The sequence below is a fragment of the Nicotiana attenuata genome, unplaced genomic scaffold (genome assembly GCF_001879085.1).
Source record: "Nicotiana attenuata strain UT unplaced genomic scaffold, NIATTr2, whole genome shotgun sequence".
In the NCBI taxonomy this organism is placed as follows: Eukaryota; Viridiplantae; Streptophyta; class Magnoliopsida; order Solanales; family Solanaceae; genus Nicotiana; species Nicotiana attenuata.
The window spans coordinates 149,452-221,540 of record NW_017671431.1 but is presented as its reverse complement, the minus strand read 5'-3'; the positions used below and the strand labels follow the sequence as shown (position 1 = coordinate 221,540).

The 72,089-nt window shown below is 38.6% G+C and overlaps 3 protein-coding genes across 5 annotated transcripts in view; 1 reads left to right on the top strand and 2 right to left on the bottom strand.

Annotated features, from left to right (window-relative positions):
- LOC109208249 overlaps positions 1 to 3,871 on the bottom strand; it is a 6,203-nt gene extending 2,332 nt beyond the window's left edge. Inside the window, exons 1-2 of one of the 2 annotated variants that reach the window (XM_019371327.1) lie at positions 3,798 to 3,871; positions 3,433 to 3,604 (exon numbers count right to left, since the gene is read on the bottom strand). The gene's annotated coding sequence lies outside the window, so the exon portion shown is untranslated. The remainder of the gene's footprint in view (positions 1 to 3,432; positions 3,605 to 3,797) is intronic. The other variant, XM_019371326.1, reaches the window with a different exon arrangement.
- A 27,275-nt stretch (positions 3,872 to 31,146) lies between these two features.
- LOC109208248 (rho GTPase-activating protein 7-like) lies at positions 31,147 to 58,519 on the bottom strand. 2 transcript variants are annotated; one of them, XM_019371324.1, is made up of 22 exons: positions 58,192 to 58,518; positions 57,672 to 57,708; positions 55,786 to 55,862; positions 50,137 to 50,207; positions 49,988 to 50,066; positions 49,328 to 49,472; positions 49,083 to 49,202; positions 47,538 to 47,615; positions 45,775 to 45,830; positions 45,598 to 45,667; positions 42,705 to 42,792; positions 41,047 to 41,290; positions 40,576 to 40,791; positions 39,673 to 40,002; positions 39,405 to 39,454; positions 36,500 to 36,560; positions 36,341 to 36,424; positions 35,569 to 35,682; positions 35,318 to 35,487; positions 34,870 to 34,939; positions 32,354 to 32,554; positions 31,147 to 31,668 (listed from the first exon to the last, which is right to left on the bottom strand). In XM_019371324.1, the coding sequence occupies exons 1-22, from the start codon at positions 58,243 to 58,245 to the stop codon at positions 31,483 to 31,485; spliced, it is 2,601 nt and encodes an 866-aa protein (XP_019226869.1). In that variant the 5' UTR covers positions 58,246 to 58,518; the 3' UTR covers positions 31,147 to 31,482. The 2 variants fall into 2 exon arrangements, with proteins under 2 accessions (XP_019226869.1, XP_019226870.1); XM_019371325.1 differs by lacking the exons at positions 31,147 to 31,668; positions 32,354 to 32,554; positions 34,870 to 34,939 and having other exon boundaries at positions 35,411 to 35,482; positions 58,192 to 58,519.
- A 7,163-nt stretch (positions 58,520 to 65,682) lies between these two features.
- LOC109208247 lies at positions 65,683 to 66,762 on the top strand. Its single transcript, XM_019371323.1, has 2 exons — positions 65,683 to 65,900; positions 66,030 to 66,762. The coding sequence occupies exons 1-2, from the start codon at positions 65,683 to 65,685 to the stop codon at positions 66,760 to 66,762; spliced, it is 951 nt and encodes a 316-aa protein (XP_019226868.1).
- Positions 66,763 to 72,089: the final 5,327 nt, after the last annotated feature.

Here is a 72,089-nt window from a genome sequence, read left to right as displayed (position 1 = left end):
GTTTCTCCACTTCATGCTTTCCTTTATTTTCATGTTCCTTCCCAACTATACACTTTTAAAGCCTTTCCTTCTCAACCAAAATTATTTTATATTCTTTAGATTTTCACCATAGACAATAATTCCGAAACTAAAATGCATTTTAAATATAGCTTGTTGGCTCTTGCAGATACAATGGTACAGTCTAAATATCTTTAAGAGAAGAGAATGCACAAAATTGGGAGGTCGAAAGTGAGTCCACGTACTACGTAATGCGTTGGCCATGGGTAACCAGTTAAAGGGCAAAAAGGAGCCAAGGGGAGGGGGCTCAGCATAAGTTGTGTAACCGCCTCACCTTATTAACAAAAGTTGTGTAACCACCTCAGATTCCCGGAAGATTGAGGTTTTGCTTAATTTGTCTTTTCTAGGTAAGATATAGAGAAATGCTATACTTTATGATCAAATCTTCCCACACAAAGGATATATATCTTGCTACAAGATGATGATGAATACTAACCCACTAGGTCATTCCATCTTATATTTGATGTTGATTCATCCCTATAGTATGAGTGACAAGGTGTATAGCAACGAATGAAGGAGCAAATCCATTAAGTTAAAGCTTGAATGTAGCCAATCTTAAGTGTTTCCATCAGACTTTTGGTTGACAATATGCCTCTACATGATTTTTTTTCATATGAGGCCTTTACACGATCAAAAACCTTCTGGTTGGAGATTTTTCAAAAGAAATGCATAAATTTTGTTGAAAGGTATACCTCATTCGATGACATGGAGAAGCCCCAAAGGTGCATCTTTTCACATCTTACTAAGATTGTGTCAACAGCTATTCGGGCGACCAAAATCCCTCAAGAAAGTCCAAGTCTTGCACGGGCTTCTCTTCAACATTTCTCACTATTTACATTTAACGAAAAGGCAGAGAATGCTTAATGAAAAGACTCAACTACTGACTTTTGCATTGTGAAGTTGATGCTTCAAAGTAGGGAATTACGTTCCCTTCATCTGGATGCACTTGATTATACCTAACTTGGTCGGATCCTTACTATTGCATTTTCATAGATGCTTTTTCAGCTACTTTGAGAAATACTACTCTTTTTGCAACGAAAATGAGGTCTTATCCATTGGGAGACTTTAAACTTCTTATGAACTTACTTTTGGTTAGACCCCACTGCTTTGGTTCAACGGCAAGGTAGTAGATGTTATAGGCATAGGTCATCTTGAGTTCGAGCGAACCAACTTCGATATTTAAGTGAAGAATGGTAGAGGGATGAACCTATTATCCACCAAGTTACAATGCCGGAAACATACTTCTTGGTTATCTAAGGGAAAAAGGGGAACTTACTTTTCTTTATGTAAAAAGATCAGCGAATCAACCAGTCTTATATCCCAATATGAATCCTCAATAACATTACACACCACTGCCTTGATAGGCACGTCCCGGATTCACCATTCAAGGAATTCATCACAGTTATACTATTTTTATGCTGCCCACGACCTACTGCAACCCTCCTCTTTTATTCATGCTTGAAACTGGCTATACTTTGAGAAACTCAAGCTGACGGATGTTGGTTGTGTAAAAAATGATATGACAAAAACTTTAACCCTTCACCTAACCTAAATGTCTAAGTATATTTCATATTCCATATTTTACATGGATTTCAATTAGTAGTACTATATAGATTAATCTACGATTCATGTGACTACTGATTAAAACAAAATATAGTTCATGTCAGTTAAAGATGCCAGAGCAGGCCACTAGCAAGTTCATATAATAATCAAGACATGTATAGCTATCAAGGTAGGGGTGATCCTGCACAGTTGCAGATGTGGTAGTAAATGCGATATGACCACCGAACGAAGGCCCCCCCCCCCCCCCAACAACCCTCTTAACCAGAAGTCTTGAATTCGAATCTAGGAATGAATCCATTCCCATTCGATAGTTTAGTTGGTTTCGGATACCAGATGCTATACATAAAAAAAGATGCCAAGGACTAATAAAAATACCTCTTTCTCTAGGACAGTAAAAGAGGAACAGAACACACTATATAGAGTCATAGACGAAATATAGGTACTCTTAGGCCTCATTTGTTTGCACTTAATGGAGGTCTGAATCTTAATCATTCCGATCTCAAACATTAAGTGCGTTTGTTTTTAAAATCTGAATCTTAATTATTCAGATCTTAATCATTAAGTGTATTTGTTTTTTTACTTCACAACCACTTAATGGGTCTGAATAGGTCTGTATGATTAAGATCTATATCAGCATCTTAATTTCATTAAAATGCTATCACATATTCATTATTAACTGCCGCCACCGCCTACCATTATCAACTACCACCATGCCACCACCACTACCATACTCAACCACCACCACCACCACCACCACCATCATCCTCAATCATAGCCGCCACCATTATCAACCATCACCACCCACTATCCCCACCACTCCGACCACCATCATTCTCAACCACAATCAACACTCATCCACCTCAACTACCACAACTGACCACCCCATCACCATTAACAACCATTGCCTGTAATGCCCATCTTATAACCTACCACCACCCACCCACCACCTTCCTCAGTCACAACTATTACCACCACCCGCCATTATTAACTATCATCACCCACCACCACCATCCTCAATCATAATCGCCACCACTACCAATCACTACTAACTACTAGCATGAACCACCATCATCAACCAAAACTACCACCAACCACCGCCTCTAGTCGACATTTACCCGTTAGCCATCACCACCAACAACTATCATATTTTGAAAAACTATATATTTTATTGATAAAATATTAGATTAGTTAGTATTTTATTTGAATTTTATGTTTATTAATTTTCAAATAAAGATAAATTTTATACATTCAAATGTTAAAAATCAAACATTCTTAATTATTTCTATTCAGATCTTAATATTCAGATTCAGATGTCTTAATCTTAATGCACATCTTCATATTCAGATGTGTATTCAGATTTAATGATTCTTTTTACATATCACTGAATTTCAAGAAATTTACATGATATACCTAATAAGTGACCTGATTGTGTAATTTTTCATACACTATCATCGCATAGTACTTAAGCTCTTATAAATATGGGTCTCTATATTGCACCCAAGGGTGTGGCCTAATAGTCAATTAAGTGGGCGAGAACCATGAGATTTCAGGTTCAAATCCCAGCAGAGGCAAAAAACACTAGGTGATTTCTTCCCATCTATCCAAGCCTTGGTAGATAGAGTTACCTGGTACCTGTTGCTGGTGGGAGGTGACAGGTATCCCATGGAATTAGTCGAGGTGCATGGCCCGAACACCATCGTTATAAAAAAAAAAACGTCTCTATATTCTTTTATTTCCAGCAAGAACAACAACCCCAGTATAATCTCACAAAGTGGGGTTTGAAGAGGGTGGACCGGTGGAGTGTACGCGTACCTTATCTGCCTTATGAAGGTAAAGAGAATGTTTCCGAAAGATCCCGGCTCATATTTCCATTACCCAAAATTGACCATAAAAACAAGTTTCTTTTTCCATTTCTCTTCTTTTCTTCTTCTCTCCCACTACCCACCGCCTCACCATAAATCAAGAACCAGTAAAACCCAACATGCTAAAAGAGAATACAAATTCAATAACAGAATCACAATAGAAACATATAAGTTGAATATTATAAAAAGACAGACTTTGCACTGAAAGTGAACAGGTCAAAACATAAAGCTAATACCTTCTACAGTTTAATACCCAAAAAAAAGAATGTTAAACTAAAGAAAACAAGATTCAGTATAGTTGAGAGGACAAAGTACCTTAGAATCTTCATTGATTAGCAGTTCTGCACAAAAATGGGTTCATCTGGTGTGTGTGTGAGGGGTGGGGTGGGNCTTTGGTTGGAGATTATTGCTGGTCTGCTTCTAATTATTGTTTGGCTGTGGGAAAATGTGACGCTGAGATGGAATTTCGAAGGTTCTAGCTGCTTAACACGTGTGGTGGGTCCCACTAGTTTTTTATTTTTATATTATACTCCCTTAGGTCCACTTTAATTAATTTTTGGTTGTTTTCACACATATTTGTTAGCATTAATTAACAATAAAATTGATAGTATTAACTTTAATTTGTTCGTTAGAAATATAACAAATACTTCTAGGCTCTTTACTTCAAGGGCAACTTTAGAAAAAAAAATTAATTCGTTTTTTATATCTAAAAGAATTAAATATTGTGTACCATAAAAAAATACCAATATATTAATTAAGTGGACCGGAAAGAGTAGTTATTTTGTATTGTATTGAATATTGATTGATGCAATTAATTTGAATTCACACAGAAATGCACAAATAACCTTTTTTAGGATCTTTACTTAAAGAATAACTTAAATTTACAAAGGTTTACAGTTTAAGTATTTACAGCTTGTTTGGATGTTGCTCCCCGTTGTATTGTATTATATTGTTATTCCAAAATAATGTTTAATGTGATTGTTTCATTAAAATTGATTGTATTGTATTGTTAAATTCATTGTTCCGGAATAATAAAAAGTCCCCTTTTTCGAACCAACCGATTTGGTGTGGTGGGATTGTTTCCTATTTTCTTTCCAATTATGCCCTAACTTATTACTCCACAATTATATTTTATCTTTTAGTTTTTTTGCTATTTTAACTCCAAATCTCCAACCTATAACCTACTTTATTTTTTTCCAGAATTTCTGCCGCCAACGTTAAAGGTGTTTTACCGCCTTCTGTTTTATTTTTTCTCCTAATTTGCTTTTAACTCAATTATAATTAGTCGCGTTCCTTTGTGTTGCCTTCTTCTGTTTTGTTTTTTAAAATTATTTTTATGCATAATATTTGATAAATTTAATATTTAAACAATTGCGTGTATTTTAATAAACTTATCAGTTATAATACAGTACGATACAGTCAGACCAAACAGAAAAATATTATTTAACAATAACAAACAATACAATCTATTTGAATATTATATTTATAAAACGATACGATACAATACAATACAATACATTATAAAACGACGGGGAACAATGATCCAAACAGAGTGTTTAAGAAGTTGAGCAGATATTTGTCAAAACTGGTTAAACTTTATATAATATTTAAAATTGAATATATTTTATGTAAAAGCGCTCAAAATGGCTACCTAATGTCATTTTTATCTGCATTCTTGAAAAGATTCTCATTTCAAAATAAAATTGTACCTTGTCTCAAATGAATACGTAACACTTTTATTTGTTTAAATAGGTTAAATAATTTTTTCTTTGACTCTTTTTCGTCCTTTTGAATAAATGTATGAAAAAAGATTTGTACATGATTTTGAATATAAACTTTTTTTCTTAAAAAATAATAAATTGATGTCCGGAAGTCATATTTAAATTTAGATTAGTTGGCTATGGTACATGTACTTGCTATTTATTTCTGAAAAAGAATACTGTAGTATTTATGCCAAACTTTAAATGATACACGTTCTTCTTTAACAATAGAATGTAGGTCAAATTTGGAGTCAAATTCCTATGTTGAAGCTAATTGTGAGATACTTTAGTTTAAGACTAGTCATAGGAAATTGACTCAACCATCTCCAAAATAAATAGGTTAATTAATGAGAACCAAGTTGCTCATAAGACAAGTTATTTTATATGTTTTACTGTCTGATACCCTTTGTTAAGTTTTGTTTTAGTCTGTTTTAGATCAAAATATAGATAGAAAATATGAATATCCATAATATTCATTGTCGACCAGTTTGTTATGTATCAAAGGACGGGCTCGACTTTATCTATTTTTTGTCTAATTTATTTTTTACTTGCCCATATCCGATACGTCCGTATGTCAACATTATACTGTCTATACAATCAAGGGAAAAAATTCAGCTGCTTCAATGCTTCTTTCCATTTGCTTTGATTCTTCCCTCGTACATGGACATGTTGGACCATCTCCCTGCAAATCTACTGCTCATCATACTTCTTCTGCTCAAATCTGCTTCTGTTTCTCTCCCTCCATATCACAACAACCATCATAGCAAAAATACAGCAAGTGATGCCATTAATACCTTTTCTGCTCTTTGCTATAGTACTGATCCACTTCAATTCACACTCCCAGTCCCCTATTTTCCTTGTATACCCCAGCCATTTACACATTTTAGCCCATAGTCTGCTTGTGATCGAGCATTCAAAGTATAAATTGTTAAAAGTTTCCTTTGCCTGTTTACAGAAAGTGCACTCAGCTGGGACAGTGATGCCTATCTTCATCAATCTTTCCACAGTTGCTAATCTTCTTTGCATTGCAAGCCATAAGATAAACCTGAACCTTGGATGTAGCATTACTCCTCCCCGCGCAACTTTGCTGTATTCTGACACCATTTTCTTGTATAAGTTCTGTATTTTGAATTTGCCATTGCTGCATACACTAGCTAATCTTTGAGTCAAATCACCTTGCAATTGTGTCTGCTGCATTATCTCCTCTTTTCTGTCGAAAATCTTCCTGATAACCCATGCTGATGCCTTAGGAGTATTCATTTGTTCCAGCTCCTTCTTTTTTATGTAAAAACTGTGTACCCATCTTATCCACAAGCAATAAGATCCCACAAGTGCTTTGTGACTGCAGCTTTATTTCACACTTTATTGTCCAATATATTCAGTCCCCCAGCAACTATTGGTTTGCACACATTGTCCCAAGCTATTAGAGCCTTCCTGGAGACTGTTACATTTCCAGTCCAGAGGTATGTTCTGCATATTGTCTCTATTATTTTCAGCACTTTTTTTTGGGAATATGAACACCTGTGCCCAATATGTTTGAATGCCAAAGAGCACTGATTTTATCAACTGGCATCTCCCTGCATAAGATAATAATCTTGCTGACCAACAGGTAATTCTTACTGTGATCTTTTCTATCAGTGGCAAGTACTGTCCTATATTCAGCTTTTTAGAGTCCAATGGCACTCCCAGATACCTAAATGGTAATTTGCCTTCAGTGAACCCCAGTGTCTGTAGAATATCATCATTTTCCTTCTGAGTCACACCAGCCATGTATATAGCACTTTTGCATATGTTTGCCTGCAATCCAGATGCTTTGGAAAATCTTTGAAATGCTTCATTCATAATTTGAATAGAAATCATATCAGCTTGACAGTATATCAGTAAGTCATCAGCAAAGCATACATGTGTACTATTCAGTTTTCTGCATTTAGGGTGATAATTGAAGTCTCCATTCCTGTACAGTTGCTTTAGCTCTCTACTCAAATATTCCATTGCTATAACAAACAAGTAAGGGGACATAGGATCACCTTGCCTAATCCCTCTTTTCCCTTTAAAAGGTTTAGTCAATCCTCCATTGAGCACCAGTGAGTAAGAGACTGTGGTAATACAAGCCATGATCCATGTGATAAATTTATAAGGAAATCCCATGTCAATCAGTATTTGCTTCAGAAACCTCCACTCCAATGTATCATATGTTTTTCTCAAGTCTATTTTCATCACACATCTTGGTGATACTCCTTTTCTAGCATATCCTTTGAACAACTCATGGCTTAGCAGAATGTTATCCACTATGCTTCTACCTTCTATAAATGCAGACTGTGCGTGGTCTATCAATCCATTCAGCACTCCTTTGATTCTCCTTGTAAGTACCTTTGAAATGATCTTATACAAAGTAGTACAACGAGCTATAGGTCTGTAATCTTTGACTGTTGCTGGAATTTTTACCTTTGGCACTAGAGTGATGGCTGTTGTATTGATCATCTGAGGCAGTCTGTTAGTTTCAAAGAAGTTCTGCACTGCTTCAAAGATATCTCCCTTTACAATTTCCCAGTTTCTTGTGAAAAACTCCACAGGAACCCCATCAACCCTTGGTGCTTTATCCTTTGGCATATCCTTAATAGCCTCCATTATCTCCTCATTTGTCACTGGCTGAATCAATGATCTTTGTTGCTCCAATGTTAAAATAGTCCCTCTTTTATCACTGCTGTATTAGCACATGGAAATTCAGTAGCACAATCACCCATTAAGGACTGGAACACCTCTATGAATTCTCCTTCAACTAGCTTTGCATCTGTTATTTTCATAATTGTATCAGTGTATATGGATATGATATTGTTCTGACTGGATCTGATTTTCCATTGAGCATGGAAATATGTCACGACCCGGATTTTCCACCATCGGGATCGTGATGGCGCCTACTCGTGGTAGCTAGGCAAGCCAACTTATTTACCTTTCATTAATAATTAAATCTGTTAACAATCTTTAGCATCTAAAAGAAATGTGGAATTTGATAATAACAATAGCGGAAGTCTAATTTATAAGTCTGAATCAAAACGCGGAATAGTCAACAATAGTCTCTACCCAAGATTTGGTGTCACATTACTCACGAACCACTAAGAATAAACTAAATACAAAGGTCTAAAAGAAATATAATAGCTGTCTGTCTCGAAAACAATGAGGCAACAGTCAAAAGGAAACATAAAGAAGAGACGTCGGGCCTGCGGACGCCTGCAAGGCTACCTCAGTCTCGTGATATGAAAGCCTGCTCCCTTACTGCTGCTGCTGCTGCTCCTCAAAACCTGGACCTGTGCAAAAATGCACAGAAGTATAGCATCAACACAACCGACCTCATGTGCTGGTAAGTGTCTAGCCTAACCCCGGCGAAGTAGTGACGAGGCTAGACTGGACATCACATAAACCTGTGCAGATATAAATATACAGCGAAAATCGAATACCAAGTAGTTAACAACATGGGAGGGGAGACATGCTAAGGGGAGATACAATATTAACAGCAATCAAGAGTAACAACTAAAACAACTTAGGTTCACAATGAACAAGGAATCAATACTCAAATACAAACACATAGCCTCAATAACTGTTGCGGCGTGCAACCCGCTCCATAATCACTATTGTTGCGGCGTGCAACCCGCTCCACAAATACCACTGTTGCGGCGTGCAATCCGACCCATATCATTTACCATGTATCATTGTTGTGACGCGCAACCCGATCCTCACCTTTTACTGTTGCGGCGTGCAACCCGATCCTCAATATCATTGTTGCGGCGCGCAACCCGATCCTTAATATCATTGTTGGGGCGCGCAACCCGATCCTCAATATCATTGTTGCGGCGCGCAACCCGATCCTCAATATCATTTAAGAGTCCGACTCCCCAAACAACAATCACAATAAAGGGGCATAAAAATAAGCAAATATTTGACAAACATCCCGGCAAGGGAAAGAATCCGACAAGTTCAACCAAACGTCCCGGCAAGGGAATAATCAACAACGCTTTCTTTTTCTTACTTTTCTTATCCCACGATATCACTGGAGCCCAAGCTCCAAGAAATCTCTTACCTCATATTCCGTCACAAACAACAATATAACGACTTCCTAGTAAGGGGACAAAACATCATCTCAAATATCCCGGCAAGGGGATTACTATAACCACATTAGCCCCAACATCTAACCACCACAGCTATAACCAACCTATTACCACACTTAACCATCTCAGCTATATCTAACTGATTACCTCACCTAACCACCCCATTGATAGCTAGCCTATTACGTTACTTAACCATCTCAGCTATAACTATAGTCATCCCACGACACAAGGAAACATTAACCTAAGCGACCCTAGTATCCGTCAAGAACACAATGCAGCGGAATCACAACCCAACAATAGCCCGTCAAGAGGGCAACATAATGATCTCTTCTCTTCACAACTCGAGTAAATGCTCTAGAGGTTCAATTATCACTTGTACTGTCACAATTCGTTCTACAACTGGAGCCGACGCTCCTCAATGAAACAAGTCATTTCATATACTTTCAATATTCGTATCACAATTTGAGCCTATGCTCCCGGGAAATCAAATGATCATATTACCGTTCACATGTTATTCACAACACATAGAAATACTCCAATAAACATGGAATTCACAATCAGTTCATGATAATCACATTATAAGGACTCACGGTCATGCTAGACACCAATGTATAGATACTCGTCACCATGCCTATACATCGTACTCGATCACATAGCAATTAGCAACAAGACTCAACTCCTATTCCCTCAAGCTAGGGTTAAACCAAACACTTACCTCAAAGCCTTGAAATCCACTTAATCCTCAACTATCGCTTTACCTCGTGATTCCACCTCCAATACAGTGATATCTAGGCATAATTAATTCAACAATATCAATAAAGACTCAATGGCAACTTCTCATAGCCTAGATATGAATTTTCTAGCATTATTCCAAAAATACCAAAATTAGACACCGGGCCCACATGGTCCAAACTCTAGGCTCGGACCAAAACCCGATCACCCATAACCCCACGAGTGCAAATATATAATTTGTTTTAAGATTCGACCCCAAATTGAGGTTGAATCACCCAAAATTCTCAAAACCCTAACTCTACCCAAAACCCATAATTTCTACCTTGATTTCATGTTTTTAGGGCTAGGAATTCACTAATTAATGAAGGAAATTGAAGGAAACAAGTTGAACAATGCTTACCCAAGAAGTTTTGATGAAAGGGAGCTTCAATGGACGCCTAAGTGCTTGGAGAAGAAAGGGTTTCGTGTGTTTTTATGAAAAATCCCGTGCTACTGTTCTGTTTTTAACTTAAAAATTCGCTGGGCAAAATTGCCCTACGCGATCGCGGAAATAGGGATGCGATCGCGAAGGGTACCACTGACTGGTCATCGCGATCGCGTGGAGGGTTACGCGATCGCGTAGAAGAACTACTGGGGGTCCAAGGATTTGGCTTACGCGATCGCGTGGTTCAAGACGCGATCGCGAAGGAAGACGACTCAGTGCTATGCGATCGCGTGGGGAAGAGCGCGATCGCGAAGAAGGAAATCCCTGTGTAAAAATTGCAGAAAATCTGATATCATCCTAAGTCCAAAACCACCCCGAACACCTCCGAAAACACTCCCGAGCCCTCGGGGCTCCTAACCAATCACACACCCTAACTCAATAACATCTTACGAACTTACTCGAGCGATCAAATCGCCAAAATAACCTCAAAATCATTGGATCAAGCCTCAAAATCATCATTTTCCTTTCAAACTTCATAAACTTCAAACTTTAGATATTTAGGTCCGAAACACGTCAAACGACGTCCGATTTCGACCAAACTTTACAGAAAGCGCTTAACACATATTTAAGACTTGTACCGGGCGTCGGAACCAAAATACGAGCCCGATACCATAGTCTTTTAATCAATTTTCATTTCCATTTTCCTTAATAATTTCAGAAAAACAATTTCACAGAAAAATTCATTTCTCGGGCTCTAGACCTCGGAATTCGACTCCGGGCACATGCCCGAGTCCCATATTTTTCTACGGACCTTCCGGGACCGTCCAATCTCGAGTCCGGGTCCGTTTACCAAAAATGTTGACCGAAGTCAACCTTAAACATATTAATATCAAAATTCTTCAAATTTTTCACAGAATTCACATATTTCAACATAAAAGCTTTCCGGCTACGCGCCCGGACTGCGCACGCAAATCGAGGCAAGTAAAAATGAGGTTTTCAAGGCCTCGGAAGCACAGAATGAATGAGGAAACAGGTGATGACCCTTTGGGTCGTCACATCCTCCACCTCTAAAAGAACCGTTCGTCCTCGAACGGACAAAAGAAAGCAGTACCTGAGTCCGGAAATAGATGTGGATAACGGCTCCGCATATCTGACTCGGACTCCCAGGTCGAGGCCTCAGGGGGCTGACCTCTCCACTGAACACGAACAGAAGGAAAACTCTTCAACCTCAGCCGTCGAACCTGCCGGTCTAGAATAGCTACCGGCTCCTCCTCATATGACAGATCCTTGTCCAACTGGACAGTGCTGAAGTCTAATACATGGGCTGGATCACCGTGATACCTCCGAAGCATGGACACATGAAACACTGGATGCACGGCTGACAAGCTGGGCGGCAAGGCAAGTCTGTAAGCCACCACTCCCACACGATCGAGAATCTCAAATGGGCCAATGAACCTAGGGCTAAGCTTGCCCTTCTTCCCAAATCTCATCACGCCCTTCATAGGCGACACTCGAAGCAAGACCCGCTCACCAACCATGAAGGCTACATCTCGAACCTTACGATCCGCATAACTCTTTTGCCGCGACTGAGCCGAACGAAGTCTATCCTGAATGACCTTGACCTTCTCCAAGGCCTCCTAACCTAAATCTGTACCTATCAACCGAGCCTCTCCCGGCTCGAACCATCCAATCGGAGACCGACATCGCCTCATATGGAGCCATCTGAATGCTGGACTGGTAACTGTTGTTGTAGGCGAACTCTGCTAAAGGCAGAAACTGGTCCCACGAGCCTCCAAAATCAATGACACAAGCCCGGAGCATATCCTCCAAAATTTGAATGGTCCGCTCGGACTGACCGTCCGTCTGAGGATGGAACGTTGTGCTCAACTGAACCTGGGTACCTAACTCTTGCTGAACCGCTCTCCAGAAGCGCGAGGTAAACTACGTACCCCAATCCCAAATGATAGATACCGGCACACCATGAAGGCGAACAATCTCCCGGATATAAATCTCAGCTAACCTCTCGGATGAATAGGAGACTGCTACTGGAATGAAATACGCTGACTTGGTCAGCCTATCAATAATGACCCAAATAGCATCAAACTTCTTCCGAGTCAACGGAAGTCCAGTAATGAAATCCATGGTAATTCTCTCCCACTTCCACTCGGGAAGCTCAATCCTCTGAGACAAACCACCAGGCCTCTGATGCTCATACTTGACCTGCAGACAGTTTAAACACCGAGCCACATACGCAACAATATCCTTCTTCATCCTACGCCACCAATAATGCTGCCGCAAGTCCTGATATATCTTCGCGGCGCCCGGGTGAATAGAATACCGAGAAATGTGGGCCTCCACTAAGATCAACTCTCGAATCCCATCAACATTGGGCACACAAACTCGACCCTGCAATCTCAAAACACCATCATCATCTAAAGTCACCTTCGTGGCACCTCCACGCTGCACCGTGTCTCTCAGGACACACAAATGGGGATCATCAAATTACCGATCACGGATACGCTCCAATAGAGAAGAACGAGCGATCGTGCAAGCTAACACTCTGCTGGGCTCAGAAATATCTAATCTCACCAATCGATTGGCCAACGCCTGAATATCTAAAGCAAGCGGTCTCTGGCTGACCGAAATATACGCAAGACTACCCATGCTGGCAGACTTCCTACTTAATGCATCGGCCACCACATTGGCCTTACCCGGGTGATATAAGATAGTAACATTATAATCTTTCAACAACTCTAGACATCTCCTCTGCCTCACATTCAACTCCTTCTGCTTGAACAGATACTTCAGGCTCTTGTGATCCGTGTACACCTCACACGTCACACCATATAGATAATGCCTCCAAATCTTGAAAGCATGAACAACCGCTGCCAACTCTAGATCATGAACCGGATAATTTTTCTCGTGGATCTTCAACTGTCTCGAAGCATAAGCAATAACCTTGCCATCCTGCATCAATACTGCTCCAAGTCCAATACGGGAAGCATCGCAATAGACCGTGTAAGGCCCTGAACCTGTGGGCAAAACCAACACTGGTGTCGTGGTCAGAGCTGTCTTGAGCTTCTGGAAGCTCGCCTCACACTCATCTGACCATCTGAACTGGGCACCCTTGTGGGTCAATCTGGTCATCGGGGCTGCAATAAAAGAAAACCCCTCCACGAACCGACGGTAATAACCTGCTAACCCCAAGAAACTCCGAATCTCGGTCGCTGAAGCTGGTCGAGGCCAATTCTTGACTGCCTCAATCTTCTTCGGGTCCACCTGAATACCCTCTGCTGATACAATATGACCCAGAAATGCAACCGAACTCAACCAGAACTCGCACTTCGAAAACTTGGCATACAATTGACTATCTTTCAGAGTCTGAAGGACCACTCTGAGGTGCTGCTCGTGCTCTTCTTGGCTGCAAGAGTACACCAAGATCTCATCAATGAANGAATCAACAGTACACAAACGTCCGACAAGGGAATAATCAACAACGCTTTCTCTTTTTTTACTTTCCTTATCTTATAATTCACTTTACTATTTTGAGCCAACGCTCCAAAGAATCAAGTCATTTCGTATACTTTCAATATTCGTATCACAATTCGAGCCAATGCTCCAGGAATCAAATGATCCTATTACCGTTCACATGTTATTCACAACATATAGAAATCCTCCAATAAACACGGAGTTCACAACCAAGTCACGATAATTACATTATAAAGACTCACGGTCATGCTAGACACCAATGTATAGATACTCGTCACCATGCCTATACATCGCACTCGATCACATAGCAATTAGCAACAAGAATCAACTCCTATTCCCTCAAGCTAGGGTTAAACCAAACACTTACCTCAAAGCCTTGAAATCCACTTAATCCTCAACTATCGCTTTACCTCGTGATTCCACCTCCAATACAGTGATATCTAGGAATAATTAATTCAACAATATCAATAAAGACTCAAGGGCAACATCCCATAGCCTAGATATGAATTTTCTAGCATTCTTCCAAAAATACCAAAATTAGACACCGGGCCCACATGGTCCAAACTCGAGGCTCGGACCAAAACCCGATCACCCATAACCCCACGAGTCCAAATACATAATTTGTTTTAAGATTCGACCCCAAATTGAGGTTGAATCACCCAAAATTCTCAAAACCCTAACTCTACCCAAAACCCATAATTTCTACCTTGATTTCATGATTTAGGGCTAGGATTACAATAATTAATGAAGGAAATTGAAGAAAACAAGTTAAACAATGCTTACCCAAGAATCTTTGATGAAGAAGTGCTCTAAAATTCGCCCTAGGACTTTGGAGAAGGAAGAGTTCGTGAAGTGATATGTTTTTCCCGTCACTGGTTCTGTTTTTGACTTAAAAATTAACTGGGCGGATTTGCCCTACGCGATCGCGAATATAGGGATGCGATCGCGAAAGGTTACACAGAATGGGCAACGCGATTGCGTGAGTTGTAATGCGATCGCGTAGGGGAATACTGGGGGGTCCAAAACTTGGTCTATGCGATCGCAACCCTACTGGTGCGAACGCATTGAAGGAAGTGTTGAGGCAGTGCGATCGCGTGATCAAGTACGCGAACGCGAAAGAGCGAAGAGCCAAAGGAACACGATCGCGGGCTGAAGATTGTGATCGCGTAAGAGGAAATCACTGAGAAAAAATTGCAGAAAAATCTGCTACCATTCTAAGTGCAAAAACACCCCGAACCACCTCCAATTCACTCCCGAGCCCTCGGGGCTCCTAACCAATCACACACACTAACTCAATAACATCCTACGAACTAACTCGAGCGATCAAATTGCCAAAATAACATCAAAATCATTGAATCAAGCCTCAAACTCATCATTTCTATTTCAAACTTCATAAACTTCCAACTTTAGATAATTAGGTCCGAAACACGTCAAACGACGTCCGATTTTGACCAAACTTCACAGAAAGCGCTTAAACAATATATAAGACTTGTGCCGAGCGTCGGAACCAAAATACGAGCCCGATACTACAGTCTTTTAATAAATTTTCATTTCCATTTTCCTTATAAATTTTAGAAAAATTCATTTCTCGGGCTCTAGACCTCGGAATTCGACTCCGGGCACATGCCCGAGTCCCATATTTTTCTACGGACCTTCCGGGTCCGTCCAATCTCGGGTCCGGGTCCGATTTTCCAAAAATGTTGACCAAAGACTAATGTAATCATATTAATGTCAAAATTCTTCAAATTTTTCACAGAATTCACATATTTCAACATAAAAGCTTTCCGGCTATGCGCCCGGACTGCGCACGCAAATCGAGGCAGGTAAAAATGAGGTTTTTAAGGCCTCGAAAGCACGGAACGAATGAGGAAACAGGTGATGACCCCTTTGGATCGTCACATCCTCCACCTCTAAAACAACCGTTCGTCCTCGAACGGACAAAAGAAAGGAGTACCTGAGTCGGGAAATAGATGTGGATAACGGATCAGCATATCTGACTCGGACTCCCAGGTCGAGGCCTCAGGGGGCTGACCTCTCCACTGAACACGAACAGAAGGAAAACTCTTCAACCTCAGCCGTCGAACCTGCCGGTCTAGAATAGCTACCGGCTCCTCCTCATATGACAGATCCTTGTCCAACTGGACAGTGCTGAAGTCTAATACATGGGCTGGATCACCGTGATACCTCCGAAGCATGGACACATGAAACACTGGATGCACGGCTGACAAGCTGGGCGGCAAGGCAAGTCTGTAAGCCACCACTCCCACACGATCGAGAATCTCAAACGGACCAATGTACCTAGGGCTAAGCTTGCCCTTCTTTCCGAACCTCATCACGCCCTTCATAGGCGACACCCGGAGCAATACCCGCTCACCAACCATAAAATCTACATCTCGGACCTTACGGTCTGCATAACTCTTCTGCCTAGACTGAGTTGAACGCAGCCTCTCCTGAATAATCTTGACCTTATCTAAGGCCTCCTGAACTAAATTTGTACCCAATAATCGAGCCTCTCCCGGCTCAAACCATCCGACTGGAGACCGACATCGCCTACCATACAATGCCTCATATGGAGCCATCTGAATGCTGGACTGGTAACTGTTGTTGTAGGCGAACTCTGCTAAAGGCAGAAACTGGTCCCACGAGCCTCCAAAATCAATGACACAAGCCCGGAGCATATCCTCCAAAATCTGAACAGTCCGCTCGGACTGACCGTCCGTCTGAGGATGGAACGCTGTGCTCAACTGAACCTGGGTACCTAACTCTTGCTGAACCGCTCTCCAGAAGCGCGAGGTAAACTGCGTACCCCGATCCGAAATGATAGATACCGGCACACCATGAAGGCGAACAATCTCCCGGATATAAATCCCAGGTAACCTCTCGGATGAATAGGAGACTGCTACTGGAATGAAATGCGCTGACTTGGTCAGCCTATCAATAATGACCCAAATAGCATCAAACTTCTTCCTAGTCAACGGAAGTCCAGTAATGAAATCCATGGTAATCCTCTCCCACTTCCACTCGCGAAGCTCAATCCTCTGAGATAAACCACCAGGCCTCTGATGCTCATACTTGACCTGCTGACAGTTTAAACACCGAGCCACATACGCAATAATATCCTTCTTCATCCTACGCCACCAATAATGCTGCCGCAAGTCCTGATACATCTTCGCGGAGCCCGGGTGAATAGAATACCGAGAACTATGGGCCTCCGCTAAGATCAACTCTCGAATCCCATCAACATTGGGCACACAAACTCGACCCTACAATCTCAAAACACCATCATCATCTAAAGTCACCTTCGTGGCACCTCCACGCTGCACCGTGTCTCTCAGGACACACAAATGGGGATCATCAAACTGCCGATCACGGATACGCTCCAATAGAGAAGAACGAGTGACCGTGCAAGCCAACACTCTGCGTAGGCTCAGAAATTATCTAATCTCACCAATCGGTTGGCCAACGCCTGAATATCTAAAGCAAGCGGTCTCTGGCTGACCGAAATATAAGCAAGACTACCCATGCTGGCAGACTTCCTACTTAATGCATCGGCCACCACATTGGCCTTACCCGGGTGATATAAGATAGTAACATTATAATCTTTCAACAACTCTAGACATCTCCTCTGCCTCACATTCAACTCCTTCTGCTTGAACAGATACTTCAGGCTCTTGTGATCCGTGTACACCTCACACGTCACACCATATAGATAATGCCTCCAAATCTTTAAAGCATGAACAACCGCTGCCAACTCCAGATCATGAACCGGATAATTTTTCTCGTGGATCTTCAACTGTCTCGAAGCATAAGCAATAACCTTGCCATCCTGCATCAATACTGCTCCACGTCCAATACGGGAAGCATCGCAATAGACCGTGTAAGGCCCTGAACCTGTGGGCAAAACCAACACTGGTGTCGTGGTCAGAGCTGTCTTGAGCTTCTGGAAGCTCGCCTCACACTCATCTGACCATCTGAACTGGGCACCCTTGTGGGTCAATCTGGTCATCGGGGCTGCAATAAAAGAAAACCCCTCCACGAACCGACGGTAATAACCTGCTAACCCCAAGAAACTCCGAATCTCGGTCGCTGAAGCTGGTCGAGGCCAATTCTTGACTGCCTCAATCTTCTTCGGGTCCACCTGAATACCCTCTGCTGATACAATATGACCCAGAAATGCAACCGAACTCAACCAGAACTCGCACTTCGAAAACTTAGCATATAATTGACTATCTTTCAGAGTCTGAAGAACCACTCTAAGGTGCTGCTCGTGCTCTTCTTGGCTGCGAGAGTACACCAAGATGTCATCAATTAAGACTATCACGAATAAGTCTAGATATGGCCTGAACACTCGGTTCATCAACTCCATAAATGCGCTGGGGCATTGGTCAAACCAAATGACATGACTAAAAACTCATGGTGCCCATACCGAGTGCGGAACGCTGTCTTAGGGACATCAGACGCCCTAATCCTCAGCGGATGATAGCCAGATCTCAAGTCTATCTTTGAAAACACCTTTGCTCCCTGAAGCTGGTCAAACAATCATCAATTCTCGGCAGTGGATACTTGTTCTTTATCGTCACCTTGTTCAACTGCCGGTAATTAATACACATCCGCATCGAACCATCCTTCTTCCTCACAAATAACACCGGCGCACCCCAAGGAGAAACACTAGGCCTGATAAAACCCTTCTCTAGTAATTCCTGCAACTGGTCCTTTAACTCCTTCAACTCTGGCGGGGCCATGCGATACGGCGGAATAGAAATGGGCTGCGTGCCCGGAGCCAGATCAATACAGAAATTAATATCACTGTCGGGCGGCATGCCCGGCAGGTCTGAAGGGAAAACCTCAGAGAACTCTTAAACAATAGGAACAGAGTCAATAGAAGGAACCTCTGCGCTGGAGTCGCGAACATACGCTAGATAAGCTAAACACCCCTTCTCGACCATGCGTCGAGCCTTGACATATGTAATAACACTGCGAGTGGCATGACCTGAAATCCCTCTCCACTCTAGTCGGGGCAATTCTGGCAAAGCCAAGGTCACGGTCTTGGCGTGACAATCTAAGATGGCATGATACGGGGACAACCAATCCATCCCCAATATAACGTCAAAGTCAACCATGACCAACAACAACAAATCTACCTGAGTCTCAAGACCTCCAATCACCCCAATCCAAGAACGATGGGCTCGGTCGACCATAATAGAATCACCCACCGGTGCAGACATATAAACAGGAACACTCAATGAACCATTAGGCATGACCAAATACGGCGCAAAATATAACCGAAGCTTCTCTACCACAAACCAGAACAGTACATGCACCTCCACCTCTAATACCTTTACCTCCACTTCTTGCATCTCTACCTCCACCTCTAATACCTTTACCTCCACCTCTCGCATCTCTACATCCACCTCTAACACCTTTATCTCCACAAAGACTCCGAAGACGTAGCTGATCTATCACTGGTCTGTGTTGCTGCTCAGCTGAAGAAGCGGTACATGACCTCGCCATTCGTAAAAGAACGGAGTAGAAATTTAATCGGCATTTGAGAAACCAATCGCACGACAAGAAAGAACAGATGAGAGATTTTTCCTAACTCAATAGACTCTGGGGAACAAGTACAGACGTCTCCATACCTACCCCTAAGACTCTACTAAGTTTGTTCGTGAGTTGTGAGACCTATGTAACCTAGTGCTCTGATACCAACTTGTCACGACCCGGATTTCCCACCATCGGGATCGTGATGGCGCCTACTCGTGGTAGCTAGGCAAGCCAACTTATTTACCTTTCATTAATAAATAAATCTGTTATCAATCTTTAGCATCTAAAAGAAATGTGGAATTTAATAATAACAATAGCGGAAGTCTAATTTATAAGTCTGAATCAAAACGCGGAATAGTCAACAATAGTCTCTACCCAAGATTTGGTGTCACATTACTCACGAACCACTAAGAATAAACTAAATACAAAGGTCTAAAAGAAATATAATAGCTGTCTGTCTCGAAAACAATGAGGCAACAGTCAAAAGGAAACATAAAGAAGAGACGTCGGGCCTGCGGACGCCTGCAAGGCTACCTCAGTCTCGTGATATGAAAGCCTGCTCCCTTACTACTGCTGTTGCTGCTCCTCAAAACCTGGACCTGTGCAAAAATGCACAGAAGTATAGCATCAGCACAACCGACCCCATGTGCTGGTAAGTGTCTAGCCTAACCCCGGCGAAGTAGTGACGAGGCTAGACTGGACATCACATAAACCTGTGCAGATATAAATATACAGCGGAAATCGAATACCAAGTAGTTAACAACATGGGAGGGGAGACATGCTAAGGGGAGATACAATATTAACAGCAATCAAGAGTAACAACTAAAACAACTTAGGTTCACAATGAATAAGGAATCAATACTCAAATACAAACACATAGCCTCAATAACTGTTGCGGCGTGCAACCCGCTCCATAATCACTATTGTTGCGGCGTGCAACCCGCTCCACAAATACCACTGTTGCGGCGTGCAACCCGACCCATATCATTTACCATGTATCATTGTTGCGGCGCGCAACCCGATCCTCACCTTTTACTGTTGCAGCGTGCAACCCGATCCTCAATATCATTGTTGCGGCGCGCAACCCGATCCTCAATATCATTGTTGCGGCGCGCAACCCGATCCTCAATATCATTTAACAATCCGACTCCCCAAACAACAATCACAATAAAGGGGCATAAAAATAAGCAAATATTTGACAAACATCCCGGCAAGGGAAAGAATCCGACAAGTTCAACCAAACGTCCCGGCAAGGGAATAATCAACAACGCTTTCTCTTTCTTACTTTTCTTATCCCACGATATCACTGGAGCCCAAGCTCCAAGAAATCTCTTACCTCATATTCCGTCACAAACAACAATATAACGACTTCCTAGTAAGGGGACAAAACATCATCTCAAATATCCCGGCAAGGGGATTACTATAACCACATTAGCCCCAACATCTAACCACCACAGCTATAACCAACCTATTACCACACTTAACCATCTCAGCTATATCTAACTGATTACCTCACCTAACCACCCCATTGATAGCTAGCCTATTACGTTACTTAACCATCTCAGCTATAACTATAGTCATCCCACGACACAAGGAAACATTAACCTAAGCGACCCTAGTATCCGTCAAGAACACAATGCAGCGCAATCACAACCCAACAATAGCCCGTCAAGAGGGCAACATAATGATCTCTTCTCTTCACAACTCGAGTAAATGCTCCAGAGGTTCAATTATCACTTGTACTGTCACAATTCGTTCTACAACTGGAGCCGACGCTCCTCAATGAAACAAGTCATTTCATATACTTTCAATATTCGTATCACAATTTGAGCCAATGCTCCCGGGAAATCAAATGATCATATTACCGTTCACATGTTATTCACAACACATAGAAATACTCCAATAAACATGGAATTCACAATCAGTTCATGATAATCACATTATAAGGACTCACGGTCATGCTAGACACCAATGTATAGATACTCGTCACCATGCCTATACATCGCACTCGATCACATAGCAATTAGCAACAAGACTCAACTCCTATTCCCTCAAGCTAGGGTTAAACCAAACACTTACCTCGGTCCCAAGAATAGCAATCAACCTTCAAAGACCGCCTTTCCTCTAAAATCCGACTCCGAAACAGTGATATCTAGGCATGGTTAATTCAATAATATCAATAAAGACTCAAGGGCAACATCCCATAGCCTAGATATGAATTTTCTAGCATTCTTCCAAAAATACCAAAATTAGACACCGGGCCCACATGGTCCAAACTCGAGGCTCGGACCAAAACCCGATCACCCATAACCCCACGAGTCCAAATACAAAATTTGTTTTAAGATTCGACCCCAAATTGAGGTTGAATCACCCAAAATTCTCAAAACCCTAACTCTACCCAAAACCCATAATTTCTACCTTGATTTCATGATTTAGGGCTAGGATTTCAGTAATTAATGAAGGAAATTGAAGAAAACAAGTTAAACAATGCTTACCTAAGAAGCTTTGATGAAGAAGTGCTCTAAAATTCGCCCTAGGACTTTGGAGAAGGAAGAGTTCGTGAAGTGATATGTTTTTTTCCGTCACTGGTTCTGTTTTTGACTTAAAAATTAACTGGGCGGATTTGCCCTACGCGATCGCGGATATAGGGGATGCGATCGCGAAAGGTTACACATAATGGGCAACGCGATCGCGTGAGTTGTAATGGGATCGTGTAGGGGAATACTTGGGGGGGGGAGGGGTTCCAAAACTTGGTCTATGCGATCGCAACCCTGCTGGTGCGAACGCATTGAAGGAAGTGCTGAGGCAGTGCGATCGCGTGATCAAGTACGCGAACGCGAAAGAGCGAAGAGCCAAAGGAACGCGATTGCGGGCTGAAGATTGTGATCGCGTAAGAGGAAATCACTGAGCAAAAATTGCAGAAAAATCTGCTACCATTCTAAGTGCAAAAACACCCCGAACCACCTCCAATTCACTCCCGAGCCCTCGGTGCTCCTAACCAATCACACACACTAACTCAATAACATCCTACGAACTTACTCGAGCGATCAAATTGCCAAAATAACATCAAAATCATTGAATCAAGCCTCGAACTCATCATTTCTATTTCAAACTTCATAAACTTCCAACTTTAGATAATTAGGTCCGAAACACGTCAAACGACGTCCGATTTCGACCAAACTTCACAGAAAGCGCTTAAACAATATATAAGACTTATGCCGGGTGTCGGAACCAAAATACGAGCCCGATACTACAGTCTTTTAATAAATTTTCATTTCCATTTTCCTTATAAATTTCAGTAAAAAAAATTCACAGAAAAATTCATTTCTCGGGCTCTAGACCTCGGAAGTCGACTCCGGGCACATGCCCGAGTCCCATATTTTTCTACGGACCTTCCGGGACCGTCCAATCTCGGGTTCGGGTCCGTTTTTCCAAAAATATTGACCAAAGTCTACTGTAATCATATTAATGTCAAAATTCTTCAAATTTTTCACAGAATTCACATATTTCAACATAAAAGCTTTCTGGCTATGCGCCCGGACTGCGCACGCAAATCGAGGCAGGTAAAAATGAGGTTTTTAAGACCTCGGAAGCACGGAGCGGATGAGGAAACAAGTGATGACCCCTTTGGGTCGTCACAAAATACTTAGTTTTTGCATCTCCACAGTCAATCCAAAGTGCTCTTGCTTTCTGTCTGATCACTTGCTCCTCTATATTGCTCCATTTCTCTATCTGTTTTAATGTTTGCCTTTCCTCTTCTATAAACAGTGTATCCATAGGCCTGCTTTTCATTTGGCTTTGGACAATCTCCAATCTTTCCTTCTCTTTTTCTAGTTTCTGTTTATAAGATCCTATATATGCATTTATTCCCCTTAATTGCTCCTTCATTTCCTTCAATTTCCACCATATTCGTTGCATAGGCTCACCATCATAATTCTGCTCCCACACTCTCTTTATCACAGTGTCAAACTGAGGGTGTTCCATAAAATTTTCATAAAATCTGAATGGTTTAGGGTGTAGTGGCTTGACCTTTCCACATTTTATAAGGATAGGGGAGTGGTCAGAGACTAAGGGATTCATATAGTCTGCTTCTACATGGCCATATTGTTGTATCCACTGATAGTTCCCCAGAGCCCAATCGATCTTACTATATACTCTACTCCCATCATCTTGTTTGTTGGTCCACGTATAGTGCCATCCTGTTGCTCTCACTAGTGTCAATTGCAGGTTATCAATCATTCCTTTAAACCCCTGAACTTCAGCAGTTGTTACTGGAGATCTAATCTTATCATCAGAACTCAGGACATTATTAAAATCACCAGATAATATCCAAGTCTCCTTGTTTGGTATACTAATTTGTCTCAAATCATTCCACAGCTTTTCTCTCTTTTTGCCATCATTTTGAGCATAGATGACACTAAGATTAGTTTTAAACTGTGTTCTAGTATCCTCTACAATGCAATGAATGTATTGGTCTGTCATGTGCCTCACCTGCGCTTGCACAGTGTTTCTCCATAAGATCCAGATTCTACCATTCACAGCATGTTGATAATAACAGCATACATTCCATCCTTTTGCAATTTTCCCCTGCACTTTCTTTGCCTTATGCTCTTTTACTCTAGTTTCAATACAGCCCATAATGTCTATTTTATTTTTAGCAATAAGAGTTCTCACCTCCTTTTTCTTGAGGGCTTGATTCAGCCCCCTAATGTCCCATGTAGCAATTATCATTTCAATATTAAGGGATCAGGTGGTCTAGGCTCAGCTTGATGACCACTTCTCTCTTTCTGAATGTAGACAGCATCAGATTTTCCTTTTTCAGTCTGTCCCTCCATTCCTGCATTCATGATCACAATATCAGCAATCTTGCTTTCCCTTTTTGTATCTCCTCTATACAGTACATTTTCTCTTGTTTTTTCTGTTATTCTGTTCATACATTGTATCACTTCCACAGTATCTTTGGTAGGTTGATCATCTTCATCCTCTTGGTTTTGCTTGACAATCCAAGCTTGTTTTATGATCTTCCCCTGCCTCTTTTTTCTTTTCCTCTGCCTTTTCCCCCTTTCCTCTCCTTCACTTTCTTCCCCTTGCTCCTGCTTCTTCTCATCTTTCACATTATACCAACAATCCATTGAGTCATGTTCAAATTCAGACACTCATTACAGAAGCTAGGTTTCCAATCATACTCAATGTCTTGAGTCTTTGCCCATAAGGAGTTTCTACTTCAATTTGATCAGGGAGCATATGAGCAGCATCCACTTCTATTAAGACTCTAGCATATGAAATTTTCTCATAATGAGCAGTAAATCGATCAGCGTATAATGGCTTACGAATAGCACTAGCCATCTTACTTAGTGCTTCAGTCGACCAAAATCCCACTGGCAATCCTGGGAATCTCACCACACTGGGATTGTGCTTAGCACATCTTTGTTGAAAGTGAAGTCAATTTCCCAGACTCTAAGCACCATAGGCTTGTTTCTAAATGTGTAAGGTCCAGATTGCAGAACTAGATCCCTGTCCGCTATGGAATTAAATCGAAAAATACAGTATCCTTCAGCATGCATAAAAATCTTAGGCTTTGTAACAAAATTCCACACATTAAGCACATAATTCTCCATAGCCTTCTCATATGGATTTTCCCCAATCACATAGCCTATCAGAGCAGTTTTCCAATATTTCTCTTGTGTTTTCAGATAATCTTCACATAGTTTAACCACTTTCTTACCTTCTCTATCAACTGGAGGCACATATGAAAGTGATTTACCCATTTGTAAACTACGATTTCCACGAACAACATCAGCTGTCGTAGGTGTGGGCTTCTCCGATCCGCTAGCTTCTGAATACTGGAGTTTCCTTACTGTTGAATTCAATTGCTCTTCCATTTTCACTGCCTTTAACTGGATTTCATCCTCTGAGCTACTTACTTCATCTCCTTCCTCGTTCGATTGATACTTTTGTGGTAAGAATCTACCAAAAGTTAGAGGTGATAATTCCTTTTGAACGCCATTCTCGGGAGTAATTAGCTTCTCCTTCTGCGGAACAGTGCCATGCAACGTTTTTCGGCGATGTGCCATTTTACTCCGGTGACAACGTTTTTGGATGTTTTTCAAAGATATAAAAGGCCTATGGTTATGACCTCCACCTTGTCCGTATGTCAACATTGCTCACAGCGGCAAAATAAAATTAGTATTTCAAAAGATTTGAACAAATGACATATATACAACATGTTCATAGACTAAATCGCTTTGAATAACTTCATGCATATTTAGGAGGACTTGTACAAATGGGATTAATACTACATGCACATGGCAAACCTAAGTCAATCATTTTTACCCTAGTGATAAGCAACCATTGTTATCTAATTTTAATCGAGAAATAATCACTTCTTAATCATTAATCACTACTATCCCTAGCTAAGAGTCCGAAACCTAAATGCCAATTTTTTGGACTCAAAATACGTTTCTACCCGGTGTAAAAAAAAAAATTACTTTTCTATATAAAATGCAGTATTATACCGCGTTTTATTTTAACGAAGTTTTAGCCGTTAAAGTAAAGCGCGGTATAATACTGCGTTTTACCTATTAAAATAAAACGTGCTTCTTCTTCCCCACGCCAGAAACAGAAACGACCCCCTCCATTTTTAAAAAAAAATTCAACGGTACCCCCCCCCCCTCTTTTTCTCCAAAAAAAATCCGAGGGGACCCCACCCGTCACACAAAAAGTTAAGATTGTAGGTCCCGCATACAACCCAAGCCTTCTATTGTTGTGGTTTCTTCGTTTCGGGCTCAAAATTTCAATCTTTCGACTTTTCTGAAAAACATAAGTCGAGGTATTCCGATTTAGTTTATGTCGAAACTCGTGTAATAATGCATATTAGTTGTCTTGAATGTGTTTCCATGTTGTTTTGTATTTTGTTTGCGATTAAATTAGTATGTTATTTTTGTCCGGATTAAATTATTAGTGTTTAAAAAAAATAGATAAAAGTTGAGAAATAATTTTTTTTGTTAATAAAAATGTTCATAAATTTCTTTTACTGTTTTATATGTAATTTCGTGAATGTTATGTTATTAAAATATGTTTGTCGTTTTTATTTAGTTTAGATTATTTATTTGCTTAAAGACTAGTGCCCTTATAGCGTAGTAAAATATAAAGCCTTATTGTGTAGTAAAATATAGAGCCTTTTAGGCGTAGTAAAGTAGAGCCTTTTAGCGTAGAATCTCTGTAGTTTTAGTATCTACTAACTACAAACTCTTTTCAATTACAATTTACAAAAATTAATTATTTAATTTATAAAACAAACACACAGAATTATGAAAAATATTGAAATTGACACACATAAGAATTCAGGTATATACTCTATCCAATTAAAAATTAATTGTTCAATTTTCAAAACAAACACACAAAATTCTAAAAAATTTAAAATTGACACACATAAAAATTAAGGAAAGCTTGGGGCTACTCGGCCTCAAATATCGAGCCCATAGATATATACGTTGTCCAACTAAAAATTAATTATTTAATTTATAAAACAAACAAAATTTAAAAATATTGAAATTGACACACATAAGAATTCAGGATAGCTTGGTGCTACTGAGACTCAAATATCGAGCCTGGAACCCATAGATATATACGTTGTCCAATTAAATAGTTAAATATTAATTATTATAACACAAACAAAATTATGAAAAGTATTGAAATTGACACACATAAGAATTCAGGATAGCTTGGTGCTACTGAGACTCAAATATCGAGCCTGGAACCCATAGATATATACGTTGTCCAATTAAATAATTAAATATTAATTATTATAACACAAACAAAATTATGAAAAGTATTGAAATTGACACACATAAGAATTTAGGATAGCTTGGTGCTACTAGGACTCAAATATCGAGCCTGGAACCCATAGATATATACTCTGTCCAATTAAATAATTAAATATTAATTATTATAACACAAACACATAATTAATATTGTTTAATTTACAGTAGACGACATGGACGTGCCGCATGTGCATGCTGGACCTCTCTCGGATGAGATATTAGTGTTACAGGGCGATCATAGGTCCGCCTACGTATGGTCGGGAGAGCTAGTGGAGCAGACTCTCCGAGCCAAGAGAGTGGACGACGTGTGGGACTTTATGAGGGGAAGAGATTTCCATCCCCCTGTAGTCCAGCGCCTGCGGGATACGGGCTTCCATAGGATTTTTCAGATTGGGCGGTTGCAGCTTGACTAGTCTCTAATCATGGCCTTGATAGAGCGGTGGCGACCGGAGACGCACACTTTCCACCTGCCCATTAGCGAGGCCACCATCACGTTTCAGGATGTTGAGGTTTTATATGGGCTGCCTGCTGATGGATTGGCTGTGCACTGCCTCAGTATATGGGATCTATGTCGCGTGCCCAGTATTTGGACTTGCTGCAGCAGTTCACTGGTTTCAGGCCACAGGGTGAGACTGCGGCTTCAAGGGGCAGTCGCATTTCTGTGACAGCTATTAGACAACATTTGGAGGTATTGCACCCCGACATCACCGGCGAGACAGATGATCTACATATTCACCTGTACACGAGGTTGGCGCTGCTCCCTCATCAGCTCAGTTTCGACATTCACTTCCTCCTCATCATAACCCTCGTCAAGGAAGGGTGTGTCATCTCCAGACTCATATGCATTGTTGTCATAATCACTATCATCTTCCTGACTCTGCGCATCTGCCAAATCACGAGTCAATACGTCGTCTACGGGCAACTGTGTGAGATCAGGAACATCAAGTTACTCGTTTTCACTGCACAAAAAGAACAAAATGATAAGCTACTCAAATTGAATAAATACTTTACACATAGCTATATCACTTCACTTACAAGTCGTATTGTGTTGATATTCCATGATGGAGATTTTCTTGTTGGTGATGACTCCCGGATGGACCACCGTGATCCAACACGCCAGAACTACGTATATTCCAACTAGGAGCGGGGTGATAACTTGTAAAATTCATATCCGGACGGTACCCCTTGTGGAAAATATGAGTGTTAATACAAATCCAATTCAACATAAAATAAACATCGTTAAAGCATAGAAAAATTAAAGTTTACCAGTCGTCTTGTGGATTATGTAAAGTAGAGAAATTATTTCCTCGCTGCTCATTCGCCGGTGGTGATAAGTTTAAATCAAGGCAAACTCTTTCATCAGGAATCTGTCCGGCAAAAACTGCTCCACAATAACCACCCGATGACTGGGGTTATCCCTACTATGCACAACCTCATTATTGGGAACGTCTTCAACCTTGACGTACATTTCCAACAATTTTATCACAATAAATTGTCTGTATTCATCCGGAATCCGCGAAAAATCTCTAAGAGTTTCAGTATCTTCGATGTTAAACTCAGAATAAAAAGAAACCCCTGCGGAGTCATAGAATACGGATATCTACCGGTTACTTTAAGGTTCACCGAACGTTTTCTCACACTCATTCTTTTACATATCAACGGTACCAATTTATCGTACTCTATGTAAGCGGCAATTTAACATAACACTGTGGAGATAAACTACACCTCACAGAGTTATTCTCCGCTACAACCTCACCCCCCATATAATGAAACCCTTATTTTTGGCTCTTCAGACATTATAAAAAATGCTTGATAACAAGAAGAAAAGTTTGAACGGAAGTTAGAATACTTTTAGAATGGATTTTCATAAAATCCTAACGCCTTTAAATAAGGCAAGTCCTAGCTCGGGGGGCAGAATTTTTTGATGTAAAATGCGGTATAATACCGCGCTTTATATATTTGAATTATTGTTATGTCAGTTAACCGCATGACACTTATTGGTGGGCCCAAAAGAAGTAAAACGCGGTGTTATACCGCGCTATGTAAAACGCGGTATTATACCGCACTTTACTTTAACGGCTAAAACTCCGTTAAAGTAAAACGCGGTATAATACCGCGTTTTATATAGAAAAGTAACTTTTTTTTTACACTGTAGAAACGTGTTTTGAGTCCAAAAAGTTGACATTTAGGTTTCGGATTCCACTAGCTAACCACCTAAAAATAGTCTAATCATTCTTCTCCTTCTTCTGCCATCATTTTTTTTTATAAATTATTTATTTGAATTTTATTGTTTGTGCTCCATCTAATATGAGGAAGACTTTTTAAATCTTGGGGAAACTTTTATTCTAGGAAATAATATTTTAGTATAATAGATAAACAAAATCTAAATTAAAGAGTTTGAATCCCATTTTTGGGACGATTTGAAATTAGAATTTATTCGAGTTAATGTTCTTGAAATAGATTTATATCTTTAGGGGTCTGAATTTCAATTTTGGGACGATTTGCTGGAAATTTGAGGTGATTTGAATTGAAATTTGAGCCAAATTCGAGGTAGAAGATGAACATTAAAAGAAGCCGGTTTATGTATTCCCTTGAGTATCCTCCGTCTATCTCCTATATATCTGTTTATACCCATGTATACTTGTGTATGATATACATGGATATATAGTGAGGTATATGTGTCGCAAAAATACTTTTCCAATTCGATTTCAACTTCGAATTTTGACTCCAAACCTCCAAATCACCTCCAATCTTTCTCGAAATTTGTATATTGTCTTGTTTATGTGTTTTCAATGCGTTCAACTATACCCGTTGAAAAAAATATTGAAAAGAAAAATTCTTATGTATTTTGAATGATGTACATCATTAATAACTATTTATTGGCCAAAAATGATTAAATGATATTTTGTAGCTAAGTGACCATAAACGTTTTATTTTTTTGGTACATGTCTGTAAATCTGTCAAAAATAAATTTAATGGACGTTTTGCACCGAATGAGAGGAAGGGAAAAGAATGAAGACAAAATGTAGAAGAAACTTAAGGAAATGCGAAAATGAGAATTATTTATTATTTTGGGTTGACCAGGAAAGGAAAGAGTATTTTTAGGGGTGATTGGGATGAAGAACTATGAAGAAAAAGAATGAAATTTGATAAGAAAATCTGAATATTTAAGGTAAATATACTGTTATAAACATTGTTTGTTTTCGAATTATCTCCTTCCCATCCGAATGACTCGTTAGTTAAGGATTTATTTCAAGAATAAAAGGATCTTTACATAAATAATCGGACAGATTCGATGTTTACTTTTTCTAGCAGGTATATATAAATTATGCACTAATTATACACAGTTATACATATATTATAGATGGATTAAATTTATATTATACATCCGCCAGCTTTTTCTAGTTGCTTTTTCTAGTTTAAGCGGTTAGATTGACGACTATTTAGGTTAAGTTTTGATAAATAAATGCAGTCTTATTTGGTAATAAAACAAATTTCAAGAAAATACGACTCACATCTCTCTGCCATCCTCTTTTAAACCTAAACAAAAACTTATCTTTTTGTTTATGTCCTTATCCTCTTCTTTCTCTCCCCCTCCTTTAATCCCTAAAATCCAAAGTATAATAGTTATTGCTATTGTCAGAAGGAAAAAAAGTTCATGTATGAGTAATGAAAAAGGTTTCAGCTCCTTATTTATAAATACAAACTAAAGCAAATCTCTAAAGTAGAATAATTTACAGTCCATATTCTAGCCTATTAAAATAAAATTAACAAGAGCTTGTGACACAAATATTTGACCTTCAGTCCAAAATAACATGACATGCCTCAGAAAATTACAGTATCAAATATACATGATATTTTTTCCAACTGCAGCAAGGTCCCTTGTCAACCATACCACACATTAATAGATATTTATTACTTTACAGTATGAAGTTCAGAATTAATGAGATCAGTAACAAGACCAAGAGGTATCATCAATACAACCAAAATGAAAGGGAAAAGGCGAGAACGAAAATGATACCTCGCAAAAATAGTATTTGAGATAACTACAGACTATGATACAGAGGATATACAAATAGCGGGAGCTTTTGCAGCTTTCCCTTTGCAAACTTCAAACACAATCTTCATTCAATTCCATGGAGGAGATGAAGGTTTGTACATAGGTTGTTGATGAGATGTTGATCCATAGTTTAGGTCAAGGCTATGGAGTTGCTCCATCAATTGAGAGCGTCTTTCCTTGAAGAAGTCAAGACGTGTTGTTAATTCAACCAAAGTGGAAGATGCAGCCGAAGGGTGTCGTGTATAATCCATCACCTGCTAAATTTATGGTCAAAAACCAAAACAAAATGGCGCTAGACTTACAAATAGTCAATGTAGTGAGCTTGATCTAAGAGAAAGTGCTACTCCTCCCCCGTTTATATTTCTACTACCCTCGTATGGCTAAATCAAAAGGAAATAGTGGCTTAAAAATCTAGCTAAATTGGCACTTAAGGGTGTGGCCTAGTGATCAATAAAGTGGGTGCAAACCATGGCGAGACCAGGGTTCAAATCCCAAATCTCTGGAGAGATAAAAATATGCTATCTGGTTTTTTCCCCATCTGCCTAAGCCCTTGTGGGTAAAGTTACTCAGGTACCTATACTGGTAAGAGGAACAAGGTACCCAGTTGAATAGTCGAGGTGCGCACAAGCTAACTCGGACCAGGGGCGGATGCAGCATGAGTATACCAGGTTAATATGAACACAGTACTTTCGACGCGGAGTATAAACAAATAGTAGATATGAACCCATAACATTAATGGGTTCAAAGCCAAAACCTTAAAGGTTTAACCCATAGACCTTAAATTTTGGATCCGACCACCATTATAAATAAGATCTAGCTAAACTGTGATGTATTATCTCTACACCGGTGGGGTCATCCACTTATGAGTTAGAGCCCTTGCACACCCCCTTGTACCTGAATTTGGGTGAGAACAAAAAGATTGAAGTTTTCATTTGTTACCTCAGTGGCTTTTGAAGTCAAACGCAAGGGGGCAGAATCAACAGCACCGTATTCAACCAAAGACAAACTGGTTGATGCTTCACTACTCTTAGAATCACTTAAGCTTGTCTCTCGGAGTTGTTTCCGAGAAGGCTGCCTAGTACCAGGGGTCGATGTCATTACTTGTCCTTTAATATTCCTCAAATCTGAACCCAGCAATTCCTGCATTGTTTCAGAAGTTCACCATATAAAAGAATTCTATAAACTATAAATATAGAAAATCTACAGACGAATTTTCAACTCTCAACTTCACATCAGAATCTGGAATAGTTTGCATTAATTTCTCTTTTAAAAGTAAAAGGAAATCTCGCAACTCCCAGCATCGTTACCAGAAGTCCAGAACTTACATCATTCACAGTTAATTCTCATTTATGAGTAAAGAAATTTTGTCACGGTAAAAAAGTCACCAAGTTTTGTCCCTAGAGTTCAGTCTTACACAATTTGAATGTCAACTCCTTCAACCTTTTTAGATTTCTGCAAACACTAAATGAAACAAGAATTCGAATCTAAGACAATGTTTATAACATTTTTGATTGGGTGAACATGCCATCTAAGCTAAAAGCCTGATGATGATAGGCTATAATTGCATATTTTAGTCGCTTATTACACTCGAATTTACTGCACTTTAATTGAGTTTGCGCTTTAATCGCTAGTGTTTTGCACTAATTGTGTGTTTTATGCCTTGTAGGTGTGATTCCGAGCTATATAGATGTTATGGAATGAATTTAAGTGATTTTAAGCTTTGAAGTCTGAGTAAAAGCTCAAGGAATTAAGCCGGGATCGTGGTCGGGGGTCAAATTTGATAATTAAGTACGAACAAAGACTTGAGGAGGCATATTGCGCACTGTCTAGTAAAATAGACATAACTTTTTGCTCAGAACTCCATTTGGGCTCCACAATATATGGTTGGAAAGCTAACTCAAAGGGCTACAACTTTCATGTTTTACGTTTTTCCAAATTCCAAACGGAACAGGGTGAAAAACCGCGGTTTTGCCGCGACCGCGGCAGAACCGCGGTGGAAGGCATTTTCTGAAGAATCCGCGAGGGCGTTTGGCCGCGGTTCCACCGCGATCGCGGTAAAACCGCGGTGGGAAGCGTAAATTTCAGGGGCTAAAGTGTAAAACATGGGATTTTAAGTCCTAAACCCTATATAAAACAAAGGAGGCCGGCCTAGAACAAGAAGAGGACATATTTTGGACACAAATTAGACCTAAGGAGGCGGAGAGACACTACTTTAGGGTTAGACAACACCCTTGGAGGCAAGAACACATTGGGAGCAAGGCGGAGAATTCTTCTACAAGTTTTTCCTTCCTCTTCCTATTTTTCATTGTTGGTTATGACTTTTAGTAGTGTAGTTTTACATACTATTATGAATAGCTAATTTGTTATCTAGAGTTTTGATAGAACCTTTTGTAGGATAAATTCTTGTTATGTTTTTATATAATTGAGCCATAGCTTTTCTCTATTCGTTCAACTACGTTTATATTCTAGTTGATTGAAGAGCTCTCAATTAGCTGTCCCTATTTAGTATGCATAACTCGGGAGAGAGTGCATATTTAGGTAATTGTTGAACAACACCACTCCCAAAGTATATGAGGGATCAATAACACGAGGGTTTAAAGGCGGGATTAGGGATAACGAAGCCTTGGGTGCGATCTAAAGTGAGTTGTATTAAAAGCCAACTAGCGTATCTCGGGAGAGTGCGTCTAGTAAATTGTCGTAATTACTCGGGAGAGATTTACGGTAATAAGAGTGCTCATGATCGGTAGAGAATACTTAGGCGAAATTATAGAAGACATAGCAGGAAGGATTCCGACAATTGGGGAAATCATAACTCTAGACCTCCTTAATCTTTTCTCTAGCCCTCAATATCTTTAGTTGTTAATTTACTATTTTAATTTGTTAGTTAAGTAGTTAAACACAAGAATCTTAATATCTATAAGTTAGGAATTGTTCAAGCTTGTCTTCTTGGTGATAGTGAACAGCTGTAGCTAAACCTTAGTTCTCTGTGGGATTCGACTCCGGACTTGTAAACCGGATTATATTTGCAACGACCGCATTGTCCTTTTTATAAGGCATAGTTGGGCGTGATCACCTGAATACCAGAGAATATACCAGCTAATTGTTTTTTCAGCTTTTACAATCAGATAATTACCAGCATATATTCTTTCAGGTTCGATATGATAGATAGACGAGTGTTAATCTTGACATGAAATTCGCAAAGAAAAGACAGAAGTTGATCCAACTAATAATAGTAAATATATACAGCAACAATGGGAAAGATGAGTAGATACATCTACTACTTAGGAAATAGAAAGAACGCCAAATGGTAGGAACAAACACTTTTGATGAGTTGAAGAATGCAATTATCACGAAGATATAATTTGACAACGATGTGTGCAAGGCCAGAAAAGTTTATAGAAAATGCACAATAATCTATATGCTTATATAAACCCAAATATACAGGATAAAATCACCTCATTTCTTTGTCTTCTTTCATGATTACAGAAAGCAAGTGTCGTGTCAAAATTTTGCTGGTAATATTTCCTGCAGACGAAAATACACTTGGTAAATATAGGGAAAACTTTATCAAAGATATGTAAGTTCAAGAAACGGGAAGTCCATGCAATGCTCCATGTAGGATCACTTCTCTCATTCTGTTTGGAAAGGGAACACAGTGCATCTGTGTACTCTTAACATTATTGCAGTCCAAAAAAATAAACGAAAACATGTTGCACAAAAAAATAAAGATGGAACAGCCCATGATCAAAAATTGGAATTTCCTTCCAGTCAGTTATAAACAACAATAACATTCTCAATTATTGCAAATTTTTTATAACTTCCTTAATTGTTGCACGCACTAAGAAGCATTTGAAATTGAAATAAGGGCACTAGAAAGTACAAAAAAACTGAATTGACACTCACAGCTGAGAAGTATGATTTGGTTCATTTTGATAACGATCACAAGCATCAGCTAACGGGCCATAATGATGCTGCCGTTGCTGATTAAGTTGATTGTGCAACTCAGCAACCTTTTGCTTTAATCTAGCCACGTCTGCTTCAGCAAGAGCTATCTCTTCAAGCTCAGCCCTAGTCTTCATAAAAGTAAAATACCTTTTACAAATAGAGCAAATTGACGGGAAGGAAAATAATAGTTACCCAATCACCAATACAACCTTGGAATCCGTAGGACGAGAACCTGATAACTGTCCTGAAGACATGCTCAAACCAACTTCCAATGCAGCTCTTAGGTCTCTCTCAGCTTGTAACTGTTCTTGTAGTCTAGCCACCTTTGTAAATGTTACACGTGATCAAATATTTTCCATAAAAATAGTGAGCTTGTGAGTGCAAAAGCTTCAGCGTACAAAGTGCAGCACATATCATAAAAGAACACTAGGAATCATATTAGAGTAGCAAAACCTGCTATATTTCTTATTGTTACCAAAAGACAGTTTCTTGGATAAAGTAGAGAAGAAATGGATGACTGGTAAGAGCATTAGTCAACAGCAACCAATTCACCACAAAACAAGGGAAAAGGATTAAAAAAACATTTACAATATGTACTCCCTCAATCCCAATTTATGAGATACTTTCCGTTTTAGCCAGTCCCAAAAAGGACGACACCTTTCTATATTTAGTAACAACTTTAAAATGCCCCTTATACCCTTAACGAGATGAACAACCACACAAATATCTGTGGCTTATTTTAGACCACAAATTTCAAAAGTCTTCCTTTCTTGCTTAAACTTTGTGTACAGTCAAACACCTTCACATAAATTGGGACGGAGGGAGTATATACTAAGGAAATGAAGCAAAAGATTACTAAGAAGCATGCTTTGCAATTGAGTAGAGCAGATGCTAAATTATTAAAGAGAAACCAACAAAAGAAAAAAATAGCTAAAGTGGACAACACTTTATGGTCTTATCCGGGACTAATTACTCTCATACATCTTGTTCAAGGGCCAAGCGACGCTCGTGCAAAGCTTGCTTTCGTCTCTCCAGGCTTGCCTGCAGAATCGCGTTTCCTCTTGCCTAACACAGGTTAAATATCAATGGTCTAAGCAAAGAAGATCATGAATGTAAAACAAAATAAACTGAGATCTATACCTCCTTCGCGACCCTATGGCGCAAGTCATTTTTCGCTATCTCAAGTCTCTGTATAGCAAGCCTGTTGACATGTCATAAAAAGGCCCATCTTAGAGATGATTTTGAAGGATAATGGGATGAAACGAGGGTTAAACTAACTAATGTACTTTGCCCAAAACTTTCATTGATAGAGGCATCTCTAAAGTTTATAGCCCACAGACAAGCTTCGAAACAGGAAATTTAGTGTCGCTCCAGCTTACCTGGAGCATTGTATCTTTCAGTGCTGAATTAAAAAAAATGCAAAATATAAATTCAAAAGGATACAGGTAAAACATGTATATTTGGATGAAACGGCATTGGCCCAGTTACACACTAATGCAGCACTTCTCAAATGGCAAGATATAAAACAAGTAAAAGATGCATATTTGCACAAACATTTCGTCCAAAAAAAAGACAGTATAATCGCATACTGTAACCTACCTTCTCCCTCCCCACCTTTTTGTTCCATTAGATACTAGAGATCATAATTTTTTGATAAGCTACTAAATATCACAAAATAATCTTGGTGGTTCTATTATTCTATTATATACTTAGTCTGCTAAGTCTCTTGGATCGTCTTGTTATTTGTTGAACATGAGCTAACTAGTATAAGCTTTCAAAACCCTACCATGCAGCAGCAAAGGGGACGATCCCACATACCCTAACGTGTGTGCCTAACTTGTTTCATCATAAGAAAGTAAAACGAGTAAAAAGCTTCAAGAGCATAGCATGGCGTCCTGATGACATGATAGCAGATGTTCCTTCACTTACGTATCCAAGTTTCTCAAACTAAAAAATATGAGCTTTTAGGAGCTTCATGCAACTGCAAGTGTCATCCAATCAATTATTAGTGTAATAAAATTGTATTATGCAAACAAGCTGAGCATATCAGCACCCAAATCACACTCAAGTACCCGACAAGCTTAGATCTATGCTTTTTATCAGCACTCAAATCACACCCCCACCCCAATGGCAAAAGCATACGATTAGTGCTATCATTACCGTTTCAAGTTATCCCTTTAGAATATCAAGTGAAGTCACCTATTTTAATAGATTAATACTCTTATATAAGGAGCCCTTCTTCTAGTGTCAATAACCAAGTCTATAAGAAGTTATTTTCTACAATTTTCAAATGGTATCATAATTGATCTATGGTAAGCCCATTCCTAGCATATAGAAGTCTGCACCAAAATTGATGTGTAAATCCTTAAATTATAATATTATCCCACTGAGTTATGTAAGGGTTTCTAAAGGAGTAACGACCCAAAAAAATGGGTTTCTAAAGGGGTTTATAAAGGTCATGATTTACACCTATCCACTGTGCCTTAAAGCCTGTGTTAGATGTTAAGATTCTTTCTCATAGTACCAAAACCTCTGATCTTGGATTCTTGGTAGACATTCAATTAACCCACCCATGGTGGACGGCCTTACCACCTCCTCGACCAATATTTTGTCCTCTCTTTTTTCCCTCTCGGCGTCTGTTGCCACTTCTTGGTAACCTTTTGCTTCGCTCATCTATCTCTTAGGGACGGTGCCCCACTCTTCAGTCTCCTATAGCCAATGCCTGGCTCTTCTCTCTCCTGCGGGTAGTGCCACATTCCTCTTTCCGGTGGTAGGCACGGCTCCTCTTTTCCTTCGGCAGCTGGGCCCGCTTATTTTTTTCTCCTTGCAGCCATTGCTTCCCCTATCTTCTTTCAGTGGATAGTTTCGCTTCTCTTTTCTTTTGACGACTGGAACAGCCCATCTTTCTGACAATTGGTGCAACTAATCTTTCCCGTGGCCGGGATCGCTCCTCTCTTCGGCAACTGTTTCCGCTCCACTTTCTAGGGGCTGACTCAGCTCCTCTTTGTGGTAACCATTCTAGTGGTAAAGTCCATATTTTTTACCATCGTTTCAGCAACAGTTTGTTCGGCGGGATTTTGGTAGCAGCTTTCTGTGCTTTAAGAATAGGCAAACTCAAGTAGGTTTCCCCACTTTGAATTTGGTGGATTTGTTAGAGTATCAAGAGAATAATATAATTATAGATAGAATTGACTAGATTAAGTGCTAAAAGGACCGGTCTGAAAGTGAAAGCTCTGATTTTAGCACTAGCATGATTTGCTTCAACCGTATCATTAGCGTCAATGAGATCTTTCCATCATTTCTTAGGGATTTTATATATCACATCACTTCCAGATTATCCAAATGCTTACGCTAGATGGAATGCTCTTAGAAAAGGCTCTTAAATATCCGTAGTTGGGATTAGTCGTTTCTTCATGGTTGTAACAATCAATTTATAATTAAATATAATTGACGCACATGCAATCATAGCGTAAAGTTTAACTTGCATATTCTCAAGTTACTTAAAACCTGTTGCCTGCAGCTACTTCTGCATCTTCCCAAGGAGTAAAAGCACTTATTGTTCTTTCTTACAGCTGTATGCTAAGGATTGAATAGCTAACTGTTCACATTCAAAGGGATTATTTTGCATGGAATTTGGGGTAGAATATATTTTCTAGTCTCCACTTTCTCTTCTGGGTTTTCTGAACCCATTCTATCCAGTTTTAGCAAATTTAATATCTTCCCTTCACTACTTTTATTTGAAGGAAAAGGGACTGGTCTAAATTCAGCTAAACTTCTATTAAAGGTAATATCACTTGTTACAACTTGACCTCTACTGCTCCCGCAACACAAAAGCTTGTCTTTCTCTCAACTTTTCCAAAACACGAGATATACCATTTGTTGAAATTAAAATCATCTTGATAGAAAAAAAAACTAAAATCCACTTAGTTACCACAGAAGCATCATCCATTCATCGTCCTAATTCTTATCTCAATGGAGTCATATTTCAATTAATTAAAATAAGTTTCTCTAATACCAGGTGGGAGAAAAAGTGAAGAAGCCTTACTCTTCCTCCCCAGAGGAATCAATTGATTCTGTTGATGGAATACTTCTACCCTGTGCAAAAGTAACAATCAGAAAATCAGATTCCTTATTCAGCTATCATGCTAGATTGATCTAGTGTAGACTATTCTAGAGACGAGAAAATCTATGGGCTTTTCACATCAATCCCAGCTAGAGTAAAAACAGGACCTTGTACACGGAATTAATGCCTCGTCTATTGCACTAAAAACATCAGAGTATTCGTAGTTTCAAAAATAGATGCCGACACTCACATTGCTTCTCCCCCAAAATGTCGACCTTTTGACGTTCTGGTTTGAAGGTGTTAACTTGCTGCTCGGTTTCTCTATACATGAATCAGGTCCAGGGACACCAAGGGGTGGCCCCGGATCCATAGAGGAGAGTATCTCACCCATGGATCTCTGAGACTCGGCACCAGCTAATTCGCAAAGAGCATTCATCTCATTTCCACGTCTTTCCGGTTGTTCATTCAAAGGGACATTAGAACCCGCAAGCGACTGAGAGTCCACTGTTGGTCTCAATTTTACTCCTTGTAAACAACCGTCTCTTGGAGATCCAACATCTGAGTCATTCCCTCCAAACCCCTGCGTAGAAATATTAATGCACAGTTCAAATAAATACTCACAGAAGTTAAAATATTGAATTAACTTTCTCTGAATTTTTGAGAGGTTATTTGTGGAATAACTTTTCATGTTTACATGATTAAGGAGAAAAAATGGACAAATAACCGATACATTTTGTTCAGACGGGTGCCTTTTAAAATATATATTAAACACAACATGCCTTTGCTTTGCAGGAAGTTTAGAAGTCATCATCGATGACACTTAATCTACTAAGAAAATGTAGCCAAAACCTCACTTTAAGTTCCATAACTAGTGGTTGATTCCACGGCTCAAACTCGTGACCTATAGATCACACGGACACAATTTCACCATTGTTCTAGGCTCCCTTTCGTCATCAATACAAAGAAATAGAAAATGAAAGGGAAAGTAGCAAACCAGCTATCTGATTTACTCAAAAAATCCTTAATTTAGTTCAAACACAAGACACATTAGCCGTTGGGCCTCCAATTCTGTTTGTAAAATTGGCCCAAAATTATACCTGATAAAATATATTGGCCCACAACTATTTAAGTTCTTCATAACAAGAGAAAGAACCTTATAATCATAAAGATCACTGGCAGCAGAACCACTGCTTTCGCTCAATTTTCCACTCAATATTCGATCATCATCAGTATCTGGGTCGACCTCATTTTCAGCATCATGATAACCATTCTCCTTCATATCCAGATTTTCATCATCTGATGATTCTTCACTCCCACTATTTCCAACTTGAGAATCCGCAGAAATAGAGCACCTATGTAGATTATCATCCTGTAAGAAAACACAACGAAAAGCTAAGCACGTCCATCGATGTAAATTCTGCAGAGGACAATCTAGTACGACAGATATAGATTGTTGTAACTTGTAAGATTGCCCAAGCTAAAACCAACAGAGTAAATCAGGGGAAAAGAAGAAGAAAGAGAATCACACCTCAAAAGCAAATTTTAGATACCCAAGATATTAAAATATTGAATGATTTTCACTGTTTTTCTTTTCATGAATAGTTTTTATTTAAGAGCAACTTACATCGAAAATATTCTCGTACTCCTCAAGAAGGGTTGTAATGATAGCCTGAGCATTATTGGCTGCATTAGCAGCAGCAAGAAGCTGAGCAGAGTTATCACCATTGACATCAAAATCATCCTCCAACTCACATTCGCCAGCTAAAAGAGGCCTTAAAAGTAATGGCGCCATACAAGCAGCCACAGCAGATGGCATCATCCGATTCTCAGATGCATTTGAAGAAACTGTATGCATCATCTTCAGAATTCTACAGTAGCAACTTCACAAGTTAGGTTGGTAAAGTGAAAGGTATTTTAAATAACCAAAAAAAATATTTACATTAGCCTACAAAGTTCATCTTCCCTCAAATTAAGACAGAGGAACACTAAAACATGTCCAATCTACAGCGAACTACTAGAAAACTGAAAATTCAAAAGTTTCTTTCTCTCATAACTAATCTTCTTGTTCAAAAGTTTGCAAGATGGGTCAACAACAACATGGCAGTAAAAGGAAATGTCTAAAATTGGGCAGAATACCTTTGTGGGTTAAACCACCTCTCAATAGAGTAATTACAAATAGAGACACAGAGGGAAGTCTAGTATTAACCAGTGATGTGCATTAAATGGGTGAAACCATTTGGAGAAAGAAAGGGGAAAAGGCCAGGCAGGGTAGTGGTGCAAGGTTTGAAACTCGGTGGACAATGGGCCCATCCCTCTACCCTTCTCCACTTAAATACCAAGCTTTTGTCCGTGGCAGGGTTCGAATCGGTGATATGCATCTAACCCACACATTACAAGCTACGCTCTTAATACTAGACCAAAACCCCGGGGACTTCATGTTCTGGCAGCATAGATGATAAATTGAAGTTTCCTTAATTTGGCCTACTAGTTTGTACCATAAGTTGGACTCCAGAAAGAAGTTTAGTAAAATATTCAAAACTGCACCTTTTGATTCCTTACTTTCATTTGCTCATTAGAATTTAATTCCATCCAGTTCGCCTTTCTCCAATTAGGTTTCATATAATTAAAGTTTATTTCACAAAATTAGTACCCGGAATAGTGCAGCATTTGAATTTGATGCATCAACACACAAAACTATTGAACCAAAGAGAAGTGTGTGGGGGCCACCCATGCAAATTCACATATGAAGCAAATCAAGGGCCTGAAATATAGATATGTCTCTTTTCTATTGATCTTCTTGAACTTTTGGCAATGAATAAATTAATGTCTCAAAAAAGACTTAATGGACAAGCGAGAAAACCGTTCTCCAACAAACCTAATGATCTGAATCCAGATTAAATAATTATTATGCCTCGATAATAAGTTAATGGACAACAGCGGAAACAATTATCCAGCAAACCATACTGATATGTCCAGCAGATCATTTTTTAATTCCTGTAACATTTAGAGATCAGTAAGACTTCCACGGCAATTCATGGCAAAGGAGTGGCGAGATTAGCTATTCCACTCAGCACTACCACATTTTGTACAACTTTTCCACTAAACAGAGATTGTAAGCATCCAATTGCCAAACCAGATTCATTATCCATCATCAAGAACTTGCCATACCAAGAAAACTAGCAAAAAATACCACCACCATAAAAGATTGTAACAGAAACTGAAAACACAGGATCAAATTAAATATTACACAACCATATCAGCAAAATACAAAAAAGAGTTTACCTCTGTAATAAACGCCTATTTGGATCAGGAAATGTTTCGAGAATGGCAGAGCGCATAGCATTAACTCGAGCTTCACTTCGATCAATTTCTTTGGGCAAAAAATGAAACAACTAGAAGTAAGAAAACCAATATGTTTAAATTAACATCCTAAACTGGAAAATGCTAATTAAATACAAGTAGCACATGTAATCATAATGAGCAGAAATAGTTCCAGTGAGCAACAAATGGATCAACAGACAGTTTCACATCCAGAGACCTCATAAAATTTACTAAGAGACATGAATTCGCAATTTCCTCCAGAAGCTCCAATAGCCTATATGTCGATCTATACCCAGTTGATCCACCACCGCTGTTTTACTTAGTACATATTGGATAAGCGTACGTTTTGGGCGCTTCACATAAGGATACTACGGTTTGGAATCCAGTGATCGAAAGGGTTGAAAAAAGAAACGGTACTTGTCAAAAGGCGGAAAGGAAGTGCTTATTAAAAGCACATTATCGAGTATGCCCACCTATTACTTGTCCCTGTTGCAAGCTCCCATGAGCATCACAGAAAAACCGGAGCGGCTTCAAAGGAATTTTCTTTGGGATGCGACGGATGGAACTAGAAAGTTCATCTAGTGAATTGGCAGACAATCACTTCCCCAAAGAAGTGGGGTGGACTTGGAGTAAAAGATCTTAGGGTATTCAACAGAGCCTTGTTGGGGAAATGGCTGTGGAGATTCGGGGTAGAAGAGCATGCTCTATGGAGGGAGGTCATAGTAGAAAAGTACGATTCCACGGGAGGGGGTTGGAGGACCAAGGCAATCACAACACCTTTCGGGTGTGGCATGTGGAGGAGCATCATGAAGAATTGGGAATCTTTCAGTGGCAACATCACTTACAGGGTGGGAGATGGAAGGAGAATCAGCTTTTGGAATCATAGGTGGTGTGGAGAGGATACTCTGAGGGTCTCGTTCCCCCACGTCTTCAGAGTTTCAAACCAGAAGGAATTGATTGTCCAACAGATTCGCAAGGACCATGAAGGGGGTAGTATGGTACCTCTCATTTAGAAGGAACATGCAAGATTGGGAGATTGCGAAGCTTCAAGATTTATTGACACTGCTATATGGGCAAGAAAGGCCCCAGCCATCTTGTGATTCTTGGAGATGGGGTTTGCGTGGCGATGGTTTGTTCATCGTAAAGTCCTTTTACCAGAGTATGTTGGTGAGAGAGGAGGCCTCTTTTCCATACTCCTCGATCTGGATTACTAAGGCGCCCACGAAGGTGTGCTTTTTTGCATGGCTAGCGGCGAGGGGAGTAATTTTGACTGCTGAGAATCTGCGAAAGAGAGGAATTACACTTGTTAGTTGGTGCTATATGTGTAAAAGCTCGGGGGAAGAAGCTGATCATCTTTTGTTGCATTGCCCGGTGTCCTCGGCTGTGTGGAGGACGATCCTGAACCTTTTTGGTGTTCAATGGGTGATGCCAAGCACTGTAAAGGAAATGTTATATAGCTGGGCAGGTTTCCGTAGAAGAAGAAAGCAAAAGGCGTGGAAGTTCGCTCCGTTAGCTCTCATGTGGATAGTTTGGGGGGAGAGAAATAGGAGAGCTTTTGAGGGGATTGAGTCTCCTTTTTCACATCTTAAGAATAGTCTCTTATCTTTGATCGCTTTTTGGTGCACTCATATAGCCCCTACTTGTATAGAAGATTGGGCGTCTTTTGTAGAGAATCGTGTTTTGATGTAAATTCTCTACTTTTTGGTATACTTCCTGTATACGGGAGTTCTCTCCCTTTTGATTAATACAATTTACCTTATCAAAAAAAAAAAAAAAAACATATGGAGACACCTAAAATTAGGCTTTGTCCCAATTGAACACCTGCAGAATGCTCGTGTTCATTCTCCTCTACTAATGTCCTATGAGTATTTTCGACGCATAAATGTATGTTCGTACACACTTTCATCTCTTAATTACTCTATTTTCACTTGGAAAAACCAACTAATTGTGGTTCAATTTTTGGCAAACTATAGCCAGGAACATCAAGCCAAAGAGCACTCTACACAGTGCAACTCACGCTATCAACCATGTCAGCAGAAAGTGTCTGATTGGTACACTTTGGGCCTACTACACGTGTTCAATCGGAACAAGTCCTACTTGAGATGTCTAAATGAAAAATCGTGGCAACTTTAGGCGTCTCTATATGTATTCGGCCTTAAATTTTTGTATGCATATCGTATGCTTCTGACAATGTTGGTGATATCAAAGTTATGCTGATCAATGTATGTTCCAATGTCAAACCAAATTTTACAGTTGTTTACATAACAAATATTTGGGGCTTTCAGCAGTAAAATCCATCAATCAAAACGTTCAGTTTACTAATGAGGTCAACAGAAAGTTACGTCTGCAACAGGCATAGATTATAAAATACAAGAAGATGAGAATCATCTCTCGTTTTTCCTACATATCCATATAGATAGAAGCCGGCCATACTGGCATTTACATTCTGCAAAATTTCCAATTCATAGAAGCCTGCTTGAATATATGTAAGCTCATTATTCTACAAAAACAAACGTATATAATACTGCAAAACATACAGTCTAACTAAAGATCAGAGGGTAGAAACAAACAAAAACCGCAAATGTCCCTGAAATTTGATTAACCTTACGGTAGCCAAGACATTCCAGAAGTTTTGGACAAGCCCAAAAAGGATCCTAATTGAACTTTAAATTAAGGCACTTTATTCATCGGATCTACACAGTAGACAATAATAAAACAAAGCAGAAAAGAACTATGAGAAGTAGCATGAAGGGAGCTGTGATGGTCGTAAGAAATAACCGCAAAGTAACAAAACTTAAATATTCTCAGAAATAATCGTAAAAATCTCTTAACAAATGTTGTCAAGTTTTCTTACTGTAAGCTTCCAACAGAGCAGTACAACAGGAAGCAGGAACAGGAGATGAGGGCAGCTCCCGAAGCACATGCTGCATAAATGGTAGCTCCAATGTTAGTTGAAGAGAATTAAGGTATTCAGCAGTAGAATGAGAGGACACGGAGCATCAAACAAATAATAAACTCATCAGACCTATACCTTAACACAGTCACCAATTACATGAGCATCGTCTTCGGGGCCAAATTCAGTTTTGCCTTCGAAAAGTTTTCAATAGGTTAGCAATGCTTCAATGGAGAATATCTTATTCGGAAAAAAAAAATCAGGGCACATAATAAGCCACTACAAAAATCTTAGTTCATGTTCTCCGACATAATAGCAATTAGCTTGACCATATTTCTAGACACCAAAGACAAGATAGGATAAGAAAGAGAGAAAAGGATAGAAAAGTGAATCACACTTTAATGATGTGTGTTGCAAGTCAGCATAAATAGTATGCAAGTAACTATTTTGTTGCTAGTTATCAACCAAAGGAGAGCTGCTCGACAGATTTCTTTTTCCCTCTTCTCTAAATCTAGCTAAAAATTAAAATTACATTAACATTTAACCATGAGAGACCAGAAATGGACACGGCACAAACAGAAGTTTGTTTGTTGGTACCTTTCAAAACTTCAAACGATTCTACATCAGCCACTTCAGTGGAAAGTGTGGTCCTTTATTTCCTCTAAAGGATGTGAGATGAATTTAGCACCATTAACTTCATGATTAGAGTTTTTTCTAGATATATTCTAGCTAATAGTTTCGGTTGCTTCACTTGAAACCTTTACAATTTCTTTTCATTTTTTAGCGGAGGTGTCAATGCCTAATTGCACGCACCTCGACTAATGCATCACACTGGCGATATACCACATCACGAAGACGTACAGAGATGGAAAGAATTATACACTAATAATCTACCAAGAGTTCATACTTCTTTCCATTCTAGGCACCAACTATCTCCACTGTCAATCTCATGCTTCCTTCAAAATCCTCCTCCACCTACGGCCATTTCTCAGCAACGAACAAGAATTTCACCAACATGCAGCTATCTTGTTGAACATATTTATTATATTTTCTCATTTTCTTTTCGAATTTTCCCCCAGTTTGTTATCTTTGCCAATCTTGTATCTCCAGTATCTCAACCCAAAGGAACCTTGCCATGAATTAATTGCTTCCACATTCTAGTTGTTAACTTCATCTATTGATGCTACTCATACACTGTATTTCTTCAATTAACATTAGTGTGGGAGTAGTACACTTACTTTTGGATTATCTTGTTGGACCTAATAGTCGTGCGTGGCATGTTTATTTTCAAGCTTTTAGTAGAAATATGAGTCCCTGAGGCCTAGACACTCACTTATAACATCTAAAATTAACTTGTTTGAACATTCCTATTAATGGAATTTGAATTCTCTGTTACCAATTTTATCGGTTGGCCTTACTCAACTTGGAATACCCTATACCGGTCCATGGTCTATATGCATGTTTGACTTCTGAATAGCATTATGCATCAACTATACAAAGTGATGAATTTATGTTAAGTGAGTTGTCGAGCAAACTACAAATTTTCAATTTCTTTTACTGTAATAACACAATACAAAAGCCATCTGAACTCTACTCATTTAGGGCATTTCTTTCGTAGAAATACTATGACAAGGAAGGAATTTAAGCAGTGGCGGAGAAACATCACCAACATTTAGCTAATCCAGCGAATAGATCATAACAATCGTGAAAATACCGGAACAGTATGGAATTTATAGAATCAAGATGCATTGGGTACAACAGTCTGTCTATACATGCACAGCATAAATATACTTCAGTTCTTCAACATGAAAAAAAAAAGCATCGTGAAGATATAAAAGGTTTTTTCCAAAATATTTCATTACATAAGAAAGATGTCATCCATCCAACAAAAACAGATGTACCTCCTTCATATTCTTTTACTCTCCGCTCCACTTCCTCGACATCTGCAGACTGTCGTAATATACCTTCGACCTTGGTACCTGTGAGAGCAGATAAATTTAGCAGATTCAATTAAAACAGAATCTAACCATCTCTGCATTTATGCATTCTCGCTAAAGATGCTCACCATACTGCAAAGATACCATTACAATTTAAAGTTAGAAAATATATTACACATCATCCAACAAGGATGACCCAAAAAAAGCATATAGAACTATAAATAATAAAAGCAACAGATGACAGGAATTTCCTATTTCATATTCTTCCAACTCGATCTCCTATTTTTTTCAATTCTTGGAAGATATTTGGAGAACAAGAAAGGGGAGATTGAGTTGTTACGCCTACGAACCTTCTTGTTCTCCAAATGTCTTCCACTCATACCTATGTTAAGTGATCTCCAACTTCACGTTACCTTTTCCACCATCAACAACAACAACTACCCAGTAAAATCCCACAAAGTGCGGTCTGGGGAGGGTAATGTGTACGCAGACCTTACCCCTACCCCGATAGGGCAGAGAGGTTGTTTCCAATAGACCCTCGGCTCAGAAAGACGGAAATAAAAACAAGAAAAGACAACTCATTAGTAACTCCAGTAGAAACCGCAATAGTAACAGAAGCAAAACAACCAAAAGATGAACCTTTTCCACCATCCTTGGTAACAAAAGGGCAACCCAGTGCACTAAGCTCCCCCTATGCGGCGTCCGGGGAAGGGCCGGACCACAAGGTTCTATCCTTGGTAACGACCAAAAGATATTAAACATAGAGAAGACCAAGGTCCGGATATGTGAGTAAAGCTACGATGTGAATCAAGGTAGTCAAGGTCCTTGCTTCTTACATAGACAAGAACAACTCATAACAATTTGCCTCTTCTTCCTTAAATTATCCGCAAGTATGATCACATCCTTGACTGTTTACCATGTGAAATAAGCTACTCCTCTTTCCTTGGTCTTCAACAAAATTTTCCGGATCTTCCTTTGCTTTCTTACTAATAGCTCAATGGAAAATGATTTAACCGTGAATATCTTTACCCATGATCGTGCCAGGTGTACTCAATCAAGAATCATATTTTTGTCTAAGATTCTCTACGTTTCGTGTATCGCTTGTATACGAATTTACACCCATTTATATCAATATAATTGTTCCTTTAAAACAGAAAGAACAAAACAGAAAAGAAGACAAGGAAACTTCTTGACAGTAAGTTGTTCCTGCAGTAGATCAGTGACTATCCAATAAAAGAAGAAAAGGCAAAAGCTACAAGAACTTGGATGCCATTTGGCCTAGGTTACGTGGTGACATTCTTGTGTGACTTTTTTGGTTATTGTAGTTTCATTCAAGCACTACCATCTTTGTCTGAATTGGCTAGTTTTCTTCAACTGCTATTACTTTTCTGGTCTAGCTTCCTGATGAAAGTACAATAACCAAAACGGTCACACAATAACCTAGACCAAAGGGCTTCTTGATTTTATTCTTATACAACTCCATTCCAGGGGAGCAAATGGTGGGCTTACCATACTTCTCAAGAAATCTCAGTGCTTTCTCAAGAAAGGATGGGCCTCCGTCTATGTCTTCTAAGGCGAGTAGAATTGGTCTCCCAACAACTAAAGATTTAACAGGGCGCTTATCCTTCCCTGAATAAAAAGTAAACTGGTCAATGTTTATGCAGAAATAATAAAAATGGAAAAGATCGAGGTTCATCTGAACATTTGAAGATGAAAACAAAGTCTTGGCAGATAACAGTAAAGAGTGCACTAACATTGATGGAAAGACCCTTCAAAGGAATCACTGGTATCATTCCGGAAAATGCCATTGTGACCCATCACCAGAGCAGCACTTGGCGCTTGGACAAGAGCATGCTCAAGGGCAGTCTTCCACTCGTACAAATCCTCTGCTGTCTCTGCCTGCAGTAGAAAGCTTGAGGCTTAATAAAGAAAATTCCATTGATCTCTTTTTTTTCTTTTTCTTTTTTTTTTTAGGGGGGGGGGGTGGGGGGGGGTTTGTTGATGTACAGTTACTGTAAGCGGAATAATTCTACAATTAAAATGAGTTATTTGTCAAATATAAGATGATAGGATTGCCTAATCAAATACTTATTAAAAAGGAAAAGAGAATGCCTCATCGAAATAGTTTCAGAAAATTACAATCATTTAACACTATCACGCGCTGCTATGTCTAGCAAATTATACACGATGATTCTAGAGTTTAGAATACCCATAGACGCTTACAAAGGAACTCAAAATGTATAGAGAGATGTATTGAAAAAGACTTATTCTGCTAGCAACTGGTCAAGTGGGTCACTTCTGAGTTGCATCAGGTTTCTGAGTTTCTGAAACATTTTTGAATGTAGCACAGTGATAAAGACAGACACAAACACACACACACATAGGGGCAGGGGGGGGGGGGGGTAGAAAAGCACCTTAAGTGTAAAAGCTCGTCCATCACGTCCATCTGGAAACAGCACAGTCAATAGCTTTTTATCTTCTCTGACGACAACACTGAATAACAAGCAGTTGTTAGCACAAAGACAGAAAAAATTAGATGACTTGAATATGACGTGTGTATTACCTCCCTGAATTATTTAAGTCAATTCCTCCCAAAGTTAGATTCACTTCACCACCTCGCTGAGGAAGTGTGCTCTACATGAGGACATTAATTGTAAGCATATATGTACAAAAATTGAAACTTGACATCTTTAGGTAATTAGTAGAGACTTAATAATGAAGTGGACCAAAAAAAAGTAAATAATCACCAAAATTTGAGAATCTTGACAAGCTAAAAGTGAATATATCAACGGAGAAAAAAATCAAATGACATGTAAAGCCAAAAATATTGTATCTAGGCACATTTTTAGCACTCCATGTCTCTTAGAAATCCATTTGATAGATTGATGAAGGCAAATAGATGCTATGGCTTTAATACGTCAAGGTCACTGACATCCACAAGAGAGGAAAAACACATTAAAGTGGATCTGGAGTTTGGAATCGAAGCACTTTTATGCAGAGAAACGGGGAAAAACAAGGCGATCTCTGCCACGGGCTAAATGACGGATAGCCAGCTGAATCTAAGGGAAGGAAGACAAATAGAAGCAAATATTTACAAATAACTTGCATAGAACAAGTTCATTTTCAAAGCTCAACAGCAACAAAAAAGGATGCAGATAAACCCCAGCAACCAAATGAAAAAGCTAAAAAAAGTTCAGTTTTCTCAAAATCAGTTAGGATCTTGTACTTCTGCTCCTTATTTTTTGAACTACTCAATGGTCGTACGAGCTAGGAGTGCTCAATGAGCTAGGCATCATACTCCCTATGTCCCATTTTATGTGACACTTTTCATTTTACTCTGTCTCAAAAAGAATGACATCTTTCTCTATTTGGAAACTGATTAGTATTAGATTCCTAATTTATCCTTAATGACATGACTTGTTTGGACCGACTTGAGTTAAAGTTCATTCTCTTACTAGGAGAGAGAATAATTAGATTCCTAATTTATCCTTAATGAAATGATTTGTTTGGACCTACTTGATTTAAAGTTCATTCTCTTACTGGGAGAGAAAAAATGAAAAGACATGTGGAACTCTCACCACCACTCAGGAATATTTTGGTACGTTGCATATAGTTAGCTTAAGTGTCAAAAACCTTCCTTTATTTCTTATACTCATGTCCAATCAAACAAACACCTTCATGTAAAATGAAATGAAGGGAGTAATAACTTTTCTTGTTACTATGTTCTCAAGACTTTTGCCGTTGGATAAATCAAGATAAACTTATTAAATAACACACCAAGATAGTGTCAAAAACTAATTAAAATGTCATTGGATAACCACCATCATCTATCAAATCAACCAAGAGCTTGTTACATGCTAACATCTTCTCTTCACATCAAAGAATAAGCAAAAAAAAACATCTTGAAACACATTCATAGCCCCTCTAAGTACTATGTGATAATCCCAACAAGAAAAAGCGGACCTCTGAATTACCTTGTTCTCCTTGCCGGTCCTACGTAACTCGAACTAGTAATTGTCTCCAACATTATCCTAGGCTCTACCAAGACATCAAACAAAGAAAGTGTGAAATTTGGTAGTTGTGTAGTGAATTGGCAACGTAGTAAGACATGGTTTATGTCTTTTCCCCATTCCTTATAAAGGCTACCAATCCATCACTACCTTCCTCTTCTACCTTGACGCACTCTTTTCACACATCCCTCCTATCCCATCACCTCCCTGTAATAAGACTACCTCACAGTAGATTCTTTTGTAATGAAATAAGTGCTAAATATATGGTGCATGATAATTGTATTGCAAAAAAATTACAAGTGGATATGGCTTGTGCATTCAATCTCTACACCTATAAATAGCATCACTTGATCCATCCGAAATGCTTTCATTAGCTAATAATTACCAATAATCGTAGTGTCTTCTCTTTAGCCTAATCGTTACTCTTCTACACACAATCATATCCTCGACTATTAATTATCTCTGCTACCATTTTATTTTCTAGAATTGTTGGAAAAAGCAAGGGGTAAATGACAATATTACTATAAATACTATTTATAAGTGGATACATAAATTGGCTTGAGTCACGCTAGGCACTGTCCTAAAAAACCATTTTTGCAATATGAAATATTTTTCTAAGATTAAACAAGCCTACCTCTTATTGGGGGAAGAAAAATAGCAAAAATAAATAATAAACTAGCAAGTTTGGAAAATAAAATGGAGAGAAAGAATAATTAATATAATAAGAGATAATGATTATAGTAAGAAAGTAATAAATAGCTAATGGAGGACGTAATCATTAGCTAATGAGAAAGGTCTTGAAGAAGAACAATATGTTGATGATAATTCAAATGATCCTATTTATAGGTATAAAGGTTGCACCTCTTCATTACGAGTGTCCTCCACTTGCCCAATAAATCTAATGCATAGAGACACTTACTAATGTCTCTTAAGCCACTTGAGTATAACATTGTATGAATTGGGCCACTTAGCACCACATGCACAAGCCACGGCCACTTGTAAATCTTTTGAAATATAATTCATGAAACATATTTTTAACAAGAGGTAGGCTTGTTTAATCCTAGGAAATATTTTACATTGCTAAAATAGCTTTTTAGGATAGCGCCTAGCACAACTCAAGCGAATTCGTGTATTCGATTATAAACCATACTGTAGTAGCAATATCGATTATAAACAATATTGTAAAAGAAGTGGAAGTGAAGATTGGTACATAAGTCATCCGTAAAAGAGATAGTTTCAAGTATCTTGGGGCTATTATTCAAGATAATGGGGAGATTGAAGAGGATGTTACTCATCGTGAAGAGGATGTTACTCATTGTATTGGAGCAAGGTGGATGAGATGGAGGCTCGCCTCGGGGGTTTTGTGTGATAAGAATGTACCACCCGGACTTAAGGGCAAGTTCTATAGAGTGGTGGTTAGACCAGTTATGTTGTATGGGGCTGGGTGCTGGCCTGTTAAGAAGTCCCATGTCCAGAAGATGAAAGTAGCTGAAATAAGGATGTTGAGATGGATGTGTGGGTATACCAGGAAGGACAGGATTAGGAATGAAGTTGTTAGGGACAAGGTAGGAGTGGCATCGATGGAGGACAAGTTGCGGGAATCTAGGTTGAGATGATTCGGGCATGTGAAGAGGAGAGACATAGATGCACCGGTGGGAGGTGTGAGGGGTTGTCCATGGCGAGTCTGCGGCCGGGAAGGGGCAGGCCTAAGAAGTATTGGGGAGAGGTCATTAGGCAGGACATGTCATTGCTTCAGCTTACCGAGGATATGACCCAAGATAGGAAGGCGTGGAGGTCGAGGATTAAGGTTGTAGGTTGACAGTTAGTAGTGTGTTCCTCCTAGGCCTACCAGTAGTACTAAGACTGTTTTTGTATTATCTTAGTCATGGTTTTTTATTATTACATGTTGTGTTTTTTGTTGTTGTTGTTGATGTAGTGTCATTCACGCTCGTCACCTTAATACATTGTTGTCACCTTTGTTTACTACTTGGTTGTTTTATCTTATCTCTGTTGTTCCTTGAGCCGAGGGTCTATCGGAAACAACCTCTCTATCTTTATAAGGTAGGGGTAAGGTCTGCGTACACACTACCCTCCCCAGACCCCATTTAAGGGATTACACTGGGTTTGTTGTTGTAGTTGTCTTTCCAACCATAAGTAGATTTCATTAAAGGCATCAAAAAGATGCAAATGCAAAAAAGATATCGAGTGCAAAATAATCAAAAAAAGCCCGGTCCGATACAGAGAGATTTATGCAAAGGCTAGGGAACAAAGTCCAAAAAATTAATACCTCAATTCACGGTAGATTCTTTGATCTTCCTTCCTCCACGACGTTCTATCTCCATTCACCTCCTGAAAAAGTTCCTCACTCATGTATCCTACGGGGAGTTCCTCAATCTCCTCTCATTTCCAATCCTGTATAGCCCCCTTACAAATAACATCTCAGGAGATTCCTTGGTTTTCTTTCCTTAGTGGTCAAATTACAATGTATCCCCATTATTTATCACTCTACACCTAAATGATTGATTCACTATGATTTACCGGTCTTAAACACCTAATTTCCTCTATAGTTGCTTCTCACAAAAATTGAATGCTTCTGCCATTACCCATGTTGATACTAGTATTATGACAAACTATTTTTTCCCCTTATAGTATTCTTCCATAAACTAACTTCCAAGGGATTCATGCTCTTTGAGAACAATCCATCTATGTTAATCCATAATAATTAGTTATCTCCTTTCTTCGTAATACATTCTCCTCTTAGCAAATCTCCAAATTTTTCCCATATGGCAACATGCCGAATGTTGACTATTGTCAAATCCCAGCACTCATTCATTCATTGGGGTTGTTATTTTCTTCCGATCAACCAAATGAAACCACTTTCTACTTCTTTCCGTCCCACAAGAAGTACCTTATCATCCAACCAACCAGATGATACTTTTTATTCCCCTCTCTTTCACCCCACAAGTACCTCATCAATTTCCCTATTTGTTGCTGTTTGGCGTGCAGAATAGGAAGATATAATATGTTGGTAGTTTACATAAGATGGATTTCATAAAGTTATTTTCTCTGTCCAATCTCCCTTGGAGAGATAATGCATATTTCATCCACTCAACCTCTCTTACACCCTGTCAGATGATTCCATAATTTTTTTTTATAGCCAAAAAATGGCCGGACCCGTAGCCGTTCGAAATTTGATGGATAATGGGCCCACCTATCTACCCCTTTTTACTTAAATACCAAGCTTTTGCCAATTGCACAGTGTGAACCGTGCGAGCGCTTGATCCACACAACATGTGTTGCGCTCTTACCACCAGATCAAAGCCCTTGAGGCATAAATCTTTATCTTTAAACTTATCCCCCAACAAAAGTTCTAAGTAGGTTATTGGTAAAGTCGCCACCTTACAGCTATATAGTTACGAATTGAAAGGGCAATATCCCTTGATGCCTTTTGCAAGTATAATGATGACTCCTCAACTATCAGAAGCAAAATCTAGAAGAAACATTGAAGCAATGCAGTCGACATTTCCATCATTTCTCACAAGAGTTTCCTATCATGAGCCAAGTATCAAAAGTTTTTCTTTTCCAATTAAAAGAAGGAACCCCTTGATGCCTCTTGAGATAATTAATTTTTCAGCCATTACAAAGAGAAAAACAAAATAAAAAAGAGACATCTGGAAATCCTTGAACTAGTGCAATCCTACTTTACGTTATCTCATCTCCAGATTATTTTACTAACATTCTTGTTGTTACTCTTTTGAATTCCATAAAACAAATAAATACCCTACATAGTCTTGAACTTTTACGAAAAGACTCCATTTTTAGAAAGGTGATTGATGAAATAAATCAACTGTCACCGTTGATGTTGGAGACACAAAATGTTTATAGATATTTCTTTGATCAACTGCGCTGCAATCTCATGCTGATATTTTTTTAAAGATATATTTTACTGATGTAAATGGGGTGTCCCGTACAGAAGTACATAAAAGCAGATAACTCACACAAAAATATGATTCTCCACAAAATGGCATCCAACTGTCTATAATAATCAGAATCTCATAGGTAACAAATGGTCATAGACATGAACAGCATAGAACAAAAGTCACTCTAATTTCAACTGCATGTTTTGAACGGAGTAGTGAATAGTATGTTACATCTGCTGTTCCATCAAATAAAAGTCAGTATTGGGATAAAAAGATACTAACAGGATCATTCTTGAAGAAGACCAAAGATGTGCGTGTAAGGATGAACCAACGCTTTTTCCAAGACTTCCAACCTAGTCCTGCAAGAAGTTAAAATATTAGCTTTAACATTCTACACAATTCCAAAAAATTAGACAACTAGTTTCCCTTTGGGTTTTCTTTTGTTGGAATAGGAGTCCAAAGAATAAAAGGACATTCATACAGAAGAAAATGAATAAAAGCGCGAAAGAATGCTCTCAATCACTTGGTGGATCAGAATGTTGTAGAGCACGAGACATATATTTGCAGGTAAAACTAAAGAGATAACAAAATGACCAATCTATTACAGGCACAGAGGGGGAAATATTGGTCGAAGATTCAAAAACTTTGTAGCCATATGTTTTCAAACTTGAACCCTTCTACTCGTAGCCACATATTTTCAAATTTGAAAAATGAAGGATTCGCCTCCCAGTCCCCATTTTCAAGAAGTAAAGGCTTATGATCTAAGAATACAGGGAAGAGCAATCTGATTCACAGAATACAGAATACTGAGAAGAGCAATCTGATTCACAGACTTAAAACATTCATTTTGCTTAGAGAAGATAAGAAATCTATCTTTTCCGAATGCCTGGTAAGAGTTTTCTCCCCTTTCTCCCTTCCTTTACTCTTCCTCATCTTTTCATTGTCACTCCTCGCCACCCACCGTTTTTATTGAATGTCAATCAGCAAGTCACTAGTCTCTCCTCAAAACCTCCCTCAAACACGGCTACAAATTTCCTAAGCTCAAGTAATTTAATGCCTACCCACTATGTTATCTCCCTTACTGAGCATTTAAGTTGTAATTACTGTGATTATCATAAATCCCCTCTCTTTTCTCTTCCCTCCACTTAAGACAGAAATGTCTACGCCGGTGAGGACAGCAAATGTCACCTAACTATAGGATATCTTCATGTAGAGATAAAACTATTTCTCCCCACTAGTTCTAGAGTTGTCTCCCCCCCCCCCCCTCTTTTTTCCTTTCCTCTAGAGTCCAAAATCGAGTTTTGTAGCATGTTCTTGATCGGCATCTTAGTCTCTCAACTAATCAGCCTAGTCGGCCTTTGTTTTATGAGCTTTTTTACATTGGTTGTCTTCGAAAGAATAAGAGCTATCTCCCACTACTGTCTTCGGAGAGAATCTTGTTTTCGACTAATCAACTGAGTATTTTCATAATGTTTCTCCTTTGAGATAGTAATTCTTCAACATTAACTCCCATGGGTTTCGATGTATCTAGGGAAAAATATATTTTCTTTTCTACATTTTGGATTGAATAGTGTTCTCCTCATCCTTTTATTCAAAGAATTTGTAGTTCTGCCAATGAGTACAAATACTTAGTAGGGCAAGGACCACCAACTCATGATCTTCTCTTATGTCTGATTCTGTCAGTTAATTATTCAAATGTTATCATCTCACGACCAGTATCCTTCTCATTATCTGGTAACAAAAAATTGTTCTTTCAATATTGGATCCAAAAAGAAAAGAGATCGTGCAAACAGGAAAACCCGCCCTTCATTTAACCTAAAAGTACAATCTAGAATGTAAAAGAGCTTGACCATGTTTTAAGTGACTTCTGTTTTTTATAACCATGATGTCCGGGCCAACTTGGGCGCACCTCGACTAATTCCAATGGATACTTGCTACCTCTCACCAGTAACAGGTATCAGGTAACTCTATACACTAAAGCTTGGAGAGATGGAAAGAAATCATCTAGTCTTTTTGTCTCCGCTGGGGTTCGAACCAGAGACCCCATGGTTCTCAACCTAATTCATTGATCACTAGGCCGTACCCTTGGGTGCTTAAATGACTTGTGTATGATAGAATATGTCAAATAACACGAAGGTATCAAAGAAACTAGAAACAGCTTTACTGACCTTTGGAAGAGATGAATAGTGGCCCACTCTTGAAAACCTGCAGATTGTTACATAATTCAAAATCTCAAGGCCAAGAATATTACCATAAAGCATGATAAGAAGCATTTTGTAGCTACCATACCTTTTTAGGAGAAAATATGGCTAGAGATCATGAACTATAATGACTATCATTTACCGGAAATTTCTTTTCTTCCTTTTATCTAACTTCTTCTTTATGATTTCATTCAAAATACAATCTTTTGGATAAAATTAATATAACCCAATGAAAAAGAACAAAGTTTTTTCTCAATTTGAAATTTTAACTGTCATTTACCCAAATTTTCTTTTTCTAATTTTTCTTTTAGTTATAACCAACTGCAACTCCAATTAAAATAATCCAATTTTTTCCTGAGAAAGAATCACTTGACTATCATTGACTTCACTATGATCCCGCAATTCTTATTCCTTATTTCTAACTTCTTACATTTCCAAAAAAATAAACACAAATAAGTAAAAAAAAAAAAAAAAATAGAACTTTTACCGTATTTGAAGAACCAACTCTTGGACGCCCAAATGCAGCAACTGAAGCTGACATTTCCCTTCTAGGGTTCAATAAACGCAACCAAATAACCCCAACATTGCACACAAACCCAAAAAAAAAGGAGGAGAAAACTGTGGACTCAAGAAACTGAGTTGACTTAGATCAAGAAGATAAACAACAGTAACTGAAGAATCAGAAGAGATCTGAATAGGAAAAAATTTAGGGTTTTGTTATGAAAATGTGAAGAAAAAGGAAGCAATAACAGTGACTGAACATAATGGGAACAAAGAGAGGCTTATTGTTCCTCTGTATTGTTGTGTCTCGTCGCTTTTGTTTTCTTCTTCTTTTTTGTGTGGGTGGGTGGGTTGGGTGGGTGGGCGGGTGGATTTGATTAGGTGGCGTAGATTGTAATAGTAGTAAAGTATGTAAGTACTAAGGGGTCGTTCGGTTATCGGTTAGAGTTATGCAGGTATTAGTTATAGATGTATTAGTTATGCAGGTATAAGTTATATATGTATTAGTTATGCAGGAATAGGTAATGCAGGGATTAGTTATGCATGCAGTATTAGTTATGCAGGGATAAGTTATGCAAGGTTGAGTTATGTTGGGATTAGTTATGCATGGATTAATTATGCGGGATTAGTTATGCGGTAGTTATATAAGTATTAGTAATATAAATGTAATATGAGTGTTCTTTATTATTATCTTACTTTATTTTTATTAAAATTGTTAGTATAGTTTAAATATATTTATTTAAACAAAAAAATACAAGTTTGAATAAAGGGTATTCTTGTCATTTTGTGTTTTAATACAAGTATTACTAATTATGTATAAGTTATTCCACCTTCTACCTTGCATAAATAATACATAGATTCCCTCATAACTTATACATGTATTAGTTGTACATGTATTAGTTATGCGGAAAAGAAAACACATAAACCAAACATTGTATTAACAATGCTATATTTTATGTGAAAAAAGAGGAAAAAACAACCAAACATTGTATAACTTATGCTAGCTTTTATGTGGAGATTATTCTTCCCCCTTCTTTTAACCAAACAATGTATAAAGTTATCCTACATTTAATACATGGATAACTCCTCTCTAACCGGCTACCAAACGATCCCTAATTACTTTATTGAGTTTAAGTTATGTAATGTTTTAGAATGATAGTTTTGAGATTAGTTTGCACATATCTCTAGTCTCTACTATGCTTATAGCTTGTTTGGATGATTGATACTTATTGTATTGTATCGTATTGTTACTTTAAATATAATAATTGTTTCGATTTATTATTTATATTTTATTGTATCGTCTCGTTAAATTTGTCGTTATGTAACGATTAAGTGTCACTTTATGGAACGACCAATTTGGTGTGACCGCATCGTTCCCTTATTTTTTCCACTCATCTTGCCTTTTCATATTATTAAATAATTTAATTTTATCATTTATCCTACTTTGTTATATAATAATTCTACCTCATACCTTACTTTTTTTTTATAATGTTACAAGTTTATTCATCATATTATTGGTGAATGACATCATAAAACGACGAAAAATAGTAAATATATCCAAGCATTATATACATTAAAATAATACAGTACAATACAATACAATATATTATGAAACGATACATAGCAAACATCCAAACAAGCAGTTAGTATTTGCTGCCGATAGCATTAATATTAGATAATTCTGTCTACTTAGGCTCACCTGATATTTAAACATGAAATCTTATAATTTTTATCACACTTTATTAAGCATTAGGTCACTTTATAATGACGATATAAAAAATATTATAGTTTAGATTATTTATAAATTAATTATAAATAAATTTATGCTATAATTATTAATTAATAAAAATAGTAACTAACATATTATCCTATAATCTATACTATATTAAAAGCACGAAGGCCCTTAGCGAAATGTCGTTTTTCTTTTTTACCCTTTTAAAATAGAGTTTACATTAGACAACATAGTCATCTAATTATTCTCCTAACTAATATTTAGGTGTTTGAATCAAATCAATTTTATTATTTTAAAATCTTCCTTATTTGAATTAAGTAAGAAGTACTTATATTTGGTACTTTAAAATAATTAAAATTCTACCTAGATTATTTCCAAGGCAATACCTGAATTTACTGTAATGCATATTTCCGTCAACTAGATGAAAATGACCTTTTTTTAGTTAATTTTTTTTTTTTACAGAATTTGACTTTAAGAAATAAGAATTAGCTCTGAAATCCGTCTCCTAGCTAATAGGATCCATCACAAACTTATAGCTAAATTCTACTCGGCAATGAATATCTGCCTTTTAGCTTCATAATTTATTTGTCATATTTTTTTTTATTTCTTTAATTGTCCTATCTAGAATACATATTACTTAGACAATTATTTTCATCCGAATTTAAAATGAAATAAGGATAAATAATAGATTACTAAGCTATCAAAATTATTTTTTGCTGACTAAATAGGATCAATATTCATCATTTTCAAGAACTTATATTTTTTAATTTTTATTTTATAACTCAAACATATTATTTAATAATATTTATATAATTTATAAATTTTATTCCCACTGATATAGGGTACGCGCTAAGACTAGTAGATTAAATTACTAAACGGTATGGAACTTTCATATTGTGTGTGAATATGACTTGAATAATTATTATATGGAACCGCTAGTAATTTTAGGTAAAGGGGGAAATATTTATTTGTATGTATTGCTTTTTACCTACTTTTGGCCGTGACTTGCTCTGTACATTGATTGGAGGGAAAATGAGAGTGAACAAGAGGAAAGTGGGGTATGTTTTCCCGGGGGTGGGGGAGGGGGGGAGGTATGAGAGAGTGGAGGCCACGTCAGTCCCCTGGTGGGTTGAGGTGGAGTGAGTTAATGGTTTTTAATTACCTAATTAATGAGGACTAATAAAAGCTTAACTAAATATGCATTTGGAATGGTACCACTAAAAATTTAATTGTCAAAATTACCTAATTTTTTCTCCTCTCGCAAAGTTTAGATTTAATTAAATAAATGGAAATTACTTCATTTTTTTTTTATCTTTGCAAAAAATAAAACTTAAGACGATGTTTAGCCAAGTTGCAAAAATCAGCTTATTGTAAAAAGTGCTTTTTTTAAAAAATATTTTTGGAGAAAAGCAGTTTGTGTTTGGCTAATTAATTTGAAAAGCACTTTTGAGCAACAATTAGTGTTTGGTAAAGCTCTTAAAAACTGATTCTAAGTATATTTTTCTCAAAAGTGCTTTTGAAGAAAAGCTATTTTTTTCTGCTTCTTCTGCTTCTCCTCAAAATCACTTTTTTTTCTTCCAAAAGCTTGGCCAGATACTTCAATTTTGAAAAAACATAAAAATTTAAGAAAAAAAAAAGTGTTTCTAGAATTGGAGAAGCTTGCCCAAATATGCTAGTATTAGATCACTCAGGCCATGTCATTATGTTTTCGAACATATTTTGAACTATAAAACACCTCCCTCTTCGTCTTTTGTTTTTGTTTTTACAAAAAGATTGCATATCCTCCTGAATAGTGATGGCAAAATGGTTAAAAGAAATTCACCCATATTATCCGTTAAAAAATAAATTGGATAACGAATTTTTTAAAACGGGTCAAATATAGATAAGAACCATATTATCCACTTAGAATATGGACAACTAATGGGTTTAACTTTTACATTTGTAAAATCTTAAATTGGGAGTTTTTCAAGTTTGAGAGACTAGGAATTCTCCAAAGGTGATCATAGTCAAGAAGCCATGGACGTTGTTTATATTAACCATCGGTTAACCCGTTTTTTATCGGTTAAATATAGGTTTGTTCGGATAATTTATTCATTTTTTGTATTACCCGTTTTTACCCCTGGTCCGACCCACCCATTTGCCACCCTATTCCTGAGTCTCGTCTTTGAAAATACAGAATGGATTTGGAAAACACAACGAGGTCCTGAAACGACAAATATAAATTTCAATAAATAAATTACGACAAAAAAAGAAATGAGAAATAGTAATCACTTTATAAAATAAACATTGACAAATTTAAGTAAATAACGTAAATAAAAAGGCAGACTGGTGTATGAAGCATTGCGTATTCACGTAGGATTGAGAAAGGGCCGCAACCTAAGAGGTGTGACGTATGCAACTTATTTTAATAAAGCATTAGTGAGTGATTATACGAACACATAAATCATACGGAAACAACTTTAGTGTTGGTGTAAGGCTCCCATTCAGAATATAAATAACATAAATAATGTAAGTTTTTTTTCTACCTTGGGAGGTGGAGAGAGGGGTGTGGGGACCTATGGACCAGTGAGTGGGAACTGACATTGACTGTTGTTTGGCATATGACTCATGGGTTTATTCTTCTGTAGTTAGATTTTAGTCCATGTGTTTGACACATCCAGCTCAAATGTAGACTTTTAATGACTACTTAATACCTGCTTTATTTATGTTCTCACAAACTTCGCATATTTGTAAGTGTACCCTTAAACGTACAAAATGACATAAGTTAAAAATAACACATCTTGCTCTCTTGTTTTGGTTTGCATAAAATAAGAAAAGAAACAAGTGGAATTTGTTTTAGAAGCTTGAAGAATAGTTTTGCGCAAAAAATAATATTAATTTATTGCTATAATTATTTTTTAACCAAACATCAAAAATAAGAGTTTGATTAACAACAACAACAACATACCCAGTATAATTTCACAAGTGGGGTTTGAGGAGGATAATGTGTACGCAGACCTTACCTCTACCTGGAGACAGAGGCGGACCTATGGCTTATGTTGAGGGTTCACCGGACCCCGTAAATTTCGGCATAAATCTTGTATATGTATATGTATATACCTTGAAAATGGTTAATTAAAATCTCTTGGCACCCTTAACGCTAAAAGCCTTTAGGGAGAAGTGATTGAACAGAATATTGTGCCCCTCGCATTAAATTCATGGGTCCGCGCCTCTGCCTGGAGAGGTAGAGAGGCCAAAAAAAATAAACAAAATAAGAGTTTGATCAATGAGCTTATTACAAACTCTTTCAACCGTGGCTATTTCTAGACAAACTTTTTAAATGTCTATGCACCCCTACCTCTTTTATCACTTATTCATAGTTTAGAAGCCTTTTAATTGGTGATCTGTGCCATTGTTGACGAAGCTTATATCCCACCATCTCACTAGCTGACCTTAACTATATTAATTTAAGATCACATCTAATGTTCAGAGTTTGCCAAGAAAACCAATTCGATTTTTCCAACAATAAAACAACCTTGTTTGTTGAAAAATATTTTTTGCAATAGGTTAGACCTCCTTTTTACTCCTAAATGCTCTCGGCACACGATAAGCCAAGGAAGGCTAACGTGCACCATCGATGGCAAGGAGACGCAAACAAGCAGCTCCGGTGACTGCTGCTATGACACCGGTGAACTCAGTGATGCAGACTCTCACTCCGTTAACTTTTGGAAGTTTTCTACCAACTAGATTCCAACCAATTCAAGAGGAAAAGGAGCTAAGTGTGGACGAGGAAGGGAACAATAATCAATGGAACAATACAAATGCTGTTACAGAGAAGGAAGCTCAGAAATGTAAGGATCAATTGCCAACCGGTCCAAAACGATTGCAATTTTCTGAAGCTGTATCTTCAAAGCCATCTCCAGATCCAAATCTCATAGCAATAGCAGAGGTAGGGAAGGAGAAGGTCGTGCATGCAAAGGAGCTTAGACAGCAGAATCGTAACTCTCAGATGGGGATGAGGTTGGAGTATGTTCCACCAAGTCATAGAGATGGTAAGGTTGTCATTCAAATAGAGGAAAAAGATGTAAGTGAGCTAAATGAATACTAGGCGACTGCTCTAATTGGGTATGTACTTGGTGGAGCTCCGTGTGAGAAATTTGTGGAGAACTATGTAGAATCAGTGTGGGATTTTGTCACTAAACCCCAAATTCTATATCACCAAGATGGATATTATGTGTTTCGATTCACAACAGTTGAGGAAAGAGATACAATCGTGCAAACAGGGCCATACTCATATCATAACAAGCCATTTATTTTGCAGAACAGGGAAAGAGATTTCCACTTTGATCCTAAATGTATCACTACTATTCCTTTGTGGATTCATTTTCCTAGTCTATAAGTTGGGTATTGGACTGCTGATGCATTAAGTTAGGTGGCTAGTGTTGTAGGTTTACCAATGTACACATATAAATTTACAGCAGAATTGAACAAAATCTCCTATGCTAGAGTGCTTGTGAAAGTTGACATTACAAAGCCATTAGTGGAGAATGTTGAGATTGTAACTCCCACTGGTACTCGACAGCAGGAAATATTGTATGAATGGAGGCCAAAATTCTGTAGTGAATGCTTCCATTTTGGTCATGATATCTTTTAGTGCTGGAAGTCAACCAAACATCATGAAGATGCTGAATTCAAGGCCCCTAAAAGAAGAAATAGAGGCAGAAGGAGGAAAGTTATTCAGGAATGAAAGCCAAAAGATCAGCAGGAACAAGAAGCGGGGATTGGAGAGGTGATTGAAGTACAACCTCCAACAGAAATTGACAAAGGAAAGCAGAACACAACAGATGAATCAGACCAAAGGAGTATGATGATACAAAGGAAGGAAGGTAGTGAAAGGCAGAATACTCCATTTGTTCAGCAGGCTATAAATGGTGAGGCTAGCACTTCTAATAGATTCACAAGAGTGTGGGCAAATTTCTGTACATGGAGGGGTGATGAACACTGATCCTACACAAAAACCACCATGATTAGAAGTACTTGGAACATAAGAGAACTGAATAGGCCCTATAAGCAGAAGGAACTGAGAATCTTTCTGCAAAAGAATAAAACAGATATCTTAGGATGTCTAGAGACCAGAGTAAAAGAAAAGAAGGCAAAAAATATCCTGTATAAGGTAGCAAAGCATTGGGGTTATTGTTGTAACTATTCAAAGGCTGAAAATGGGAGAATATGGGTTTTATGGAAGACCACTTTGATAGTTAACATAATTCAAATCCATGAGCACTTCATTCATTGTCTAGTAAATGATCCAGTGACTGGTTATCAGATTATGTTGACTGCAGTGTATGCTAGGAACAAGCTGCAGGAAAGGGCAAGTCTATGGTATGATTTGCAACAGATAGGGGCATGTTCAAATTCCCTGGCTCATAAGTGGTGATTTCAACAATGTCCTAACGACAGATGATAGATTAGGACAACCAGTTACTATGAATGAGGTTCAGGAGTTCAAGAAGTGTATTGATAACATGCAACTGACCCCATTGAGGACAAAGGGTTGTTTCTTTACTTGGTGTAATAAGCAAAGTGCAAATGATAGAGTTTACAGTAAGATTGATTTGCTTTTGGCAATTTTGAATGGACTAAAGATTATGGGCGTGTGGAAGCTGAATTTTTAGAACCTGGAGTGTCAGATCACTCACCTATCTTGGTCCAAATATGGAAAAGAAGTACTATATATCCCAAGCATTCAAACTGTACATGGTAACAATGGAGCATAGGGAGTTTAAGCCTATGGTAGATAGAATTTGGAAGCAGAAGCTGGGAAATGATCCTATGACTGGTATCTGGCAGAAGTTACAAAAGCTAAAAGATGAGGCTAGAGGTCTAAACAAGGAGATGGCTAGCTATGAGCAAAGATTGACTCAAATAAGACAGAATCTGGAGTGTACTCAGGCCAATTTGATACTTGATCCTTTCAATCAAGTGTTGATAGAACAGAAAAACAGACTCTGCAGGAAATAGAGAAATAGAGTATCATAGATGAGAGAATACTAGGGCAGAAGGCTAGAGTAACCTGGATTATGTTTTGCTGACGATCTGTTAATGTTTTGCAGGGGTGACATAACTTCAGTTACTATATTACAGGAAGCCTTTAATAGGTTTTCAGCTGCATCTGGGTTGCAGGCAAGTGCAGAAAAGAGCTCAATTTATATTGCTGGTGTGGCACAACATATAAAGGAGCAATTGATTGAGCTTACTGGATATACAGAGGGCTCTATACCCTTTAAGTATCTGGGGGTTCCATTGTTTGCAAGGAAGCTAAACATCTACCAATGTCTACCTCTAATGGAAAAGATTACTGAAAGAGTAAGATGCTGGTCAGCTAGGATGCTCTCATATTTTGGAAGAATTCAGCTCAGCAAATCTGTGTTATTTGGAATACAAACATACTGGTCTCAAATATTTTTATTGCCAACGAAGATCATGAAGATGATAGAGACCATATGTAGGACCTTTCTGTGGACTGGTTCAACTGATTGCTCAAGGAAAGCTTTGATTACAAGGGACAAGATATGTCAACCTAGAGCTACTGGAGGTTTGAATGTCATAAATATGAAGATATGGAATAAAGCAGCATTACTGAAACATCTCTGGGCATTGGCAATGAAGAAAGATACACTGTGGATCAAATGGGCACATAGTTACTATATAAAGAACAGAGATATTGCAGAAATGAACACACCCAAAATAGCAGCATGGGTGGTCAAGAAAAACATAGAGGCAAGGGAAGATGTGAAACAGATGAGGCAGTTCATAATAGTCTTATATCTACACTGGAGAGCTTAGTGAAGCAAGGCAAGTTCCAAATACATAAAGCTTATGTTCAGATGCAGCCTCAATTTCCAAAAGTTATTTGGAAAAGTATTCATTTACATACACATATTCATCCTAGATTCAAATTTCATCTATGGTTGGCTATTCATCAAAGGATAGCAATTGTGGATAGACTCATTAAGTTTGGAATTCAAGTTCCATTAGAATGTGTGTTATGTGCAAACAATATGGAAACTTTTGATCATTTATACTTTGGCTGTCCAAAAACTAACAAGCTATAGGACAGAGTATTGAAATGGCTGGGCATTGCAAGGCAGATAGGAAGCTAGCAGAATGAGCTGAGATGGATGAGCAGTTTGGCAAAAAGGAAATATTGTAAAGCAGTGATGACTACATCAGTTTTCGCGATGGTTGTCTACTGTATTTGGCGCGAAAGGAACTCGATTAGATTCAACAAAGGCAGATATAACGTGGATGACCTATGCAAGGAAATTGCTATACATATGCACATACAAGGGAGGAAAATGACCAAATGTCAAAAAGAATTGGAGAGTTTAAACAATTTTCCTTAGTATAGTTTATAGTTGATTGAAGTTAGTGTAGTCATAGTGTTAAACTTTGTAATAGTGAATAGGAGATTAATGGTCACCGTGAATCTGGATATGTAAAGACAATTCTTTTTATGAAATAAAATGTTAGTTTTATCAACAAAAAAAAATTATTTCTTGCAACAATTGGAAAAGTCCAAAAGAAGTTTTTCAAATTTTTAATTAAACGTCACATTACTTTTTGTCCCTTCACTTAAGCTCGTTTTCCTCTTTTTATTTTTCATTTCCTTTTCTTCTCTGTCCCTGTCAAACAAAGCTAGTAGTTCTTTTCTTTATATTTATGGGAATTGTAGAGATTTTTGCTAATAGATATATCCCAGCTTTATGTTGGAGCATTAACAACATTTTCACTTTTTGTGGTTTACGTTGTTCTAAATATTAATTGCTACATTTGTGTTATGGTTGTTACTCTTTCTCTTATAAATACGCATTTCTTGGACCATTTATGTTTTATTTGACCAGTCAAAGTCACAAAGTCGTTATCTACCTCTATTTATTTTAAATGTTTCACATATTGTTTTTTCTTAATCTATTGTTTTAATAAGTACTATTCTGAAGTACTTATAGTAATTTGAACAGACAACTATAGTACGCATTTCCCGGTTCGTGGGCATTCATCGCAACCCTTCACCCAGAAGTATGCATCTTTGAACAATGTCGGCCAGGAGAAGCCCGACTCCAAAACTTTCTCAGCTGTCCTTACTCCCCCGAAATGGCCACCATATGGGGATGTGTGACAAGCCTGCAAAATAGAAGATTGGTCTATCTCGGGGATACATCTCCGGATCATGTTATCAACACAAATTCTGAACTGATAAGGCTCATTCCAATAATACATGCGACAGTCACGAAAGAACTTTTTCTTTTGGACAGAGGAAAGGTCATAGGGGACAATACAACTCGCCAGGTAGTTTGCAATGTCTGCATACCATGGCGCTACCTCAAGGCTCGTGGCCAACAGTTTCTCTTCAAGGAAAGTCTCCACAATCTCTTCCACCTCAACCTTCTTCTCTGCTCCTTCCAGCCTAGACAAGTGATCAGCCACTTGGTTCTCCGTTCCCTTTTGGTCACAGATTTCCAAGTCAAATTCTTGCAGCAGTAGCACCCATTGAATCAGGCACAGCTTTGACTCCTTCTTCTCAATTAGGTACCTGAGAGCAGCATGGAAGGTATAAACAATTATCTTCGAGCCTATCAGGTATGACCTGAATTTGTCAAATGCGAATACCACCGCTAGCATCTCCTTCTCGGTCACTGTGTATTTAGTTGGGCACCACTCAAAGTTCTACTTGTGTAGTAGATTGGATGCATGACTTTATCTTTTCGCTGCCCAAGAACTGCTCCCACAACATAGTCTTTTGCATAACACATCATCTCAAATGGTTGCTCCCAGTCGAGTGCAACTATGATAGGTGCAGACACCAGCCTCTTCTTCAATTCTTCAAAAGCTACCCTGCAGTCAGCAGAAAACACAAATGGGTGACCTTTTTCAAGCAATTTACACAAAGGGTTAGCAATTTTGGAAAAATCTTTTATAAACCGCTTGTAGAAGCCGACGTGGCCAAGGAAACTTCATATTGCCTTGACGGAAGTGGGTGGTAGCAACTTTTTTAATACATCAACCTTTGCACGATCCACCTCAATGCCTTACTTGACACTAGGTGCCCCAATACTATACCTTCATGTACCATGAAATGGCACATTCCCCAATTTAGCACCAGATTAGTCTCCATACACCTCTTCAATACTATTTTCAAGTTCATAAGGCAATCATCGAATGAGTTCCCCACTACTGAGAAGTCATCCATGAAAACCTCCATTATTTCCTCTACCATATTTGAAGATGGCCATCATGCACCTTTGGAATATGGCGGGTGCATTGCACAGGCTAAACGGCATTCTCCGAAAGGCATAGATGCCATACGGACAGGCGAACGACGTTTTCTCTATCCTCCGAGGCAATAGAGATCTGATTATACCCCGAGTATCCATCCAAAAAGCAAAAAGGGGACCTCCATGCCAATCTATCTAGCATTTGATCAATGAATGGCAGTGGGGAATGGTCTTTTCGAGTAGCCTTGTTCAACCTTCTGTAATCCACACAGATTTGTCATCCTGTGACTGTTTTTGTTGAGATCAACTCGTTGTTCTTATTTTGCACTACAGTCATTCCACCCTTTTTTGACACATACTGAACTGGGCTGACCCAATTGCTGTTAGAGATGGGGAAGATGATTCCCGCATCTAACCACTTGATCACTTCTTTCTTCACAACTTCTTTCATGTTGGGGTTCAGCCTTCTTTGATGTTCTCTGAAAGGTTTGTGCCCATCATCCAGTAGAATCTTATGCATATAAAAAGTTGGGTTGATACCCTTTATGTCTTCAATGGTCCAACCGATTGCAGTTTTGTACTCCTCCAGAACCTGCAAAAGTTGTTCTACTTGCACATCTAGCAAACCAGATGAGATAATAATGGGTAAAGTCGAGTTCGGTCCTAAGAAAACATACATGAGGTGAGACGGTAACGGTTTTAGCTCCAACTGTGGTGGCTCTTCAATTGATGGCTTAGTTGGAGGAGTCTTTCTTTCTTCTAAGTGTAAAGGCTCGAATTCGAGCTCTCTTTTCCAATACCCTTGGCCTTCAAGGGCCAAAACCAACTCTGCCAAGTCTTCACCATCTACCTCTTCTAAGTTCATCAAGCAGGCTGCTAGAGAGTCTTTTACGTTTAATCACATCCACAACTTCAATTAGAGAGCAGTTAGCAAACTCACTGGGTCGCCGCCTGGACTTCTGCACATTGAACGTTATTTTTTCATCATTTAGTTTCATCTTTAGCTCCCCAATTTCACAATCAATCAAAGCTCTCCATGGCCTTCCCAAAATTATGGGAATCTCTTCATCAGCCTGGCAATCCAGAATGACAAAGTCTGCCGGAAACACAAACTTTCCAACCTGCACAAGTACATCATCAAGTATAACTGATGGCCTCTTCACCGTTCAGTCGGCTAGCTGGAGTAACATGGATGTGGGTCTTGCCCTTCCAATGCCTAACCTTTTATAGATAGACAAGGGCATCAGGTTTATGCTTGCCCCCAAATCACACAATGCTTTGGCAAAAGCATCGCTGCCTATGGTGCACGAAATTGTGAAACTCCCTGGGTCGGATAGCTTTTCCGCTATAGGTCTTGTGATAACAACACTACAGGTCTGAGTCAGTGTCACAGTTGCCAAGTCTTGAAAGTTTAACTTGCGAGACATCAAGTCCTTCATTATTTTTGCATAACCGGGCATCTCCCTTAAGGCATCAATCACTGGAATTTTCACCTGATCTGCTTCAACATCTCCATGAATTTCTAATATTGCTCATCCTTCTGATATTTGGCCAACCTCCGCGGGAGGGGTGCTGGAGGTCGCTTCTTTCCTATGGCTTGAGTTAGATCCTGCTCAGTAACTTTTTCTAATGCCTTCTCTTGCACTTTCTGAGTCTCCTTTGCAATTTTCTTTGTTTAGTTCCTCTTGGGCTGGCTGCACTCGTACTTCTGTTAGCTTAGTTGACTCATCTACCATAGTTGGTATTGGCACAAATATCTCAGTTGGTCGGCTTTCGCGAGCAATTTCCTGCTCTAGATCAAGATCTCTACCATTTCTTAGACTCACCGCCATAAACTGCTTTAAGACCTGCTCTTCCGGGTTGACATGTGTGTCCGCAGGTAACGTCCCTTGGGGACGATTATTTAGAGCCATCGATATCTGCCCTTGTTGAATCTCAATGTCTTTGATAGCTTAGTCGTGTGATACTACCTTTTCTTGCATCTGGTGGACCTTTTCTTCCATTTTCCCGCTGGACCCAATGAGTTGTTGCAGCATTGCTTTAATTTCAAACAACCCATCATCTTGTCGCCCTATCTGTTGCTGTTGAGGTTGTTGATAAGCTAGTTGTTGATTTTGCTGATTGTACCCTTGTTGCCTTTGATAAGGCACAACCTGACCCTGTGGTCGTGCAACTCCGGGATTATTCTTATTATTGTTTGCTGCTGTGCTGGCCTATATTGTTGATTCTGCTGTCCCCAAGTTTGACCACCTTGTCTCTGGCCTCCATAGTTGCACACATAGCTCATATTCTCCTGATAGTTATGGTTGTCATTTTCACCACTCCACGAGCACACATACGGTTGGTTAATGCATGGTGTACATAAGCCCCCATTAGTCGTGTCAACTATGTGTACCTACTTCTGGCCTGATTCATCAGTCTTCTTGGTAAGGATACTCATTTGCGTCATCAGAGTGGCCATATTCTCGGCTATGGAGTTGTTTGAGTCAAAAGCTACTGAGTGAACTACTGGGGGTGATTGTAGTGTCTTTTGTCATCCATCCTGAGTTTTGAGCCATTTTATCTAGCAGGTCCTTACACTCTCTAAATGATTTGCTCAAAAATGCTCCACTTGCTGAAACATCAACGTTGGCCTTAAAGCTATCTGCCAATCCCATGTAAAACCTTTGTCCCAACATCTGATCTGGCCATGATGTGGACACTTAACCAGTATGCCTTTGAACCTCTTCTACGTTTCTTGTAGTGTTTCAGCTGGTTTCTGCCTGAAGCTCAATATCTCATCAACTTGCTTGGCAGTCTTATTGGGTGGGTAGAACTTGTTCAAAAACTGCTTGACTAATTCCTCCCAAGTGGTGATAGAGTTTATGGGGAGCGAATTGAGTTAAGTCTAAGCTTATT

Bases quoted from the DNA above. Each gene is read 5' to 3' on its own strand.
- LOC109208248 (XM_019371324.1), bottom strand. From the start codon at position 58,245: ATGTCAGCTTCAGTTGCTGCATTTGGGCGTCCAAGAGTTGGTTCTTCA. The intron at 36,425-36,499 runs GTATAGATCTCA...AACCTGTGTTAG, and splicing joins GCCATAGGGTCGCGAAGGAG to GCAAGAGGAAACGCGATTCT. The intron at 35,488-35,568 runs GTTGTATTGGTG...ACTTTTATGAAG, and splicing joins CTCGTCCTACGGATTCCAAG to ACTAGGGCTGAGCTTGAAGA.
- LOC109208247 (XM_019371323.1), top strand. From the start codon at position 65,683: ATGGAGCATAGGGAGTTTAAGCCTATGGTAGATAGAATTTGGAAGCAG. The intron at 65,901-66,029 runs GTTGATAGAACA...AATGTTTTGCAG, and splicing joins CTTGATCCTTTCAATCAAGT to GGGTGACATAACTTCAGTTA.